Source organism: Periophthalmus magnuspinnatus, chromosome 24 (assembly GCF_009829125.3).
Source record: "Periophthalmus magnuspinnatus isolate fPerMag1 chromosome 24, fPerMag1.2.pri, whole genome shotgun sequence".
NCBI classification, from domain to species: Eukaryota; Metazoa; Chordata; class Actinopteri; order Gobiiformes; family Gobiidae; genus Periophthalmus; species Periophthalmus magnuspinnatus.
Window position 1 is genome coordinate 21,740,333 of NC_047149.1, and position 72,089 is coordinate 21,812,421.

The window sequence follows — 72,089 nt, forward strand, 5'->3', positions numbered from 1 at the left end:
GATTCCTTAACGTGAACGGTTGGAATTGGATCTCAGTTTTGAAAAGAGACAAATCTTTTTCTTTCAAATTTTTTTGCATTTTTATCGTGATTAACACTGAAACAACACAAGAATCAGGACAGAAGCAGAGCAGGTGACATGAATGAAGCCTTTGTGCACAAAAAACATATTTGGGATCTTAATAACTGTTATTATTATTATTATTATTATTATTATTATTATTATTATTATTATTATTATTATTATTATTATTATTATTATTAATTTAATTTTATTTTATTTTATTTTATTTTAATTTAATTATTTTATTATTATTTGTTTTAGATTCTGCATATTTTCAAAGGCTGGACACTCTCCCACTCTCAGTTTGAACCATTTTAAACAGTTCTCACATTGGCTTCTGTCATATAAATAAACATTAAAAGAGCCAGTCTTTTGAACAGCTCTTTGACATTAACCGATCCAAAAGATTCGGATCCCATAAAAGAGCCGAAAGCCCCGTCACTAAGCCATGAAATTGATTAGTAATATTATAATATCCAGCACCACATGGTCAGTGCATCCGCTCACCCTCCTCTGCATCAAAACGCTTCAACATGCCCCTCATAAACGCCCGGGTAACTTAAATTCTTGGATCAATCTGACTTTGTGTTTACTCGTGTCCATTGGGAGTGTTCATTTTCCCTCTCTGTTGATAATATAATCAAAAGAAGAATCAGCACAATACAGTTGGACATGAGAGGGGCCTGCAGATTCACAGGCACGCAGCCAGTCAAAACAACATCAAACAGCCCTCAGCCTCCAGCGTTTAGACAGAGCCAAGGCCCACAATATCATCTGCGGCTCTGGCTAATACAAGAATGCATGACAAGACTGCAAGCAATATGTTAAGATATGAAGTGGTATCACACGTAGCATTTTATAACAGTTCACGGTGGTCTTACGGATTGGAAAATGTGGGAGTCGATGCCGTAATTTTCCTGAAATATGCTACTTTTTTGGTGTAAAGTCGCCACCTGCTAATGCTAACACCTGCTTATTCGTTTTAAGGGATGGGACACTAAACGATAATAACGTTTATCGTGATAAAAAAGGGTCTCAAACTTGCGGCCCGGGGGCAAATTGCGGCCCGCGAGACGATCTTTTGTGGCCCGCAGGACAATATGAAAGTTTAATGTTAGTGTGGCGTTACCGTGTTGTGTGTAGAAGCTTCCTCCAAATCTGTAAACCCCAAACGCACGTGTCACTCGCGCTGTGGTCAGCTGTTTGTGCTCTAGTCACAAAAGATTCAACAAATAACAATGTATATCCATAAAATCAACAGGAATTTGCATATTTCCTCATGTATGTTGAAAACAGCAATGACATTTCAGATTTTAACAAAGCTTTTTTTATGTAATCATGAGAATCGGCAACAAAGATAATCGTGTTTATATCTCCAGAATGTGCAAAACAAACCTACTTCTCCCTGACGTTCTCTTCTGAATCACTGTTGTTTTCACTTATAACAAAGTACGATACTATAATAGTTGTTTTTTTCATAATATTAAAATTATAATTATTCGTTTCCATAACATTTTTAACCTATTAGCAACTTTAATCATTACCGTGACATAATCCTTAATCGCATTTGTTTTCGCCATGATAATCTCGACACCAAATTTCAATATCGTCCCGTGCTGAATTGATCTGCCAGGAATGTTGCGCAGTATGGCATTATTAAATCCATCAAGAAGGTGACCAACCAAATCAAGTTACAGGTCATGATCCAGCTCACTGCGAGAATTCTGTTTTCCAAGAGATTTCTGAGCAATAAAAACACCTGCAGTTGAATTAATGTAAGATAGATACTTTAATGGCATACTGTGGAACATTCCAGGCTAACATCTACTAACATCTCCATGGAGACAAGCAGGTTGTGGACCCCTCACTGAAAAAGTTACACCTTCCAGATGTATTTTTGTTGGGAAAGCGCTCCCGTATGAGTATGAAAGCTGTTTGTGTTTTCTGGCAGGCAACTTGTGGATTTCAAGATGTTGTGATAATATAAGCAAATCGAGAACACGGAATAAAACATAACTTAGCGTACATTTGACAGCCCCTTTAAACGCAAATTTTACACACTGAAGGTTCACCTGGAGGGTCTGCCACCTGCGCGTCTCAATGGATGTTGCCTGGAAAACCTAAATTCTTCTAAGTTCTACAGTGAGTGGGGTCAGCGCTTAGATCTGACCTGAAACTAGTTGCCCTGGTGGTGCCTGACTGTGGCCATGGGGTTTTTTAGTGCCATGCAGTTGAACATTCCAGACAAAGCAGTTAAACCTCAACGGAGACAAGCAGATGACTGTCCAGAAGAAAAGTTACATAGCGCAGCCTTGAGATAAAGATGAAATCCAATGAGTTTTTGTGGTCGGATAATCTCTTTTTGTCAGAATATAACTTGTCAGGTTCAGCTTTTATGGATTTTTTCCTATGACCGTAATATAACAGTGAAATTACGTGCTACTGTCCATCTGAAGCACATCATCAAATTGTAGTATCACCCTATTTTTAATGTATACATCAATATATCGACCTTTATCCCATAACAAATTTGACATTCATATTCCACAGTAAGATAGAGCTAGCCTACTTATGTGGTGCCCCTGTAATGTAATTGTGTGAACTAACTGCTTATGGAACACATCGCCCACTTTTACGCGACCCAGATTAAGTCCCTAGTCCAATTTTGAAGAAGATTGGAACAGGAAGTTGAGTATGGAATAAACCAAGGATAAAAAAACAATCCAATTATGGCGCTTCCTGGAGAATTTCACATAAAAGACACCACGTAGATGTTTCTAAATTGGATTTTGTGCTTTGTTTCATGCATGGAAATTTGTCACAGCCTTCTTGCATTTGTGGTTTACAAAGATGGGCGAAGTGAAGTATGTTCACAATGTTTATCTGCACCATTTAGTAGTGTAGCTATGCCATTGTTCACCATGGATGATTACGCAATGTGTGATCTGTAAAATGCATTTCTCTACGTATTTCAATGGTGATAGGATCTATTTTCTGCCATGTGGGAACTCCGTTAGATGCGAAAAAGAGAGCTGCCTTTAAATGAGTCATATTTATTACTTCTGTTTTTTTATAAAGGTTTTTATTCTGCACATTTCTCCTTTAATGTTAATTTATTGATGATTAGTTGTGATTATTTATGTTTTGAATTGTTACATTGTGATTTTAATCCCTTTCTTGTTCTGTAAAGCACTTTGGATCACATTGTGTAGGAATTGTGCTTTTCAGATAAACTTGCCTTGCCTTCTGAATGTAGTGTTTCCTCTATTGTCCACAAGATGTCACTCAAGTCCGCAATAGTTTTTACCATTTGAAGAGACCGAACTGTAACCGCTTAAAAGTAAAATTTAGCGTAAATACACATAAATAAATATAACACACATAAATAAATATAACACAACCAAAAAAGTTACATACAATTAATTTGGAAAAAAAATATTCACACATTCACAGGCCCCAGCGAGGATCGAACTCGCGACCCCTGGTTTACAAGACCAGTGCTCTAACCACTGAGCTATGGAGCCAGTGACGCTCTGTCTGTTTTACGTACAGAACTTAAACGTTGAAACGCATCGATTAAAAACAAATTAAAAAGTAAAGTTACTAAAATAGCCAACCGTAATTAAACAAACATGCGTACTCGGTTATTTGTGAAACTATTGACTGTATTTCTTTTCAAATTTCACAAAAAAAACAAACAAACATAAAAATTTATTCAGTCTATGCTATTAATGCGTCAATTACCTGTCCTGAAAAAGTATGTCCAAAAAATGACATATTTTACTGTTTGCGTTTACTATGTCCAAAATAGTTGACCGACATAAAATGGAGCAAGCTTATCGATAGCTTACCTTAAATCTTAATGGACAACACCAAGTATTTATTTATAATTTATTTATTATTATTATTTATTATTATTATTTATTATTATTATTATTATTATTATTATTATTATTATTATTATTATTATTATTATTATTATTATTATTGTATTCTTATGTAATACTTTGTCTGTTCTGACTATTAATTGTGGAAATTTTCTGCTATGCCACAAATGTTTGTAAACCTTTATTATTATTAATTTTAAAAAATTAATAAAAAAATGGAGCAACCTAAAAGTGAAGGGTTGAGGTGACCGTTAGTGACACTGGGTCAAATATTGTAGTTTAGCGCCCTCTTGCGGCAGGAGTCTTATCAGATCATTTAAGGGCAGACTAAACCATTGACCTCACAGCTGCCTCACCTTCTCCGTCTTAAACATTTCCGGCATTTCTCGTTTTCAGACCTTACTCTTACCTTTAAAAAAAGCTACCCTCCACAATGGCAGTGGTGACGGTTTTGTTGGGCTGGTTAGTTCCACTGCTTTACGCGGTACTCGGTTTGCTTCTCGTCGCGTTTTTGTGTTATTGCACATATATTAAATACATACACATGAAGTATGATCATATACCTGGACCCCCACGAGACAGGTAAGTGCATAAGTGTTAAAATAAGTGGTAAAAAATGGGTAACAACATTGTCTTTTCTGTAGTTTCTTCTTTGGGCATATGAACTCTTTCTTGACTATGACGAAGACGGATCAGCTCGTCTTTGATCAATGTTTAGAATGGTAAGTAAGCATGCACAGTTATTTTAAGATGTGTTTTATAATGATTATTGCTCGTACAAATACTGTTTCAGGTCAGAGAAGTACGGGCCCGTGTACAGGTTGAATATTCTGCATTCTGTTGTTTTGGGTATCACGTGTCCAGAGGCTACAAAGGTAATAATGATTTAAAACGCCACAATCAGGAAGCTCAAGTCCAAAAAAGGCAAAGCAAGTTCATTTGTATAGCACAATTCGTACAAAAAAGTAATTCAAAGTGCTTTACAGAATGAGAAAGACATTAAAATCACAATACAAACAAATCGAAACATAAATAATCACAAATAATCATCATAAAATTAACATTAAAAGAGAAGAGAAGTGCAGAATAAAACGCTTTCAGTCGTATGCACAGCTAAATAGAACTGTTTTGAGCCTGGATTTAAACATTGTCAAAGTTAATGGCCCGTCTCACATCTTCACGAAGACAGTTCCAGGTTTTCATTGCTTAAAACTGAAACGCTGATTCCTCATGTTTAGTCCTGACTCTGGTGGTTCATATGGCAAATTACTGAATTAAAGTTTATTCTCTGAGCCACAGGAAGCCAGTGCAGAGACCTGAGCACAGGGTTTATGTGATTGTACTTCCTGGTTTTAGTCAGTACCTGCTCGTTTGGAGAGTCCAGTGATCAGGCTGTCACAGTCGTCTAACCTACTGGAGACAAATGCATGGATAAGTCTCTCCAAGTCTGGTTTTGACAGTAAACCTTTGATTTTTGCAATGTTTGTAGATGGTCAGAAGTTGCAGATGTTACTGATTTGATGTCACTGTTAAAGTTCTGAAGTCCATTATTACCCCTAGATTTCTAGTCTGATTTGAAGGTTTTAGGGAAACTCTCTTTAAAATACAAGATTATCTGAAATGTTTTAATCTACTTTGCAGTTGATAAAATTTCAGTAACAGATTTGATATAAAATGATGACTACGTAGCTTATTATCCCTGAGCAATTAATTAATTTATTTATTTTTTTCATGTGCTAGTTAACCTTGTGTTGTGGTTTCAGGAAATCCTCATGTCTTCAAAGTTCCCCAAAGACAAAAACTTCCACAAGAGAATTTTTTATATGTTTGGGGAAAGGTAAATCATCCAGGGATTGATCATTTAAAGCTGCACAAAGTTATTATTATTATTTTTTTTCTGGTGGAGGGTTCACCATGTGGTTAGAAATATTAGACTAGCTCTTTGCCTGGAAAGTTCCACAGAATGGCATTAAAGTAATCTACTCTGTATTTACCCAGTTGTATGTTTTTAATGCTAAAATATACACTGAAAAATACAGTTTTACATAGCATGGGTTTCCACCTCCACAGATCTGAGAAGTTTCTTGACCCAGCAGTGTCACTTGTCAAACAAGTTTAATGCCATACTGTGGGACATAACACCAGAAAAGTTACATGGGGCACCGTTAATTTAGTTTACGAGATTACTAAAGCCTGTAAGAAAGCTCCTAGGGTATGGCACAATTTAGCTTAAGTGGGTTGTAATTTATCAAAAGTGTATTCAAATATATTTCAAATAATATTCAAATAATATTTTTTACTACCAAAAGCAAACTGGCAAGGTCATGACACAACATACGCTTCTGTTACTTCACGTATAATACAACAGAAGAAGTACATTGTAATTCTGATTAAATACAAATCTTGAATGCTACTTATTTTTCTTCATGTTTAGGTTCTTAGGAAATGGCCTGGTAACAGCAGTTGATCATGAGCTGTGGTATAAACACCGGCGCATCATGGACCCAGCCTTCAGCAGCCTGTAAACTGCATTCACCATGTTTGTGCATTAAATAAATATACTCACTAAATATATTTTTACAGATACCTGAGAGGTCTGATGGGCACATTCAATGAGACGGCAGAGAAACTGATGGACCGACTGACAGAGGAGGTGGACAACCAGACTGAAGTGTCCATGCTTAAAATGGTGAACTGTGTCACCATGGATGTGATAGGAAAGGTATGAGTAGACTCTATATATAAACGGACATAGCTAACCTGTTAGCCGCCGCTTTCCAAATAGGAAGTGTACATGGGCGCACTTCTAGCTCCATTGACTCCAATTCACTTTCTAATGAAAAACTGTCACCCTCTCTCTGTAACTGTTGCTGTCAGATCATTTTGCTCTTAAAATGTTAATCTGCTCTACATGATTCTGGTGTTTTTATTTTGCTATTTTATCCTTAAACCAAGATATGAACATTCTTTCCCGGAGGTTGCTCCCACTAGCGTTAGCAACAGGTTTGATTGACAGCGTTGCTAAGTGCCTGTCCCCTGCTAAACCAATGGTGTGGGTGGGAAGAGGCGTTACCTTCAACAGCCTCACTTCTGATTGTCTCTTTAGTGGCTTTAATACTCACGGTCGGAATTCCAAATAATAAACTCGGCTTGAAATTCTTCCCTATGACTGCTAACCTCACACTCCCTTAGTCCACTTCTTTATACAGTCTATGGTAAAATCACAGAGCAATGTCTTTTTATTGCCTTTAGGTGTCACCTGCTTGTCTCCATGGAGATCGATTCCTTTCATCCTATAGCATCTCCATGGAGTCGAGCAGGTGGCAGACGCTCAACCAGAAAAGTGACGTAGTGCATCCTCTTCTTATTCAAAGTACATGTTCTTGTTTGTTTCAGGCTGCATTTGGAGTTGAACTGGACCTCCTTTACAAAAGTTCTCCTTTCCCAAAAGCCATTGAGACTTGCCTGCTTGGACTTGTAATGTCAGCAAGAGACCTATTGTATGAGGTATTCAAATCTTTATTAATTTAACAACTTTGGGCTAGAGGAAGATTAAGAGTAAACTAGCACTGAGGTAAGAATTACACTTTACGGTGGTTGTTTTTGTCAGTACAAACCAAGGAACAGAGGTTTCATTAAAGAGGTGAGAGAGGCCTGTCGTCTGCTGCGCTCAACTGGAGCTCAGTGGATCAGTGAGAGGAAGACTGCCATGCAAAATGGAGAAAATGTGCCCAAAGACATCCTCACACAAATCATCAAATCAGCTGGACAAGGTGAGGTTTCCCCATATAAACTCCAAAAATATCACATAACATATGCTGCAGGACGTCAGTGTTACAGATGTTTTATTATAGAGGAAACCATGACCAAAGAGGATGAAGAGATCATGTTAGACAACTTTGTCACGTTCTTCATCGCAGGTGAGAAAAAGTGTGTAGAGAACGTCAAATGAGTTAATACCATATAATATCAGAAATATATAATTCTGTTACTTATTTTACGTTTTGTAGGTCAGGAGACGACGGCCAATCAACTTGCATTTTGCATTATGGAGCTAGGAAGACATCCAGATATACTTGAAAAGTAAGGGAGAAGTTTGAAATTAGAACATATTTAACAAGACTGATTGATTTACTCACCCATACATTCATCCATACATTCATCCGTTGACTGCAGGTTGAAACAAGAGGTTGACGATGTTATTGGAATGAAGCGGGACATAAGCTATGACGACCTGGGGAACCTGGTCTATCTGTCCCAAGTGAGTGATGCTGAAAACTGTAGCAGAATGTGCTGTCCTCTCTCCAGGCTTTAGACATATTAAATTAAATAAACCCATGAACATAAACTTGACTGTGCTAACAAACAGCGGTTTGCAAATGAGAAAAAAGTGATATTTGTGAGTGATATAACTTTTTTTAAAAATATTAATATAACAATTAATATATCAATATTTTTATAAAGGTGCTGAAAGAGACGCTCCGGCTTTATGCAACAGCTCCAGGGACAAACCGCGAAGTTCCTGTGGACATGGAGATTAACGGCCTACATATACCTGGGGGATTCATTGCTATGGTAAAAACTATTTAATTTTTACACAGTGCTGCAAACAGTAGATGTTTTTGTATGAACATTATATTCAGCTTTAATGTATAATGTTTTTGTAAAGCAACATTATAACTGAAAATGTATTAAATCAATATGTAATTTAATCATGGCTGTTTTATATTCAAAGAGACATACATGTGATGTTTAGTGAAAAAAACAAAACTACACACTTCCTTTAATGCGTTACTCTTTAGTTTAGCTCCTATGTAAGCAGCAGAATGGAGAGATTCTTCAAAGACCCTCTGAAGTTTGACCCAGACAGATTTCATCCAGATGCTCCAAAGTAAGTAATTTTACAAACGACAAACAACTACCAGTACACAACTTTACTTCTTTACTTTTATAAGTCTTGCCTTGACAGTGATCTGGATCAACATCATAAAATATTCCAAATACTACTTTCCACGATATTACAAAGTCTAACTCTCCCTTACCTGTATACTTGCAGTAGATCCACTGATAAATATATGCACCGTCATTGTTTACTTTTTATTTCCAGGCCTTACTACTGCTATTACCCCTTTGCACTTGGTCCTCGGGCATGTCTTGGTCAAAACTTTGCCCAGGTAAATAAATGACTTCCTTATGACTATTATGCATCATTATTGAGTGTAATCATTATAACAGGGTGTGTGTGTGTTGATTACAGATGGAGGCGAAGGTGGTGATGGCTAAATTCCTCCAGAGGTTTGATTTCACACTTGTCCCAGGACAGAGTTTTGACATAAAGGACACAGGGACACTCAGGCCAAAGAGTGGAGTCCTCTGCACCCTCAAACATAGACACACCAAATAAACAAGGGCACGTTCACACACACTGTATAAAAAATGGGACTAAACATGGGCTAGACAACAAGTCAACAAAAGGACTTAAACTAAGCTCCAGCCAGGACTAATCAAGGACAAGTGTGAAGGCAGAAAAATGCACTAAAATGGCACTGGACACTAATACATTTTTCACTAAACCAGTTCATTGCCAATCACACAGCAAATATTAGGTAATAGGTAATATAGTGTTCTGTACGGGGTCTGTCTCTATAGGGTCTGCCTCTATGGGGTCTGTCTCTATAGGGTCTGTCTCTATAGGGTCTGTCTCTATGGGGTCTGTCTCTATAGGGTATGTCTCTATAGGGTCTGTCTCTATGGGGTCTGTCTCTGTGGAGTCTGTCTCTATAGGGTCTGTCTCTATTGGGTTTGTCTCTATAGGGTCTGTCTCTATGGGGTCTGTCTCTGTGGAGTCTGTCTCTATAGGGTCTGTCTCTATTGGGTTTGTCTCTATAGGGTTTGTCTCTATAAGGTCTGTCTCTATTGGGTTTGTTTCTATAGGGTCTGTCTCTATGGGGTCTGTCTCTATAGGGTCTGTCTCTATAGGGTCTGTCTCTATGGGGTCTGTCTCTGTGGAGTCTGTCTCTATAGGGTCTGTCTCTATTGGGTTTGTTTCTATAGGGTCTGTCTCTATGGGGTCTGTCTCTATAGGGTCTGTCTCTATTGGGTTTGTTTCTATAGGGTCTGTCTCTATGGGGTCTGTCTCTATAGGGTCTGTCTCTATTGGGTTTGTTTCTATAGGGTCTGCCTCTATGGGGTCTGTCTCTATAGGGTATGTCTCTATAGGGTCTTTTTCTATAGGGTCTGTCTCTATGGGGTCTGTCTCTATAGGATCTGTCTCTATAGTATTTGTCTCTATGGGGTCTGTCTCTGTGGAGTCTGTCTCTATAGGGTCTGTGTCTATAGGTTTTGTCTCTATTGGGTTTGTCTATATGGGGTCTGTCTCTATAGGGTCTGTCTCTATAGGTTTTGTCTATATGGGGTAATATCATGTGTTATATAGATTTGATGTGTGGAACTTTGGCCATTGTAAATTTTGTAACTACTTTGTAAATAAAAATGATTAAAAATTATGTGATGTACTACTAAATTGTTTTTTTTTTTAATTTACAAATTTAGCCCAGCTGCTAACTGTGCAATTTATAATACTAATAATGATTTTGCATTTGAATGTAAAAGGATAGGATATAATGTGTTTTTTGGGGTGTTTTTTTTCCTTTTTTTTCTAACGGGCTCTGACTGGGACACGGATAATCTCGTGACGCACTTTATATTCACATCCAGATCATCTTATTTTATGAGGCTATAAACAGTTCATTGCACCTTGGATTTAAGGGTCAATGATAAACGTGTCTGTATCAATTTTATTCAAAAACAAGACTTTCTTTTGGTCTCAAACAACAAGTTCTTCGAAATCGCTAAGCATCTGTGACACATCTCCGTGCGTAAAATGTTAAAAACTCCAAACTCTCCAAAAGCAAGAGTGCGCTCACGTTTACACAATATGAGAATTAAAGACTGGAATTTAAACTCGTACTGAACCTGAACTAGACCAGGACTAAACCAGGTCTAGAACAGGGCCAAATCAAAGCTGCACAGGGACTTAAACTTGATCCAAACCCTGGGCGCACGACGTAACGCGGAAACAGTTTGAGTCCTGGACAGTGCAGGTTAAAGACTCACTCTGCAACATGGCAATCCTAAGCGTGCTGTCAGCCTGGATTCCTCTGGTTCTCCCCTTGTTTCTGTGCGTTTTTTTCGTTGCGTTTCTCGGATATTGTCTTTACATCAAATACGTGCATCTCAAATATGACCACATCCCGGGACCACCGCGAAAGAGGTATGAACTATGGGAAAAAAAGTAGTTTAAAGTCGTTAAATCTGTGTAATCCCACTTAATCTTTTATGTTTTGTTTGTTCAAATGCAGTTTTATCTTGGGACATGCTCAAATTATGGCGGACGTGCTGAAAAATGATGGAGTGATTCATGAGAAGTTTCTTGAATGGTGAGAAAAACACATCAGTCTGTCAGCTCTCTGCAGTGGACTCTAATGTTGGTTTACCTTTTGTCCCAGTAAAATGTAATCTAAATGTAATGTATATCTGTATTTTTCTTCAGGGCAGAGACATATGGTCCAGTGTACAGGATCAATATTCTGCATTATGTGATGATTGGTGTTTACTGTCCAGAGGCTACAAAGGTAAGACTCATTCAGCTTCTTAATAAACAGCTCTATCTATTTTTTCTCAATTTACTCCTGGCATAGATGGGTACACAGTAGTGGTGCAACATAACAAAGTAAAAAATAGTAAAGCACTGTACTTTTAGTAAATTTTAAAGTAGATCGTTTCTACTTTTACCTCACTACATCTGAGTCCAGGTATTTGTACTTTCTAGTCCTCTACATTCTTTAATTGGACTAGTATTTCTATGATTATTATTATTATGAGACTTGTCTGAGAGATTTGTTTTTAACACGTTTGTAGTTTGAGCAAAGAAAAATATTCAAAGAAAACGAGCTAGAAGAAAAAATTAAGTTCAAATCTTTATCAAAATCACGACTTTTGAAGCTTTATTAGATCTCAAATTCTGTGCAAAAAGCTTTTTACTCTTTAATTACATTTTAAAGGAGTACTTTAATACTTTTATGTAACTTTTTTTTTCATGTGATACTTTTACTTGAGTATTTTTTCCTCCTGTATTTGTACTTTTACTTAAGGAACAAACTTGAGTACTTCTTCCACCACTGGTTTAGTTTAGTTTAGCTGTAGTTCAGACTTATAAGTGCAGTTTAGTCCTGGTTTTGTGTTTAAGTCTTGGTCAAAGCTTAACCTGGTTTAGATCTACTATAGTGTACATTTCAGTGCTAGGGAAAAAGTTTGATACACAATCATCATACAAAACTGACACATTCATTTATTCATTAAAAATACTCAAACACTGACTAAAACACAGTTTGGTTTAAACCCTTTTATTTTCTTCTGGCATCATTTCAGGAAATTCTCATGTCCCCAAACTACCCCAAAGATAAATTTTTCTACAAGCGTCTGTTCAACATTTTCGGTCAAAGGTGTGTCAACACACACGCACTCACACACACACCCCCACACACACACCCCAACACACACACACACCCCACACACACACACACACAGACACACATTTTTAAAGGTCCTATATTACACAAAACAGACTCTTGTGAGCTTTAAGCCATGTTATAATGCTGTTTCCTCTTCAGAAAAGTATACCTGGAGTTGTGCTTTGTTTCATTCACACATGTTTGAGTAACTATTTTATTAGTCTGTACATCTCCAAATCTCAAAATGCCCTGTTCCACCTTGTGATGTCATGAAGCTGCAGTTTTCTAGTTAACAGTTACATTTTACCTTTAGTTCAGTAGAGATTATCATTTCCAGAGCTGAATTCATCCAAATGATTCTCGTGAAGGTGTACGGAGTTTAAAAACACAATAAAGTGCTTCCTGTATTACCACATGACATCACAAGGTGGAACAGAGTGTTTTCAGTTTTAGAGAAGAACACAGCCTAAATATGAAGGGCTTCTGAGTTAAACGTGTGAATGAAACAAAACACAACTCATAGCTCTGAAAATACCGTAATATGGGTCATTTAAAATCTGTACTTTGCTGGTTTTGTTCAATATTTATATCCTGAATGGGTTTGTAAAGGTTTTTAGGTAATGGCCTGGTGACAGCACTGGACCATGAGCAGTGGTACAAACAGAGACGCATCATGGACCCGGCCTTCAGCAGCCTGTGAGTTACAACTCAATTTAACTTTATCTATTCATTCAATTCAATTCATTTATTTTTGTAACGCCCAAAATCACAACAACAGTTGTCTCGACGGGCGTTCATGTTTTGGTTGATGGGGGAAACCGGAGTACCCGGAGGAAACCCATCCAGACACGGGGAGAAACATGCAAAACTCCACACAGAAAGGCCTGGGCGACCCGGGGATCCAACCAAACCCTCTTGCTGTGAGGCATGAGTGTTGCCACTCAGCCACCGTGCTGCCTACACACAACAACAAAACAACAGGAAAAATCAGACAAAACAAGAAAAATCGGCCAGGCGAGGAGGAGGAGAGCCAGGCGAGGAGGATGAGAGCCAGGCGGGGAGGATGAGAGCCAGGCGAGGAGGATGAGAGCCAGGCGAGGAGGATGAGAGCCAGGCGAGGAGGATGAGAGCCAGGCGAGGAGGAGGGCCAGGTGGGGAGGAGGAGAGGGTCCAGCTGTCATCGGGGCATCTGAAAGAGTTACACTCCACAGGGGGAGTGGGACAGGGGACAACATGTGAATAGCATTGCTGATGAGAAAATAGGACAAAGTAGAGGATAGTGCTCAGGTTGCCATACTTCCCCCAGCTAGTTATCTCCTACTGCAGCCTATCTTATCCCGGGTTTTAATGTCCCTAACTCCCTCACTATGTAACCTGGTCATACGCTATACCGAAGAGGAAGGTTTTAAGCCTGGTCTTAAATACAGAGACTGTGGGGGCCTGTTTAACATCAGCAGGGAGTTGATTCCATAGCACAGGAGCTTGGTAACTGAATGCTCTCCCTCCCACTGTACTTTTGGACACTCTAGGAACCACTAATAGTCCTGCATTCTGAGAGCGGAGTGCTCTGTTTGGCTGGTACGGGACAATAGCATCTTGCAGATAGGATGGGGCCATACCGTTTAGGGTTTTGTATGTCAGGAGGAGGACTTTGAATTTGATTCTAAGCTCGACAGGAAGCCAGTGCAGATATTTTAGTACAGGACTGATGTGGTCTCTTTTTTTAGTTCCTGTTAGGACTCTGGCCGCTGCATTTTGGACCAACTGGAGGCTCCTTATAGTACTTTTGGGGCAGGTGGCGAGCAGAGAATTACAGTAATCAAGTCTGGAAGTAACAAATGCATGGATGAGTTTTTCAGCATCGTTTTTAGTTAAAATATTTCTAATTTTAGTTATATTTCGCAGGTGAAAGTATGCGGTTTTACAAGCTAGGTTTACATGGGCTGTGAATGAGAGATTTTGATCAAATAGGACTCCAAGATTTTTTACAGTAGGGCTAGAAGCTATACTCACATTGTCGAGTGAGATTATCTGGTCCGACAGAGAATCTCTTTGACCTTTGGGACCAACGACAATGACCTCTGTTTTTTCATGATTTAAGAGCAGGTAATTCAAGGTCATCCAGGTTTTGATGTCCTTCACACAGGCACTGAGTTTATCTATTTGATCAGTCTGATTTGGTTTCATTGATAAGTACAGCTGAGTGTCATCATGTATTACAATGTATTGTGATGAAAACGGGGTAGTTTACATATTTGTAATTATAAACGGGTCACTGTTTTGTCCTGTTTAAATGCAGATACCTGAGAGGCCTGACGAGCACCTTCAATGAGAGAGCAGACAAACTGATGGACAAACTGTCTGAGCACGCTGAGAACAAAACTGTGGCCAACATGCTCCATCTGTTCAACTGCGTCGCTCTGGACGTTATTACAAAGGTACAGGCTGTGTTTGTTTGAGATAAGATGGAGGTGAAGTAAATATAAAGATGCATTATGTAACTTTTCTGATGGGCCTGCTTGTCCACTAAACCAATGTAATATGCAAGTGACTCCATTTGGTCAAGTCACAAGTCAGATCTGTGGAGAGGGAAATCCACTCAGAGTAAGAATTTTTCAAGGTATTTTTTAGCAATAGAAACATCTGTAATGGAATAAATGATAGACCAGTTTAATGTCCTAAGTTACACAGTGCACCTAAGGGCAATTTAAGGTAAGGCATGTGCTACTTTAAAAATGGAATAATTTGAATTGTATTATTTTGTAATTGAATTATATGTTTTGACATAAAGAAAAAAAAAAAACATAAAAGAAGCTTTAGGTGAATTTAAGGGAGGCCATGACATTTTATTTGCATAGCACAATTCATACACAAAGTAATACAAAGTGCTTTACAGAATAAGAAAGATATTAAAATCACAATACAACAAGTCAAAACATAAATAATCACAAATAATCATCAGAAAATCAACATTAAAAGAGAAGAGTGCAGGATAAAAACCTTTCAGTCGTATGCACAGCTAAACAAAACAGTTTTGAGCCTGGATTTAAATATTGTCAAAGTAGAGGCCTGTGTCACATCTTCAGATAAACTGAATCTTCATAAAACTTAAACGCTGATTTCCCATGTTTAGTCCTGACTCAGAGTGTCAGATGGTTCATGTGGCTCTAACGTGGTTGATGAACTTTCGTGCTGGTCCATGGAGAGACTTGTTCACAAGCAGAGCTGATTTAAAGTCTAATCTCTGAGCCACAGGACACATGTGTGAAGTACTTCCTGGTTCTAGTCAGGACCCGAGCAGCAGTGTTCTGGATGTACTGTTCTGTCTTAAGGCTCGTTTGGAGAGACCAGTGAGCAGGACGTTACAGTCGTCTAACCTACTGGAGACAAGTCTCTCCAAGTTTGATTTTGATAGTATATATATTTTTTACATGTTTTTTAGATGTTAAAAAGTTGCAGTTGCTTTCTCAATGTTTCTGTGGCCAAAGACTATGACTTCAGTCTTGTCTGAATTTAGCTGGAGAAAGTTGTTTTGCATCCACACACTGATCTGTTGAATGCAGTGGCAGAGTGAAACCACTGGTCCATATTCACCTGCTGCCAGTGAGACATAGATCTGAGTGTCATCTAGCATGTAGAGATTGAACAACAGGGGTTCCAGGATTGACCCTTGGGGCACCTCACAGGTCAGGGTCATTTTATCTGAGACACATTTTCCAATTTCAACAACATACTCCCTGTCTTCTACACAGGACTTGAACCAGTTTAGTGCCGTACCAGAGATGCCCACCAGTCCTCTAGTCTCTGTAAGAGGATCCCATGATCCACAGTGTCAAAAGCAGCACTCAGATCTAACAGGATCAAGACTTAGACTTTGCCTGCATCAGTGTTCAGGCAGATGTCATTTGTCACCGTGATAAGAACAGTCTCAGTGCTGTGGTGGGGTCTAAAACCTGACTGGAAAACATCAAAGGAATTGCTCATTTGGAGAAAGTTAAGGTGTTGTTAAACAAGTTTTGCACAGGCTTTGCCTAAAAATGGCAGATTTGAGATAGGTTGATAATTGTTCAGTATTGTGGCATCAAGACTGCTCTTCTTTAGAAGAGGCTTGATAACTGCAGTTTTCAAAGATCTTGGGAATGTTCCAGATTGAAGTGATATGTTAACTATGCAAGCAAGTGTTGTTAGCAAACCGTTGAGCTCAGAATTTAGAAATCGAGTGGGTACCACATGCAGTATGTGGATGAACTCACACTGATGATGATCTCTTGGACAGTTTTGTCAGTTACAGGTGCAAAGTGAGTCAGCTCTGTGTGTCTAGGTGGCTGTAGGGGTGTTATGTGTGTTGTGGAATTGATGGCATTTTTAATGCCCTGAACCTTGTCATTAAAGAAAACTCCAAACTCATTGCACAAATTTGTTCTAACGGCAGTGGAGCTGGAGGGTTTGTTGATCTGTTTACTGTTACAAACAGGACATGAGAGTTGTTACTGCAACTTCCAATAATGTCAGAAAAATACCTCTCCTTTGTTCTACATAAACTGTGGTTGTACATGTGCATCTTTTCTCTGTAAATCATCAATATTAGAACATGAGGCATTTTCATAGTGTATGATTTCCATGAACAGTGCACCTGTGTTATCATCTTCTTTGAACAAGTGCAGGTCATTTAGGCACTTAAAAATATAAAATTAATAGTGTAATGACCTGATATTTTGTGCTTAACTCAGAGTTGATGCCTTTTCTTCTTGTAACTGTTTGTGTTATGTGTTGTTGTTGTGACGTTTGGTTGCTATGCCGACAAGTTGATGTGAAGGTTCTATTCCTCTGTTTTTGGAAACTGGCCTAGAGAGTTGAGATGGCTGTTGTTTTAATCTTGTTTGGGTGTGGGTAATGACCTACAGTAGCCCTTGTGTTCAGAAAAAAAAAAAAACAACAACCAGAAGGATTTCAGTATGTTTTCCTTCCAATACATTTTGTCACAGGTGGCGTTTGGTGTTGACTTGGATCTGCTCAAATACACTTCACCGTTCCCCAAAGCCATCGAGATGTGTCTAAAAGGAATGTGTTACTATATCCGAGATATAACCTTCGAGGTGGGCTATAACTGTGTATTTACAATTCATTTTGCACATTTTATTAACCATCTCATACTCTTCCAGTTCATACCTCAGAACTGGTCTTTTATTAATGAAGTGAGGCAAGCCGGTCATCTGCTGCGTTCGACCGGAGCTCAGTGGATCAATCAGAGGAAGACTGCCATGCAAAATGGAGAGGACGTGCCCAAAGACATTCTCACACAAATCATCAAATCAGCTGGACAAGGTAAATGCAGCTTATGTCCAGGCCACTACTGTTACTACTAATATCTGAGATCTACTATATTAATCCATATATCCATAATTTCAGAGGAAAGCATGACCAAAGAGGATGAAGAGTTTATGTTGGACAACTTTGTGACCTTCTTTATCGCAGGTGAGAACTTGTACTTCGTTCACTTGTCTCATTTTGGTCTTTATTACCATGTTATGACCAAGTTTTCAATAATGATTACAGGCCAGGAGACCACCGCCAATCAACTCGCCTTTTGTGTCATGGAACTGGGAAGACACCCCGATATTGTAGAGAAGTGAGGACAAATACACATCATTATTATTATCCCAAAAATGGCAATTAAGTCTGTGCGCACATATATACCACATCAAATTGATCTTTCATTAAACCTGGACTAGATCAAAACTAGAACAAAACCAAACCAAGTCTACATCAGGATCATGCAAGATAAAAGTGTTAAAGGTCCTGTATTACGAAAAATTGAGTCTTGTGCGCTTTAGGCCATGTTATAATCTTGTTACCTCATCGAAAACATACCTGGAGTTGTGTTTTTTTTAATTCACGTATGTTTGAGTAACCCTGCATTATCAGTCTGTTTACATCTCCAAAGCTCAAAATGCCCTGTTCCACTTTGTGATGTCATGAAGCTGTAGTTTTCAAGTTAACCGCCAGCTTTTACCTGGACATTTTCAAAAAAATAATAGCAAGGAATATTGAGTAATTGTTCAACTAAGATTTAGGAAAAAATTATTCAAAATTGTAGTGTTTTTTACTTCTTCTCTCATTACTCCCCAGAGCAAGAAAAGAAGTTGATGAAGTCATTGGAATGAAAAGAGAAATAAGTTATGATGATCTGGGAAACCTGACGTATCTATCACAGGTACAACACATTAGAATCAGAATCAGAATCCTTTTATTGCCATCGTTTGTGAACTTATTTTGGTGATAAAGTGCAACATAAAACATAAAACACACTGAATAAATACAAATACAAATAAGGGCATGCACGAAGTAAAAAAAAAAGATATGCTTAAAAATCAAATCAAATACTTAAAGGTAGAAAATATATACAACAGCAGCATCAGAACAACAGTGCAAAGATGACTTATTAAAGTGACCGGTGTTATAAGTATCCAGTTTTGTGCAAATATTATAAAGTGTTCATGAGACAAACTGCAGAGGGGAAGAAACTGTTCTTATGGCGAGAGGTTCTGGTCCCAATGGACCGTAGCCTCCTGCCAGAGGGAAGTGGCTCAAATAGTCCATGTCCAGGGTGAGAAGTGTCAGCTGCTATACGGCCTGCTCGCCCCCGAGTCCTGGAGACGTACAGGTCCTGTATAGATGGAAGGCTGCAGCCAATCACCTTCTCAGCAGAGCGCACAATGCGCTGCAGTCTCTGTCTGTCCCTGGCAGTGGCCCCAGCAAACCACACAGTGATGGAGGAGGTGAGGATGGACTCAATGATGGACGTGTAAAACTGCACCATCATCTGGACTGGCAGCTTGCGTTTCCTCAGCTGCTGCAGGTGGAACATCCTGTGATGGGCTTTCTTGATGAGGGAGCTGATGGTTGGCTCCCACTTGAGATCCTGGGTGATGCAGGTGCCCAGGAAGCGGAAAGAGTCCACGGTGGTGATGGGGGAGTCCGTCAGGGTGAGGGGAGGCAGGGGGGCTGTGACTTTCCTGAAGTCCACGATCATCTCCACTGTCTTCTGGGCGTTAAGCTCCAGGTTGTTGATGCTACACCAGGACACCAGCCGGTCCACCTCCCTCCTGTAGGCAGACTCATCGCCATCTGAGATGAGTCCAATGAGGGTGGTGTCATCCGCAAACTTAACCAGTTTGATGGAGTCGTGGCTGGAGGTGCAGCAGTTGGTGTACAGGGAGAAGAGCAGGGGAGAAAGTACACAGCCCTGTGGAGATCCTGTGCTGATAGTCCGAGTGTCCGAGACATTCTTCCCCAGCCGTACGCGCTGCCTCCTGTCCGTCAGGAAGTCAATGATCCACCTGCAGGTGGAGTCAGGCACGTTGAGCTGAGCGAGCTTGTCCTGGAGCAGAGCAGGGAGGATGGTGTTGAACGCAGAGCTGAAGTCCACAAACAGGATCCTGGCGTAGGTTCCCGGGGAGTCCAGATTATCCTTTATACAGGTCAAGTTTTAAGAAACATCAAAATGAATATGAATTATGTTTATATAGGTGCTGAAAGAGGCCCTCAGACTTTACCCCCCCGCTCCTGGGACGTCCCGTGAGCTGATCAGAGACATGGTGATTGAGGGTATCCATATACCAAAAGGAGTGACCTGTATGGTGAGGAAATCATATGTTTTTAATCATTCTTCATCAGTGAGCATCTACTCCTGTGAGGGACATCAGCACAACAGACTTTTGCAAATTAAGATAAAGAACACACACAAACACATTCAGTATTTTTTTTACTTATTACTATAGTTTAATTGGGAAAACAAGTTATAAAACACCATTTAATGCATGAACAATATTTGACCCGACCTCTGTTTTAATATATTTTGGATAAAAAACATATGTTGCCTCTCACTTATAATTATTGTCTATATTTTAGCTCAACACCTTCACTTCTTGTCGGATGGAGAAATTTTTCAAGAATCCACTGAAGTTTGACCCAGACAGATTTCACCCCGATGCTCCTAAGTAAGAAATGCACTTTTGTAATTTGCTTTTTTTTATTATGCTTAACTATTCTTTTGCTGTTATGCTAAAAATGTCATAATTAAGATGTAAAGCGATTTCTGGAGGTTTCACTCATCCTTGTGTTTGTTTTTACTTTTGTTTATTCCCAATGTTGCCAGCAGATGGTGACACTTATCCAGAAGTTTACATACAGTGTAAAAAAAGACACATGTGCTTTTTTCACTTCCTGGCGTGAAATCTGTCGAAACTTTTCCGCTTTTAGGTCAATTAGTTTTGCCAAAATTATTTCTATTTGCTAAATGCCAGAATAATGAGATTATTTTTTTATTTATTTTTTTATTTTTCATTACTTTCTTCAAAGTCAGACGTTTACATACAGTAAGATTACTGTGCATTTAAAACATTTGGGAAAACCCAAATGATGATGTCATGTCTTGGAAGCTTCTGATTGGTTTACTGACAACATTTGAGTTAATTAGAAACCCACCTGTGGATGTATTTGAAGACACACCTAAAACACACTTTGTGTAACATCATGGGAAAGTCAAAGGAAATCAGCCACTAAATCACAAAGACAATTGTGGACTTGTACAAGTCTGGTTCATCCTTGGTGCAATGTCCAGATGCCTGAAGGTGCCACATTCATCTGTTCAAACAATTATACACAAGTATAAACACCATGGGAATGTCCAGCCATCACACCACTCAGGAAGGAGACGGGTTCTGTGCCCCAGAGATGAACGTGCTTTGGTCTGAAATGTACATATCAATCTTAGAACAAAAGCAAAAGATCTTATGAAGCTGCTGGCTGAAGCTGGTAAGAGTCTCCTTATCCACAGTGAAACAAGGACTGTACCGACATGGACAGAAAGGACACTCTGCAGGAAGAAGCCATTACTCCAAAACATAAAAAGCCACATTACAGGTTGCAAATGCAAACAGGGACAAAGACCTTCATTTTTGGAGACATGTCCTGTGGTCTTGACTAAACTAAATATGAACTGTTCTGCCATAATCAGCATTGTTATGTTTGGAGGAAAAAGGAGGAAGCTTGCAAACCTGTGAACCTCATCCCAACTGTGAAATACGGGGATGGCAGCATCATGTTGTGGGATTGTTTTGCTGCAGGAGGGACTGGTACACTTAACAAAATAGATGGCATCATGAGGAAAGAACATTATGTGGAAATACTGAAGCAACATCTCAAGACATCAGCCAGGAAGTTAAAGCTTGGGCACAAATGGGTCTTCCAAATGGACAGTGACCTGAAGCATACTGCCAAACTGGTTACAAAGTGGCTTAAGGATAACAAAGTCAATGTTTTGAAGTGGCCATCACAAAGCCCTGACCTCAGTCCTTTTGAAATTTTATTGGCAGACCTGAAAAGGCATGTGCGAGCAAGGCCGCCCACAAACTTGGCTCAGTTACACCAGTTCTGTCTGGAGAAATGGACCAAAATTCCAGCCAACTATTGTGAGAAGCTTGTGGAAGGATATTCAAAACGTTTAACTAAAGTCATACAGTTTAAAGGTAATGGAACCAAATACTAATGAAATGTGTGTAAATTTCTGCCGTTGAAGAAAAAGCATATGTGTATTTTCATATAGTGTATGTAAATTTCTGCTTTCATCTGTGTGGCATGTATTTACCGGTAATTCAAAGCTCTGTCTGTGCACAATTTGACCTTAAGAACTGTACATTTACAGATGCAATGCAAATCTATTCAATTTTATTTTAAAGATGCACTTTCTGATAGAATGTTGCACAATAGGGCTTTGAATTTATCTATTTTGTATTAAAGATTTTTAAAAGAGTTTTTATTATTATTATTATTATTATTATTATTATTATTATTATTATTATTATTATTATTATTATTATTATTATTCTGAGGGCTATTCCATTGTATTAATTGCAAACATATAACATATTTACATTACCATATTATAATTTATAATTTTGTAAGGTGGGTTTTAAAGATCGCAATATTACTCAAACATACATGGATGGCATATAAAACCTCATCTGGTATGTTTTTGAGGAGGGAACATCAACAACACAACATCACATAGTAGAATGCTCCAAAAAGTCAATTTTGCACAACACCCCCTCTTTAAAAAAAATCTCAAAACACAGACATTCACCGTGGAGACAAGCAGGTGGATTTCAAAGCTGTACTGTGCCACATGATAGACAAAATAACAAGCAGAGGCCAGCAGATGGTGGACTCTTCATTAGAAAAGTTTCATTGTGAACCTTCACAGGACATTTAATCCATGTATGACAATCTATTCCAGGCCTTACTACTGCTACTACCCCTTTGCACTCGGTCCTCGTGCCTGTCTTGGCCAAAACTTTGCCCAGGTAAGTGGGTAATACCTTATAGCCACTATGCATAATGTTAATGTAAATATTATTAAGAGTTCTGCGTGTGTTGATTACAGATGGAGGCGAAGGTGGTGATGGCTAAACTCCTCCAGAGGTTTGATTTCACTCTTGTCCCAGGACAGCGTTTTGACATAAAGGACACAGGGTCCCTCAGGCCAAAGAGTGGAGTCCCCTGCATCATCAAACACAGATCCACCAAATGAATAGGATAGAACAAAACACTATAGTACATTTTTGCATCTTATCATCTTCACCATTCAACAAAATAAAACACAAGTCCATAATTTCAATGTGTATGTTGTTCTATACATGCATTTGATCTTTAGGTCAATTTTATGCTATGGCAAGGAGTGATGGGGTTTAAGTTTTAATAATACACAATCCAAACAAAATACTGTCATAAAAATGGAAAAAATAGATGCATGTCTCTTTAAGATCTGTCTCTATGGGGCCATATCATGTGTCGTGCTCTATAGATAAAGGTGATTATATATTATGTAATGTACTACTAATTGATTTCCAGACTGCTAATTGTGCAACTCAAACCACTAAGAATCATTTTGTATTTGGATGTGAAAGGATAGGATATAATAAATTGTGCGTAATCGCGTGTGATCCAGTGTGTATTCATCTCCTTATCATCTTATTTTATGACAGTTCTTTGCACTGTTCATTTAAGGGTCAGTGAAAAACATTTCTATATCAGTTTTTGATTCAGAACCAAGACTTTCTTTTGGTCTCAAACAACAACTTCTTCGAAATGGCTAAACGGCAGGCATCTGTAAGACATCTCTGTGCGTAAATTGTTTTGAACTCCCGAGTTGTGCAACAGTTTGGGTGTGTTTCTCCTTACAAAACGCTGCAACTAAACACTGGAATTTAAATTAGGACTAACACGAATCTAAACCAGGACTAAATCAGGTCTAGAACTGCGCCAAATCAAAGCTGCACAGGGACTCAAGCTGATCCAAACCAGGACCAAACCCTGAGCGCACGACGTAACGCGGAAACAGTTTGAGTCCTGGACAGTGCAGGTTAAAGTCTCACTCTGCAACATGGCAATCCTAAGCGTGCTGTCAGCCTGGATTCCTCTGGTTCTCCCTCTGTTTCTGTGTGTTTTTTTCGTTGCGTTTCTCGGATATTGTCTTTACATCAAATACGTGCATCTCAAATATGACCACATCCCGGGACCACCGCGAAAGAGGTATGAACTATGGGAAAAAAGTAGTTTAAAGTCGTTAAATCTGTGTGATCCCACTTAATCTTTTATGTTTTGTTTGTTCAAATGCAGTTTTATCTTGGGACATTCTCCAATTTTGGTGGAGGTGATGAGAAAAGATGGAGTTGTTCATGACACGTTTCTTGAATGGTGAGAAAAGCACAACAGTAAAAGTAAACCTGCATGTTACAAAAGGGTTTGTCTCTGTGCCATAAATCACTTTAGCTGGTTTATGTAACACACTGGAATACATGCTGTTTAGCCTATATTTACCTGCAACTGTTGCCATGTGTTTCTAATATTGTGTAACCATCTCCCTGTCAGCTCTCTGCAGTATACTCCTAATACTGGTTTACCCTTTGTCCTAGTAAAATGTAATCTAAATGTAATTACTGTGTTTTTCTTTCAGGGCAGAGACATATGGTCCAGTGTACAGGATCAATATTCTGCATTATGTGATGATTGGTGTTTACTGTCCAGAGGCTACAAAGGTAAGACTCATTCAAGTACATTTTACAGTGGATACTTTTTTATTTACTTTTACTTTACTACATCATACAAAATTGGCACATTAATTTGGTCATTAAAAATACAGAAGCACAAATAAAATAAAATAAACAGTGTGGTCTTCATTTACTGACTGAGACAACGTTAGGTTAAACCCTTTTATTTTCGTCTGGCATCCTTTCAGGAAATTCTCATGTCCCCAAAATACCCCAAAGATAAATTCCTCTACAAGCGTCTGTTCAACCTGTTCGGTCAAAGGTATGTCAACACACACACAGGAATTTTTAAAGGCTGTATATTACACAAAACAGATTCTTAAGAGCTTTAATCCATGTTATAATGTTGTTACCTCATCAAAAACATACCTGAGTTGTGTTTTGTTTCATTCACACATCTTTGAGTAATCCTTTTTTTTTAGTCTGTGCACATCTCCAAAACTGAAAATGCTCTGCTCCACCTTGTGATGTCATGAAGTAGTAGTTTTCATGAGACGAAACACAACTCATAGATCAGAAAATACCGTACTATGTGCTGTTTACAGTAAGTACTTACTGGTTTTGTTTAATGTTTATATCCCAAATTTGTTTGTAAAGGTTTTTAGGTAATGGCCTGGTGACAGCACTGGACCATGAGCAGTGGTACAAACAGAGACGCATCATGGACCCAGCCTTCAGCAGCCTGTGAGTTACAACTGAATATAACTTTATTTATTACAAAGTGTTTTTATATTGTGATGAAAATGAGGTAGTTTTCTGTAATTATAAACGGGTCACTGTTTTGTCCTGTTTAAATGCAGATACCTGAGAGGCCTGACGAGCACCTTCAATGAGAGAGCAGACAAACTGATGGACAAACTGTCTGAGGAGGCTGAGAACAAAACTGTGGCCAGTATGCTCCATCTGTTCAACTGTGTTGCTCTGGACATTATTGCAAAGGTACAGGCTGTGTTTGTATGAGATAAGATTGAGGTGAAGTCAATATAAAGATGCATTATGTAACTTTTCTGATGAGTCCAGTCCTGCTTGTCCACTAAATCAATGTAATATGCAAGTGACTCCATTTGGACCGAGTGACATAGTCCCTCCGAGCTCCTCCCGTGTGACCGAGCTCCTCACCCTATCCCTAAGGGTGCGCCCGGCCACCCTACGGAGAAAACCCATTTCAGCTGCTTGTATCCGCGACCTTGTCCTTTCAGTCATTACCCAGAGCTCATGACCATAGGTGAGGATAGGAACGTAGATTGACCGGTAAATCGAGAGCTTTGCCTTTGGGCTCAGCTCCTTCTTTACCACAACGGACCGATACAGGGACCGCATCACTGCAGACACTGCACCGATCCGCCTGTCAATCTCACGCTCCATCCTTCTCTCACTCGTGAACAAGACCCCGAGATACTTGAACTCCTTCACTTGAGGCAGAGACTCACCACCCACCTGGAGAGGGCAAGACACCTTTTTCCGGTCGAGAACCATGGCCTCGGATTTGGAGGAACTGATTCTCATCCCAGCCGCTTCACACTCGGCTGCACACTCGATTCTCCTCTCGATTACCCTGGAGTAGACCTTACCGGGAAGGCTGAGGAGTGTGATTCCTCTGTAATTGGAACACACCCTCCGGTCCCCCTTCTTAAACAGAGGGACCACCACCCTGGTCTGCCAATCCAGTGGTACTGTACCCGGCTGCCATGTGATGTTGCAGAGACGTGTCAACCAAGACAGTCCCACAACATCCAGAGACTTGAGGTACTCGGGACGGATCTCGTCCAGCCCCGGAGCCTTGCCACTGAGGAGCTTTCCAACCACTTCGGAGACTTCAGCGAGGGTAATGGTCGAGTCCGCCTCCGGGTCCCCAGCCTCTGCTTCCTCCTCGGAAGATTGAGGAGATCCTCAAAGTATTCCTTCCACCGCCCGACAACATCCCCAGTCGAGGTCAGCAGCTCTCCACCCGCACTGTAAACAGTGTTGGTGAAGCACTGCTTCCCCCTCCTGAGGTGTCGAACGGTTTGCCAATATTTCTATCGGACAGCCTCAAAGAAATAGAAACACCTGTAATGGAATAAATGAAAGAATACTTTAATGCCATCTCTTAAACATTTCCATGGATACATGCATTTGACAGACCTGCATGTGTTCATGTGTTTTTATAAAAAAATAAAAAATAAAAAAAAGGCAGCTGATTTGTCGCTTATTAATGTTCATATCTTGAGTTATGGACCAACACCAAAACACTACAATATTTTGTTCCAGTTTTGGGGGCACTGGGGGAATCTAACCCTTTATTAATAATTTTGTCACAGGTGGCGTTCGGTGTTGACTTGGATCTGCTCAAATACACTTCACCGTTCCCCAAAGCCATCGAGATGTGTCTAAAAGGAATGTGTCACTATATCCGAGATACTACCTTCGAGGTGGGCTATAACTGTGTATTTAAAATAGATTTCACAGTTGCACATTTTATTAACCATCCCATACTCTTCCAGTTCAAACCTCAGAACTGGTCTTTTATTAATGAAGTGAGGGAAGCCAGTCATCTGCTGCGTTCGACCGGAGCTCAGTGGATCAATCAGAGGAAGACTGCCATGCAAAATGGAGAGGACGTGCCCAAAGACATTCTCACACAAATCATCAAATCAGCTGGACAAGGTAAATGCAGCTTATGTCCAGGCCACTACTGTTACTACTAATATCTGAGATCTACTATATTAATCCATATATCCATAATTTCAGAGGAAAGCATGACCAAAGAGGATGAAGAGTTTATGTTGGACAACTTTGTGACCTTCTTTATCGCAGGTGAGAACTTCGTTCACTTGTCTCATTTTGGTCTTTATTACCATGTTATTACCAAGTTTTCAATAATGATTACAGGCCAGGAGACCACCGCCAATCAACTCTCTTTTTGTGTCATGGAACTGGGAAGACACCCCGATATTTTAGAGAAGTGAGGACAAATACACATCATTATTATTAACCCAAAAATGACAATTCAGTCACACACCACATCAAAATTGGATCTAAACCTATAACTAAACCTGGACTAGATCAAAACTAGAACAAAACCAAACCAAGTCTACAGTGTTAAAGGTCTTATAATATGCAAAAATTGAGTCTTGTGAGCTTTAGCCCATGTTAGAATGTTGTGATCTCATCAAAAACATACCTGAAGTTTTGTTTCATTCACACATGTTTGAGTAACCCTGCATTATTAGTCCGTCTAAATCGCCAAAGCTCAAAATGCTCTGTTCCACCTTGTGATGTCATGAAGCTGTACTTTTCAAGTTTACAGCCACCATTCAACTTAAATCTCAGGTCTTAGATCATCCAAATGATTCTACTCAAGGTGTATGGACTGTAAAAACACAGTGGAGCACTTCCTGTATTACCACATGACATCACACGGTGGAATAGAGTGTTTTCTGTTTTGAGAGAAGAACTTAGCCTAAATACACAGGGTTTGTGTGTTAAACATGTGTAAATGAAACAAAACACAACTCCAGGTCTTGTTTTTTATTGTCAATTTCAAATAATAATGATAAGGAATATTTAGTAAGTTGTTGTTGTTTTTTTTTACTTCTTCTTTCATTACTCCCCAGAGCAAGAAAAGAAGTTGATGAAGTCATTGGAATGAAAAGAGAAATAAGCTACGATGACCTGGGAAACCTGACGTATCTATCACAGGTACAACTATAGACTGTAGAAAGAAGTGAACTGAGTATGACGTCACCCATAGCTCCAGTTAAATGAAGCACACTGAGCCTAGCAGTTAGAAATGGGAATTTGGAGCCGAGTTCCATATTAGGAATTCTGACCCCAAGTTTCATAGCAACCAAAGAGCCAATCTGGAGCGAGGCTGATCAAGGTAACGCCCCTTCCCACCGGCACCACTGGTTTATCAGTGGGCGGGAAAGAAGGTGCCTGTCTGTTTTGAATGTTCATATCTTGGTTTATGGACACAATAGCAAAATAAAAATTCCAGGATCATGTTGAATGGGTTAATTTGAACATTTTAAGACCAAAATGACGAGGCTCACTGCAGCAGTAACAGAGAGGGGTGTCGATTTTTCACTGTAAGCCAGAGTCAATGGACCCGGAAGCGCGTCCATAATCACTTACTATTTGGAAAGCGGCGGCTAGCAGGTTAGCTATGTCCATTTATATGTACAGTCTATGGGTACAGCACATTAGATTATTAGGGTCAGGGCCAAGAGCATTATACAGGTCAAGCTTTAAGAAAGAACAAAATTAATATATTTATGTTTGTGTAGGTGCTGAAAGAGACCCTCAGACTTTACCCCACCGCTCCTGGGACGTCCCGTGATCTGATTAGAGACATGGTGATTGAGGGTGTCCATATACCAAAAGGAGTGACCTGTATGGTGAGGAAATCATATATTGTTTTCCATTGTATATCAGTGAGCATCTACACACAAACACATTCAGTATCTTTCTACTTATTACTATAGTTTAATTGGGAGAAAAGTTATCAAACACCATTTCATGCAGTGATAATATTTGACCTCAGTGTTCAATGCATTTTGTACCTATAATTATTGTCTACATTTTAGTTCAACAGCTACACTTCTTGTCGGATGGAGAAATTCTTCAAGGATCCACTGAAGTTTGACCCAGACAGATTTCACCCCGATGCTCCTAAGTAAGAAATGCACTTTTGTAATTTGCGTGAACATTTTTTTGTAACGCTAAACTAATCTTTTGCTATTATGCTAAAAAGAAACATGTCATAATGAAGATGTACAGAGATTTGTGGAGGTTTCATTCACACTTGTGCTCTTTTATTTCACTTTTGTTTGTTTCCGTTATTGCCAGTAGATGGTGACACTCATCCATAAATATAATATTAAATTTGATCAAAGCTCTGTCTGTGCATATTGTGTTAGACTTTAAGAACTGTAGATTACTAAATGCAACCTGGAATATTGCGGAATAGGGCTAAATGTATCTACTGTATTTATACTTTTAAAGATTTTTTTTATTTCGAGGAGTATTATACTTCTATGGGGTATTAATTGCAAACACATAACATATTTAGATCACCATGTTATCTTTTATTATTTGTTTAAGGTGGGTTTGAATAGGAATTTGGATGAGATTGGATGAGATACTGTATAAAACCTTTTCAAACATGTTTTTGAAGCAGAAACATAGAACGATTTTGAATAATACTCCTCTTTTAACAAAATCTTTCTGTAACCTGTAACTTTACCTGCTGGCATCACCATGGAGACAAACGGGTGTAATTCAAAGCTTTAGTGTGCCACGTGATAGGCAAAGTAATAACATCTTACGGACGAAAGCAGATGGTGGACCCCTTACATTGGAAAAGTTACACTGTGCACCTTTTATAAGACATTTAACGCCTGTATTCCAATCCGTTCCAGGCCTTACTACTGCTACTACCCCTTTGCACTCGGCCCTCGCTCATGTCTTGGCCAAAACTTTGCTCAGGTAAGTAAGTAATACCATACGGCCATCATGTATAACACATGTGTCAAACTCAAGGCCTGTGGGCCAAATGCGGCCCGCCACGTCATTTTATGTGGCCCGCAACAAAGGAAATGAAAAGGTATGACTATCTTAAAATGTCAGTTTATCCTTAGATACACAGTTAAACAGCCATTTTTTCAAGTCTATGCAAATCCATATGCAATATTTGTAACTTGAATAAGCAATAAATATAGAAACGGTTAATTAACAAGATTAAAAAGTAGTTGCATTTATTTTACATTAAATTTGGTTGCATTTAGTGACATTTATCTTACAGTTAGTTACATCTTTGAGCCTTTGAGAACAACCATTTTGTTGATGTGGCCCTTTGTGAAAATGAGTTTGACACACCTGATGCATAATGTTAATGCAAATATTACAAAGTGTTGTGTGTGTTGATTACAGTTGGAGGCGAAGGTGGTGATGGCTAAACTCCTCCAGAGGTTTGATTTCACTCTTGTCCCAGGACAGAGTTTCGACATAAAGGACACAGGGACACTCAGGCCAAAGAGTGGAGTCCCCTGCACCATTAAACATCGACACACCAAGTGAATAGAATAGAACTACAATTTTTTACAAGCCCAAACAAGCCCAGAACCACAATGTGATGTAAGTTGTTCTGCTCTGAATGTAATGACTTTTAGTGTTGCTGTGTTTTAGTGCCTTTCGTTTTCCTTCTGTTTGTGTTGTATGTTGTTTCTTTTTATCAATACACAATGTAAACTAACTATTGTCATTTTAAAAAACTGTTGTATTGTTTTAAAGGTGCACTGTGTAACTTTTCTAGTGGAGAATCTGCCATCAGCTTGTCCTCGTGAAGATGTTATTGCTTTGCCTTAAATAACAAAAGACAAAGTTTAATGTTCAGTATCACAGTGTTACATATTTCTGTATTCTGTCCATAGATCTCGAACTTGGCCTGGTTGTGTCACCAGCTTGTTTTCATGGACATACAGAAAGTTTAATGTCATACTGTGGAATATTCCAGGCAAATAGACAACATCTCCAAGGAGAAAAGCAGATGACTGACCCACCACTGAAACAAAGCTATGTAATGTAATGTAATGTGCTGACCAACTCAGACACACTTTGGACAACGTGGGGTTACATGTTTGGACTGGTCTGGTCTGAATCACGTCCATAAACCTAAAATAAGTGAAATAACTGAAGAAAATGATCATCTATTCCAGAGGTCTGCAACTTTTTACAGCAAAACAGACACATTGACCCACTTCAAAACAAATGAAAGTCCAAAAGAGCCTTAACTTTTTATATATAACAAGACGAAGTCATTCATAGATTAATTTAAAAGAACTAAATCAACTGTTTAGCAGCTATTAATACAATAAATAATATATAACAGTTTGTATTTATGTGAACTCTGTTGACTTATTTGAAGTGTTTTTATGGGACTGGGAGTTTTTAGCAAATTATATGAAATTTCCTGGATTCTGCTGCATTTTATGTGTAATATTTACTCTACAAAAATGATGATTGTTCTTTACGATTTTATGTATGGGATTTGCTCAGACGAATAGTAAAAAAATACAGCTTAAATCAGGGGTGTCCAAACGTTTTAGACCAAGGGCTGCGGAAACATGTTTGAAGCGTAAACCCACAGACCAGTATCGATACAGGGAGTCAAACGGTGCATTTAACACAGGTTGGACAAAGCAACTGTACCTTTAATAAGACTTGGAAGATTATTTTTAGGTCTGTGTCACAATACAGTGCGATGTTATTCAGGTTATAGAGGTAGAATCGCTTCAGTTTGTAGTAAAAAAAATACTTTCTGATCAATTGGGCCAGTTTTGGAGGAGGCATGAGGGCCAACCAAAATTGATCTGAGAGCCGCATTTGGTCCTTGGGCCGTAGTTTGGACAGCCCTGGTCTAAATAAATACAAATCATCTCAATAGAACGAATAACTCTTTGGTATACCCCAAATTATGTCAAATACAAACTTAATAAATACAGGTAAAAAGTATACCCATTTCCTAAACTTTTTTTTCTCTCAATCAAAATGCAAAGAGCCGCACTGGGGGCTTTAAAGAGTCGCATGTGGCTCTTTAGAGATTAGTTGCAGACTCCTGATCTGTACTATAACCTACGCATCCAAAAAGCGCATCGTCCATTAAAGAGTTAACACTAAATCTATCCATTTATCAGGCTCTTTGTGCATATGACCCTCCCTGCGTGGACTGATTTGAACTCAGAATTATGCAACAACAACACGGAAGTCTTGTCCGACACAGTTTGGGACACAAGAAGGGTCATTTTCCATCATGGCAGTCCTTTACGCACTGTTCCACTGGCTTCCCCACGCGCTGCTCTTGTCTCTGTGCGTCATTTTCGTTGCGTTTCTTGGATATTGTTTTTATATCAAACACACGCATCTGAAATATGACCACATCCCCGGACCTCCGCGCACAAGGTAACTGTTTTATTGTGCGTAATCTTGATCATACCTACTATAACGCATCTTTTACGTTTTTGTTACATGCAGTTTCCTCTTTGGACACTCGTCGATACTTCTGGGGATACAGAAAAACGATGGAGTTGTTCACGACAAGTTTCATGAATGGTGAGAACACGCACAAAATTTAGTGGTGCATCGGTTAAAGGGACTATACTGCACTATTTCTGATCTATGTGCTAATGTTTCCTCATCAAAAACTCACCTAAAGTCGTGTTTTGTTTCATTCGCACATGTTTAACACACAGAACTTGCTCATTTAGGCTGTGTTCTTCTTTCAAACACTCTGTTCCACCTTGTGATGTCATGTGGTGATACAGGAAGTGCTCCACTGTGTTTATAAACTCCACACATCTTCACTAGAACCATTTGGATAATTTCAGCCCTGGAATTGCCAAGATCTACTAAACAAAATGTAAAATGTAGCTGTTAACTTGAAATCTACCACTTCATGACATCACAAGGTGGAACGGAGCATTTTGAGCTTTGAAGATGTAGACATATAATACTGCAGTTTTTGAGCAAATTATATGCATTTTCCTGCATTCTGGTGCATTTTATGTGTAATATTTACTCTACAAAATGATCATTATTCAGATTTAATGCATGGGATTTGCTCAGACGAATAGAAAAAAACAAAAAAAACCTGCTTAAATCAGGGGTGTCTAAAGTTTTTTTGACCGAGCGCGTCATACTGAAACATGTTTGAAGCGGAGGGCCACAGCTCGGTGTACGTAAAGTAAAATGGCAAGTAAAATGGTGCATTTAACACAGGTTGAACAGAGCCATTGTACCTTTAATAAGACTAATTAGGAAGATGCAGTTTAGACAATGCAGCGTGATGTTATTCAGGTTATAGAGGTAGAATCTCTCCACTCCATACATCTTCACTAGAATCATTTGGATAATTTCAGCCCTGGAATTGCCAATATCTACTAAACAAAATGTAAAATGTAGTGGTTAACTTGAAATCTACCGCTTCATGACATCACAAGGTGGAATGGAGCATTTTGAGCTTTGGAGATGTAGACAGAGTTACTCAAACATGAAACAATGAAACAAAACACAACTCCAGGTATGTTTTTGATGAGGTAGCAACATCATAACACGGCTTAACGCTCACGAGACTCTATTTTGCACAAGGTTTAGAACACTCGGTGGAAGCCTTCCTTGCATACAAACACACTATTATAAAAGCCTATTCAATACGCCTTGGAAATAGTTTGCTTGAAAAAGTTGAACTCTACTCATTTATTTCTTGTCTGTGTCTTTCCCCTTTTGCATTTCTTCTTTCTCTTCCTTTTTTTTGTGGTACTGACTATAGTTGCATATTTGAACATTAACAAAGGCAACATATCGGCTGAGGATTTCACAAAAGCTTCATAACGACGTTGGCCTTTCTGCTCATTTGTCTCTTGAAGTAACACATTTTGCATTATTACCCTGCCCTTTTTCACCTCTCTAGCCCCTCCTTGTGGTGGTACTGATGATAGCTGAGGAGGAGGTTGTAAAGTATGGTGTAGTATTTGTCTGTAGTAGTATCAGTACTAAAGTAAGCCTATATAAGTATGTAACTAATAGAGCTGCACATTTTGGATACATTTGCGATATGGCTGTTAAGCAGTATTATTGCAATATTTTAACATCATATTTGACTCAATTTCAGTTAAAATGAAACAAAAACTTACAATTTCAAGGCTAATTATAAACTTAATAAGGAAAATCATTAATAAAATCAGTTTATTAACAAACAGTGCATTTTTGTCAGATGGAGAACTTTGGTGTTATAGGAAATATTGTCTGTTGCAATATCGATTTTTGTGTCCATCAACATATATTTTTTCTTCACTGATTTACTCAAAATAACTGCAGCCTTCTACTTGTGCATGTTTTGTTTTGTCTTTTCAAAATTAAAAGTAATGCTTTGCAAACTTCTTATTTATTTCAGGGCAGAGACGTACGGCTCAGTGTTTAGGATCAATATTCTTCATTTTGTGATTATTTTTACACACTCCCCAGAGATGACAAAGGTAAGACTAATTCAACATTTTAGATCCTTTCGTCCTGTTTTCTTTTGGTTTAGAGCTGATTTAGCCCGTGGTGGATGAAGGACTCAATTAAATAAGAAAATTCAGATACAGAGGTAAAAAGTTACACAAAAATCGACTAAAGTAAAAGTATTTAAGTACGTTTAAAAATGTACTTTAAGAGTAAAAAGTAAAAGTGTTTCACATAAGTGTTGTTAATTTGTTAAAGTGTTAAATGTACTGATATTGATTCAAAAATGTTATATATTCTGGTAAACAGTAACAATACGAATCAATTTCTAATAAATTTTGTGTATTCATTCTTGTTTGCTCAAAGTCGAAGCTTGAACGTGAAAACTTTAGTCAGGATGTTACCACAAACATAGTAAAAATAACCCCTCAAATCATATGAAAAGTACTTTTTACTTTTCAGTCCAGTTCAAAAATGTAGTGGAGTAGAAAGTACAGATACTGCTCTCAAATGTACTGAAGTAAAAGTAAAAAGTATCCACTGTAAAATGTACGTAAGCAAAGTACAGATACCTAAAATTCTACTTAAGTGCAGTACTTATACGTCATTATCTTCCACCGCTGGTTACTGCCTCGTCTTATTTGTGGGACCAGCTCTAGTCGTGTTTAGACCCGTGTTCTTGTTTCTTGTATCTTTTCAGGAAATCATCATGTCCTCAAAATACCCCAAAGATAAATTCCTCTACAAACGTCTGTTCAACCTTTTTGGTCAAAGGTAAATCAAAACACAGATCATTTTTAAACGCAGGGGGCTACATTGTTATATTGTTTGGTTAAGATACTGGAGCCAAGTTGTTGCATAATAGTACCAGCTACTGCCAACTCTAAAGGTTAAGTACATACTGAAAGGCTATTCAAATGTTTGGTCTAATTCCTATGACTTTTATAGTGAAAGAAAAAATCAATCTGTCAACTGGAACTGCAAGACGTTTCGCTGTTAATCCAATTCAGGCCCCTAATAATTCCTCTGCTGTTATTATTGAATATATCACGAAGAAAAATGACATGTATAAATGGCTACTGTTGTCACCATACTAAAATTTCAAACTTGATTTTCAATACTAAGTCATTTACTCAATACTAATACTTGATACTACCGGTTATGATACCACAATTTAGTAATAGAATGTAGTTTTCAAATATAAAATAATAGTACCTTTTTATCATAGCATGAGGTCTTATATTTGTTCACAAAATCACACTAAAACTGTTCAGGAAAACTCAAATTTTGCCCTGTGAATGTGATTTTTGCAGTATCGATACTTGCTCAAATGAGTATCTAGTGTCCATGTTAGTTTTAGTATCAGATTTTTGATACTTTTGGACACTCTAGAAATGGCCCTAGACATATAATACATTTTTTACCTGTTGACTTTCATGTTTTTGACTGTAAAATATGTAATTCAAATAGTGACAAACACTGGTGGTAGTGATGGGATCGGCCATAATGATAAACACATTAGCGGAGATAGCTATCATACAGAAGTCTAGTTTAAGCAGGGACTTCCTGACTGTCCACACCCCAGACACTTCCTCCACCCTAAGGCGTTCCCAGGTCAGCCGAGAGACATAGTTTCTCCAGTGTGTCCATGGTCTTCTCTCTGACTATTTCTATTAGTGACTAGACCCAAGAACTTACTGTATCATAACACAAATCTGATTACAACATGATTACCCCATCTTTTTTCTTACCCCATTTGTATTAAATAATATAGAACGGTGTATGTATTGTATGTACTGTATATAATGTAATGTATTGTTTATTATGTATTTCCTAAATAACACAATACATTTATCATTTTTTTCCCAATAATGTAAAGAATTATCCACCGTCTTCGCATTTGTACAGCTAACAGTGTTGTTTTCTTGAAGGTTTTTGGGGAACGGCCTGGTGACGGCACGAAATCATGAACAGTGGTACAAACAGAGACGCATCATGGACCCGGCCTTCAGCAGCCTGTGAGTTACAACTGAATTTAACTTTATTATAACAACGCATTTTTAAAGAGAGATATGAGATATAAAAAAAAACAAAAAACATCAATGCCGATTAGAGAGGCGACTTTTTCTTTGTCATAGCTGTGAATTTAAGTGTGTGGTTCATAATGTCAGGGCATTGTAAAATGTGCACAATTGGTTATCATGGGAAAAAAAACAAAAAAACATGAAAAACAGAGTAGGATTTTAAAGATATAATTCTAACTAACAAATAACAGAATACAGAGCTAAAATGAACTATTTAAATGGTCATATATTTTCCACCTTCATGGCGCTCAAAGTGCTTTACATTAGGGAACGTCACACTCATATTTGTGCACCAGTGTATACAGACTTTGGGGGTGAGGTGCATTAAGTGTCTTGCCCAAGAACACAACTTCAGCATTCATCTGTGGGAGCTGGAATCGGACCACCGACCTTTGGATCAGTGGATTTGACAGCTCAACCAATGGAGTGGGAGGAGACTTGTTTGTTGTTTTATCCCACACTTGTCTATTCAGGTTTTCACAGTTGATAATGTGACTATGTTTGTCTTTGTTTAAATGCAGATACCTGAGAGGTCTAATGAGCACCTTCAATGAGAGAGCAGACAAACTGATGGACAAATTGTCTGAGCACGCTGACAACAAAACCGTGGCCAACATGCTCCATCTGTTTAACTGTGTCGCCATGGATATTATTGCTAAAGTAATGTGTGGTTATAATGCATAAGATGATGATTTGATTCATCTTAAAGTTTCGTTTTTCGACAGGTTGCGTTTGGAGTTGAGTTGGACCTGCTCAGGACCAGTTCACCGTTCCCCAAAGCCGTCGAGACTTGTCTGAAAGGAATGTGCTACTATGTCCGAGACGCAACGTTTGAGGTGCGTTTTATTCAAGCGCAAGCCGCTTCGGCCAGTTAGATTTTATATGTGGTTTAACTGAAGAGATTCACCTGATGCTCAGTGTATGAGCTTGAGGTTAAGACGAGACACTGCAGGTGAAGAGCAAAAAATCTAACATTTAGAGATATCAATTTGAAACTTTTCCATTAGTTTATTTACATTAACGTAAGAAAAAAAAAAAGTGTAAATACGGCTAATATTTAACATTTTTGGGACATATGAATCTCAAAAATAGATGGAGCCCAGTTAAAAATGTTTGCTTCATTTTGTTGTCATATTAGACACAAAACATATACTGACATTTTATTTAGCGTTTGAGTAAACTAAAGTCCACTGAAAACTGCCTAAAAAAATTCTAATTTCACAAAAATATATGGAGTTTGAACTTATACTTACTTATAAGTAGATAAAAAAAAAATTAAAAATCCTTCAGTACATAAAAATTTCATTTCATTTCATTTAAATCTTGTACAATACTTGAAAGTTTGGTGTATGTTGTTGGGAGAAAAATGTATTTTGAGAAAACAGTCTTTGAAATTACAATGTCCCATATAACTCTGTTGCTGCAGGTTGATTAAATTTTATATTAAAACATCTTTCTGTGTGGAGATTGGAAAAGTAAGTTGTTTCCACATGAAAGCCTGTATGTTAAGAGACTAAACTGACCATATAAAGACCTACTTGTGTATACATTCTCTTTCGCATTTATTAACCATCCCATACTCTTCCAGTACAAACCTCAGAATTGGTCATATATTAATGAAGTGAGGGAAGCCTGTCGTCTGCTGCGTTCGACTGGAGCTCAGTGGATCAATCAGAGGAAGACTGCCATGCAAAATGGAGAGGACGTGCCCAAAGACATTCTCACGCAAATCATCAAATCAGCCAGACAAGGTAAATGCAGCTTATGTCTGGACCACTACTGTAACTATAAGAGAGACACTTGGAGAGACTTATCCATGTATTTGTCTCCAGTACGTTAGACTACTATATCAGCGTGCTCACTTGTCTCTCCAAATGAGCGTTAAGACAGCTGCAGAACTCTGCTGCTCAGGTCCTGACTAGAACCAGAAAGTACATGTGTCCTGTGGCTCAGGTCTGTGGCTCCTGTGGCTCAGAGAATAGACTTTAAAGCAGCTCTGACTCTGAACAAGTCTCTCCATGGACCAGCACCAAAGAACATCTCCCACATGAGCCACATGAACCATCTCACATGAGGAGGACTAAACCAGGACTAAACCAGGACTAAACCAGGACTAAACCAGGACTAAAGCAGGACTAAACCAGGACTAAACCAGGACTAAACCAGGACTAAACCAGGACTAAACCAGGACTAAACCAGGACAAAACCAGAACTAAACCAGGACTAAACATGGGGAATCAGAGTTTCAGTTTTATGCAGCTAAAACCTGGAACAATCTTCCTGAAGATGTGAGACAGGCCTCTACTTTGACGATGTTTAAATCCAGACTCAAAACAGTTCTGTTTATCTGTGCATACGACTGAAAGGTTTTTATTCTACACTCTTCTCTTTTTATGTTAATTTTACGATGATTATTTGTTATTCTTTATGTTTTGATTTGTTTGTATTGTGATTTTAATGTCTTTCTTATTCAGTAAAGCACTTTTGAGTTATACAAATAAACTTGCCTTGTGTTCTGTTAATCCATGTATTCATAATTTCAGAGGAAAGCATGGGCAAGGAGGATGAAGAGTTTATGTTGGACAACTTTGTGACCTTCTTTATCGCAGGTGAGAACTTGTACTTCGTTCAGTTGTCTCATTTTGGTCTTTATTACCATGTTACTATCAAGTTTTCAATAATGATTACAGGCCAGGAGACCACCGCCAATCAACTCGCCTTTTGTGTCATGGAACTGGGAAGACACCCCGATATTGTAGAGAAGTGAGGACATAAAATTCTCTAAATAAGACTGTATCCACACTGTATCCACACATGTACAAAGTGTTTTAAATTACTCCCTTATTACTCCTCAGAGCGAGAAAAGAGGTGGATGAAGTTATAGGAATGAAAAGAGAAATAAACTACGATGACCTGGGAAACCTGACGTATCTATCACAGGTACATTTACATTTTCACATGTGGTATTACTGTCCTAAATGAATAAAACCACTTTCTGTATTTAATTTGTACTTCTGATCATGTAAAGTAAGGTAAACATGGACGTTGTGATCTCTGACACCCGTGGATGTTATAATTTTCACATTTTAAATCGCAATATTCCTCTAAAATTACTTAATAAAACAAACAAATCCGCTGACTTCCCTGTTAGAAAATGGTGATAGCTGGAGACGCTATCAAGTTCCTGATTTTTTTTTTTTCATTTGTATCAAAATGACTACACAACGCTGCTGAATCCTGCACGTATCACCTGCAATGAGAAAATAATTGAGAAACTGATTTAGAAAATAAAAGTAAGTACAGAGCAGTGTGCGTACGCCGGTGGAGATGAAAACAGGAACATGGCGTCTTGAAAATAAGCGATTAAAGATTGCTCAAACATGCACGAATCACTCTAAATAGAACTTCGTATGTGTACACGGTGAGAGGAAATGACTATAACATGGTGAAAAGCTTTGAAAAGTCTATTTTGCAGCGTAGGTCAGCTTTAATGTGTTATTTATTTATCATTAAGAAGTAATACTGTAGTTGGTATTTTGAGCCAATAACAAAACCTAAATGTTTCTCTGCTGTTGGCTCAATATAAAGGTCCACTACGTTTATAACTGTACCACTATATAGACATTTTAAAGTGTTTTTTAAGTTTAAACAGAATATAAAATAACCAGTCAGTGCAATATATGCTCATAATGCTGTTTGCTTTAGTTTTTAAATTACTTAAAACTATTATACTATCATTGCTAATCACTTTTTATAGGTCCAATGTACCGGTATGTTCTGTCTGAAATAAGGTAGTTAAAAGTATCGAAAATCAGTATGAGACGACATAGACTAATATACACCCCTGGACCACTATGGAGTCTACCTGGTAATATAAAAGAAAGTACTGTTATTTAGTGTTTAAAATTACATTCTGCTGTCTAAAAGTGTTTTTATTATCATTGTGGTATCAGAATTGGTATTGTGTCTGGAGTCTATCCCTTAGTATCGAAATAACGTTTGAAATTTTAGTATCATAGTCTGAAATCCCACACGCTGCATCAAAACAAGGACTGAACTGGGACTAAACAAGAACTAGACCAGGACTAAACTGAGCCAAATCAGGACCAAATTAAGACCAGTGTAAACGCATCCATCTCTATTGTGTTCACTTAGGTTCTTAAAGAATCCCTCAGACTTTACCCCCCTCTTGTGGGAACGTCCCGTGATCTGAACAACGACATGGTGATTGACGGCATCCGCATACCAGGAGGAGTGACCTGTGTGGTGAGGACAAAAACATCTGATAGATTAATTTCACGGCATCACTCCCTGATTTGACCAAAGCATTGTAAATTTGAAAAGAAGTTCGAGGACAGCTAAAGAGTAACATAAATACTGTGAATTTTCGACTATTGAGCGCACCTGAATATAAACTACCAGCTAAATTTGAAAAGAAAACACATTTTGTACATATATAGGCTGCACCTGAATATAAGCCGCATGTTGGAAATGTGTTGTAACCTGAGATTTTTACACAGACAGGATGAACATACCTGCACGTTTAGAAAATAAAACAGCACTAACACAGGCTTTTATTTCCTCTGAACGTTTTTGTCATCTTTTTACATTGGCTAAGTTCTTCCCACTGCCGCCTCCAACGTCGCACCATCGATTCACTGATGCCAAACTTACAAGCAGTGGCTCTATTTCCTTCTTTGTTGCCAGATCCATTGCCTTTAACTTAAAAGCTGCATCATTTGTCTTTCTTTGTGTGTTTTCCACGATGAGGGTGTGTGCATGACGCGCAAAATGAAAGTTCAAACTCAAAACTAGTGTATTCTTCAGCACATAATCTTTCCCAATGTCTGTCTCACTTTTGCGTTTACTGCTAGAGAGCGCCCTCCGGTGGCTGTTAACCAGTAAAAATGTATAAACTAGCCACATCGTTGTATAAGCCACAAGGTTCAAAGCTGGGAAAAAAGTAGCAGCTTATAGTACGAAATTTGTGTTCTTGAGGATGCTTAAATGCTTTGATAATGTTCAAATCCACTCAAAACGGTTCTGTTTAGCTGCACGTATGACCTGCCTTGCCTGATTTATGCACCAATTTCTATTTTTTGAATCTGACCAAATAATAAACCAATCAATAAATTCAACCTATTTTAATCTCTGTTTCAGTTAAGCACTTACACCGCCTGCCGTTTGGAAAAATTCTTCAAGGACCCTATGAAGTTTGACCCTGACAGATTCCACCCTGATGCTCCCAAGTAAATACATTAAAGAACAGACACAGACACATAACGATTTATAAAGTAAAATACCAACCATGTCTACTGTACTCGTGGTTCCTTTGGAGATAGAAAACAAGACATTAATGTTATGGGTATTTGTTAAAGGTCCATATTACACTATTTCCTGAACCGTTATAATGTTGTTTCCTCATCACAAACACAACTCTTGGTACGTTTTTGATGAAATAACAACATTGTAACACGGCTAAAAGCTCACAAGAGTCCATTTTGCGTAATAGGACCTTTAAAAGAATAATATTTGAATCTGTCTAGTACCCAGAAACTGATTTTTGCAATAATATAATAATCAAAAATCATATTGTGAGATGTTTAACCAGTGTATGCTAATCCATTCCAGGCCTTACTACTGCTACTACCCCTTTGCACTCGGTCCTCGTTCATGTCTCGGCCAAAACTTTGCCCAGGTAAATAAATAAATAACTACCATATGATTATTATGCAAATTATATCATCCGTGTGTTGATTACAGATGGAGGCGAAGGTGGTGATGGCTAAACTGCTCCAGAGGTTTGATTTCACTCTTGTGCCAGGACAGAGTTTTGATGTAAGGGACACAGGGACACTCAGGCCAAAGAGTGGAGTCCCCTGCACCATCAAACATAGAGATTTCAAATAAATCTGTGTATTCTTACTGAGCGTATGCACTGTACTCTCACAATGCTGATGACTATATAACACTGGATAAACTGAAAAATAAAGACACAAACCCTGCATATTTAAGCTGTGTTTTTCTCTCAAACTGAAAACACTGTTCCACCTTGTGATGTCACGTAGTAATACAGGAAGTGCTCCACTGTGTAAACTACACCTTTACTAGAAACATTTGGATAATTTCAGCCCTCGAACTGCAAATCCCTACTGAACTAAAGGTAAATGGTAGTTGTTAAATTGAAAACTACTACTAGATATGTGTGAATGAAACAAAACACAACCCGGGGTATGTTTTTGATGAGGTAATAACATTATAACATTTGCATTAAAGCTCACAAGAGTCAATTGTGCGTTATGTAGAACCTTTCAATTAATTTGCTCTGCTGATTTCGTGCTGCATTTTTTATTTATTTTTTTAATTCTACTGTGTGATGCAAATTATTCAATTATAGATTACTGTGAAGCTTTTATGTCACCTGAACGAACAGTAGATTTCTTCTTTTTTTTTTTTCAAATATTTTTTAATTGTAAAACATATGTTGATTTTTTTTACAGAGAATGCAGAAGATTTTGGCCTTTGCTTGGTGTCTTGCTTTTGAAAATGAATAAAGTAAAAAAAAAAAAAAGCAACAATAAGCCCTATTTTCATGCACGCATTCGTTGTTATTATTATCCTGTGTAGTGCTATGAACAATTCTCAAACCAACCACAAGAGGGTAGTAGTGTCCTACTTTTGACATCTCTATTTGTAGACTACACTTTTTGTGGTTTAAACGGACAACAAATGACCATAACTTTGTATTAACTTACTCGTTCAAATATCTGTAAAACAAAACGCATTTCTGATTCCACTTTTGGTCTATTTTAACCCCAAATTGCACTGTAGTGTTAGCATGTTGCACCAAACTGCCAGCAAACACAACCCGAATTATGTCTACAAACACACGACTCATAAAGTTATAATTAAGCGTTCATACACATTTATTATTTACTCCCTACAATTTCAACAAACGCGTTTTTACTAATTGCACACCCGCTAAATACTTTCCCATTTATTTGGCTAATTTAAAAAGTCTTTCCCTGGAGCTGTACACTGAACCTATATGCTAATGCTAACAACTTAATTAGCTAACACGAACGTTAGCATACAATGAAAATCAAATAGGTCACCGTGTTTGGAATATGGGACTTTAAATTGGCAAAGAATACGTCCTAGAATCAACGTTTGTTTCTTTGTTGGCCTACATGAAACAATAGTAGGAGGGATTTGTGGCATTGTCTTATATTCTGGCCTAGTTAAAGGTCTTTTCTTGTTTGCTAACCCAATCCGGATCATTTTCCCAAGATGCAACTTGTAAGAGCATGTATGTTGTTGCTAAGGAACCCGCGCGGCCCCAATAGGCGGTCTTTTTATGAATATCATTACATATGCCAATTCAGGGAAGCCTATTCCTTACAGACCATTACAATCCTCCAAACTCAAATTTGAGTGGGATTTTTTATGCTAATGCTGTTTCCTGACTCAGATCTTTAGACATTTACAGATAAATCCAGTTGTTAAATATAAAAATAATTGCTGACATAATGTGTAATGTGATACGAATTATGTGCAATTTTAAGTTGGTAACAAGAAAGACAAAGTTTGAATAAAAAAATCTGAGGAATTTTTAATTTTTCACCTGTTTACAGAACCACGGAATCAATTTGTAATGATTATATTTTGCGAATATTTATTATAGAGCTGAGCGATTTTGAAGGAATATCAAATAAAGATTTTTTCTGACTGTAATTGTCTTATAATTTAGGTTTTAGTACAAGGATCTTACTAAAAGTTCACATTTTAAACATGTCCAGAATCATTATGACATTATGAGACTCAGACGGACAGGAGTTTTTCTGTTATTCTAAACAGAGAGAATATTTAGGGGTTTTTTTTTTGTTGTTTTTTTTTTTTACATTGGAGCTTGTTTGTAAAATAATGACAAAAATAACTGTGATTATTCATAGTGTGATTTCATTTTGATGTAATCTTGCATCCCTATAACTCACCTGTATGAAGCAGCAGTGATCCATTTAAGATTAAATGAGGCACCACATTTTATATAGGTCATTTGGAGCCCATGTGGTGACTTGTCGTAAACTAGAAATTGTTTATGTTTTAATATGTTTTTGTCATGTGATTGTAGTGAACTGGTGAGGGGGAAAAAAAATCACTTTTGAGTTTGGAAGTGAACACAAAACTTTTCCCATTCAACTTATATTTCAAGGTCCGGTTGCTCTTAACGCTCACTCATGTTGTATTTTTGACGTGGCTGATCAAACAATCACATTTCATTCAATTTCTAATCATCAGTGATCAGAGACTTGGGACTTTTGAATCAAGTGGTCTACAGCCAATCCTGTAGCCTTCCTCAGAAACGTCACATGATGGTGCAGTGTTGTGTCTTGTAACGCTGCTTTACTTGGTTTTGCCAGACAGTACAGGAAAGTGGCGCCCCCTGCTGTATGACACCTTCTCCAGGACTGCATCCCGTGTGTGATAAGGTGTATGCTCCCTCGTCATGATTTATGCTCCTTGGACCTTGTTTGTGGATCCCGATGGTCTCTCATTTGACATTTGACTATGGTGCTGATGAAGTTATTATTATTTTATTTTATTTATTTATTTTTTATGTATTTTTTTTTGTATTATTATTCATATATTATTATTATTTTTTATTTTATTTTTTTTGCATTATTTTATTATAATTCTTTGCCCAGCACGGATTTTTGAAAATAAAACCAATGCGCTTTATTATAGAACCTTAAGCAGTTTCAGATTGTGAAAGTTGCATTTTCCTCTATAGCTTCTCTGTCAGTTTTTCATCAAGATCCCTCCATCTTCCGTCTACATTTGCGGCTCAAATGCGATAACGTTGCGTCTAACTCATCCCCATACTTACATTTGTTCCTCATTAATCACGGGCAGCATTAGGACTTGATCCAGAGGTTTAACCACAGGAGGTCCAGTGCTGGTTTGGGGCTCCCCTGTAGGACTGGCCCCACTTAGTCCCGCCGCGTGGCCTCTGTGTGGGGCAGCGGCTCAGGGCGTGCCCCCCTCCTCTGGTCCTGCTGGGGCTCCATCTGCCGGGAGGTGCTTAGGTCTCTGGATTGATGCGGGGCCAATGGTTTCCTGACATGTGACGCGGTGAGTGACACAGGGGCCAGTCCCAGTCGGAGCCCCTCGCCGATGTTTGAATCCGGCACCGCGCCAAGGCTAATGGAGGAGAGAAGCCCCTGTAGCGGGATGGGACTTGTAGTTTTCAGCTGTTTGATAATTCGGGTCAAGATCAAAACCTCACTGCTTTTGTTTCTGCTTTGTTCAGTGTCTATCTAAGAATTTATACTAAGATCAGCCATGTGGTGGTGAATGGCTGTTTAGTCCTAATCTGTCTGGGTTTAAAGCTCTACTGTGCAACTTTTTCACCAAAATAAAGCGTGTTTTTTCACTTGGAGTTCATTGCACTGAAAAAACATGCTTTTTCTTACTGTGAGTGGGATTGCATCTCCACAAACCTGACTCTTCAGTTCTCTAGAGGACAGTTTGTTCTTCTGCTTGTTGTTTTTTATGGTCAGAGTTGGGAAGTAACTGTACCAAAAATACCTTTTCCGAATACTAATTTTGAGTAACTGAAGTTTGGTACTGTTACTTTTTCATTTGGAGGTATTCAGAATGTAGTTACTTTCCTAAACTGGAGGAATACATGGTGGTACTTCATGTAATTTTGGCTTTGCACTGCACAGTATTAGTAAGAAAAATAGAAAACACAGCCTTTGTAGTGTGTGTGCATTTTTTTATCTTTATTTTTATGCATAAATGAATACATAGCAATAAAAATAGTAGTTTATAATTATATCTCATGCTTAACTCGAAGTAAAACTACTGGATCATGCAATGGGAAATGTTACAAAATACCTTTTAATGCAGGTACTATGCAAGTATTCTGTAACTAAATACATTTGTAAAGTATTTTTCCGATCACTGCTTATGATTATAATTGCGTGAAACTGATCTCCATGACTTTAACTTTCTATTTACATTGAATCATGACATGCCACTTCCAGCGCCACTTGAAGTCAGTTTCAGGTTTAGTTCAGTTATTTTGTTATAAATGAAGAGTTAATTTGCAAAAACATTCATGTCTCTTTCATAAAATTGTCAAAAATATGTTTATACTGAAAGAGATTTTAAATACGCTGTGATACAAACTGTAAATTGCAAGTGTACGATGATTTTTTTTAAAGGCACTTATCTGTTTTTGCAAATGAGCACGTCGTTTATGAGGTAGTACTGAGATCCACTGCGCAAATACCTCGACGGATTTTTCAAAACGCCGTGAAACGTAAGTGAGTAATGTCATATAATTCTTGCTTGAATCACTGACCGTGCGCTTCTTTGTGGGATCCATTTCTTTGTCCCTGTGGTGAAATCTGGGGAGCCCCTTTCACCTTGAAGCTAATGGCGACAGCTGCTCGTCAAAGTGTGATGGGCTCAAAATGCATTAGGGGCGGGACTAAACGCTCTGGTGGGAGGGGCTAGTGTCCATTCATTAAAATAATGTGAAAAAAAAGTGCCATCGCATGTGCCCAGGTCAATTGCCTAACTTATCATAATATAGACAGCAAAAAAGAGTATTTAGTTGTTTTTTTTGTTTTTTTTTAAAGGTGCATTATGTAACTTTTCTGGTTCATCTGTCACCTGTTGTTGATGTTATTGCGTTGCCTTGGATCTTTGGGGACAAGCAGATCACATCACTACGCCATGTTACAGGTCACATCTATGCGAAGGCGATCTGGATGAAATTAAGAATGCATGCGTGTTTTTTAATGCATTTTTAAACAGTCAAACAGCTGTAAGAAAATACAAGATAGGGTTTAATGCCATATTGTGGAAGATTCCAGGCAAAAGAATCATCTCCCTGGAAACAAGAAAGTGGCAGACCTTTCTCTGGTAAAGTTTCAGAGACCACCTTTTAAAAATAGTAAATTTCTGAGGTTACAAGGGGATTTAAAATGTGGATTTTTGTAAAGATTCGTAAAAATGTTTATGGTTAAAGGTTCTATATTACACAACATTGACTCTTGTGAGTTTTAATTCATGTTTTAATGTTGTTACATCATCAAAAACATACCTGGAGTTGTGTTTTGGTTCATTCACACATGTTTAAGTAGTTCTTTATTATTACTGTTTACATCTCCAAAACTCAAATCGCTCTGTTCCACCTTGTGATGTCATGAAGTGGGGTTTTTTTCAAGTTAACATCTACCTTTTACCTTTCGCTTCGTAGTGATCGGAAATTCCAGGGGTGAAACCATCCAGATGATTCTAGTGAAGGCGTGTGGAGTTTAAAAACGCAGCGAAGCACTTCCTGTATTACCACATGATGACATCACAAGGTGGAACAGTGTGTTTTCTGTTTGAGAGAAGAACTCAAGCCTAAATATGCAGGATTTGTGAGTTAAACATGTGCGAATGGAACAAAACGCAACTCCAGATATGCTTTTGATGAGAAAATATTACAACAAAGATCAGAAAATAGCGTAGTATGAGCCCTTTAATGTAGATACATCAACAATTTGAAATAAAAATGACAGTTCAGTCTAGTTTAAGGATAAAAATAAATAAAAAATGAGCAGACCGCACATTATAGCGTAGCATTAAACGCGTCGTGACTCATAATACTTAGCTGTAGACATAGTCACTTCTATCGCGGTGCCTTGGGGTTCACCTTTCAACCTGATTAACCTCGCAATTGCTCATCACCGTGATTGCCCTATACTTTTACTGTGGGCGGAGCTAATAGAACACTCATTACTTCACCGCAAAAGATGTCATTACGAGTTCAAAGGTCAACTACTGCCAAATTAGGTGGAAATATGGATGGCGTTTAATATAGTATCCTCTGAAATACAATACAATTATGCAAATGGAGATCGGGTTAATATCAAATAATTGCAGTTGCAGTAAAGCGACGTTGGATGGTTTTTCCTGCATATGGAGCATTATCGCTGACATGATGTTTTATCCACGAGTACCGAGACACTATACACTCCTGGAAATGTATTTATATTTATTTTTATCAACCAGCTAAAACACCATCTTCTACATTTTTAATATATATGACTGAATATATGGGATTTGGCATTAAAAACATGTACCCAATTTATTTATTTGTCTGGAAATTATAATATTTTACCCTAGTGCGGATATATTGATGTCAAAATAAAAAGAAAAAAAATCAGCTGTGTACTGTCTGCAGCTAATTATAGAGCACTGTGTAAGGGGGAATCGGGAAGTGTGCTGTTAGCGTGCTAGTTGTTGTTAGCGTTTAGCTGTACGTGATGGGAAAACTCCGTTCTGGTCTGTGAAAGCTGTGAAAAGTGCTTAGAAACTCATCGCAGTCAATAAGGTAAGTGTGGAATAAGTAGTTGTGTGGATCAAGTAGTAGTAGTAGTAGAAGTAGTAGAAGTAGTAGTAGAAGTAGTAGTAGTAAATGGTCACGTTTTTATATAGTGCTTTTTCACATTTAAGGCAGTCAAAGCGCTTTACATCAAGGAATCACTCGCAAATTCACACAAAGATACGCAGATACTCGCCGAGACGTGGACTGAAGTGTCTTGCCCAAGTACACAACGACAGTATTCATCTATTGGAGCGGGATTTGAACCGCCAACCTTCGGACCAGCGCTCGAATTGAGCTACTCTCGCCACGCTAAGACCAAAAAGAACAATTAACCATGCCATGAAATCACTCACATATAAGAAAAGACAAGAAATATGATATAAAATACACATAAAATGCACATCAGTATTATATGGAAAATATATATTCAGTTCACACTTGATTTCAGCTTTTGCCACGTGAATTTTAACGCGTACGACCTCATCTATTTAGTCCTGACTTGCACAAAGGCCTTTACCACCAGTCATCTGCTCCATCTTTTTAAAGCCTTATAAACTACCTCATGATTCTTCTCCGTTTGACCCAGCGGTCTATCTCCCACCTGCCAACCACTCTTCCTCTTTCTACTCGGGTGGGTCCAAGTTAAAAAGAAATCTTCATCTTCCACTCCTCTTCGCACTCGCCCCAAAACAGGATGATAAAAGCGGCGCGTTGCACATCTGAGCCGCCGCAACAATGCTACTGTACCTTCAAAGCGGGGGAGACGCCATGTTGCCAGATGACAGGCCATTGATATGAAAGAGTTGACTCCACGCTGGCAGAGATCACACGAAGAAAGCTGGATGTGCTCTGTTGTGTGGCGTGGAGTGATCGGACCGATGCGGAGAGGAAGGGGAGAAGTCGCTGCGAAAAATCTCCTCAAACTTATCAAATACTTTTAAGAGTGTGTAATGAATGTAACGTAATCGGATGTGCATTATAATGAACCTATACTACGCTAAACTGATTTATTTTAGCGTTTAATGGCATGTTACGCTTAGTTTATAGATTTTTTTCATTCGTGCATGTGTCAGTAATAGTACCGACTTGTAGTTTCTCTTCAGTTCCGGTCAGATTTCCTCCGGACATATCTATCTGCGTTATATCTGTCCAAAAGGAGGCGCTAACTACACTCAAACTACACACCTATTTGTTTACAGTTTCTGTTTGTTAGCTCAGAATTGAGGGATTACGCCGACCCGTGTTAGTGATTCTGGATATATCTCGACGACGCCACTGGTTTTAGCTTCTACCCAAATGACTTCCCTTTTGTTTAGCGCCCCCTGCTGGCTTATTGTGAAGGCTGATAGCGCTAATACAGCTGGTGTGTTTGTCCATTGATTAACATGGACTAACAGAACAAAGTTAATAGAACCGTCAAACCTACAGATCCGCAGGTTGAAGGTTTGATCCCAGTGTTATGTTTACAGCCCGTGAATGGTGTTGTGTCCTTTGGCAAGACACGCACTCGCCTCGCACCCAGTTTCTATGTGCACAGATGTATGAATGTGTGTAAAGAGCTTTGACTGTTTTAAATAAATTGACTGTTGGTTATAAATTTCATGTCAAGTAAGGCCTTATTTAAATCTTACATAATATATAATAAGATTTCCTTGGCACACACGGGACGTCCTCTTGTATTTAAAGCAATAGAATAAAGTGTTAGAACTGTTTACCTTTCTCAGGAATGTACAAACCAACCACCTCCTTAAATTGAATTCAATAAAACTATGCTTAAAACCCTGCAACAGGAGTCTCAAACTCGTGGTCTGGGGGCCAATTGCGGCTCGCGAAACAATATTTTGGGACAATATGAAAGTTTAATGTTAGTGTGGCATTACCGTGTTGCGTGTAGAAGGTTCCGCCAAATCGGTAAACCCCAAACACACGTGTCACTTGTGCTGTGTGCTCCCGTCATAAAAAAAATCAACAGATAACAATATATATCCATAAAATCTACAAGAATTGGTGTATTTCCTCATGTATGTTGAAAACAGCGATGACTTTTCAGAAGATTTTAACAAAGCTTTTTTTGTGGAATACCTGATGCGGCCCAGTTTCACCAAGACTCTGCCTCCTGCCGCCCCCAGATAATTTGAATTTGAGACCCGTGCTTTACAGTGTGCTAAAACGCTCACCTAGAAATACAGAAATAAACTATAACCCGAATCTCCCTTTATCTAACAAGGGGACAGTAGATCAGTTGGTAGAGTGTTTGTCCACTAATATGAAGGCTGATGGTTTGAATCCTGATCATGGCATAAAACATAATTGGTTGAGCGTTCAGATCCACTCACCTAAAAGTTAGCGGTGCGATTCCAGCTTCCACAGATGAATGCTGTGATCATGTCCTTGGGCAAGACACTTAGCCCACCTCTCCCTCAGTGTCTGTGTGCACTGGTGTATGAATGTGTGTGTGAATAGTGAGTGATTCCTTCATGTAAAGTTTTTTTTGAAGGTGGAAAAGGAGCTATACAGTATAAAAATGTAACAATTTGCAGCTTTACTCCAAATCTCCAATGCAATTTTATTTCTATTATCAAGCGTAAATGTTCCTTGCACATTATCTCCCAACTCTTTTTCTCACTACGATGGTGGGCTCACATCTAACAGAAGCCCCCAGCTCAGATTAGCATAAAAGGTGGGAGTCCAAGCCCACCTCTGAAGCCGGCAAAGTGCCCTGGCTTAAATGGACCTAAAGGATGTAATTGGGGTCTACGGACAGCATACGGCCAACATGACGAGCACCTGTTCAAGATGGCAGCCTGCCACTGCTCCTGCTGCTGGCTGCTGCCCACGCCAGAGATCCACTGATGGGGAATTACAGGTCATTAAGGAACACAAACAGTGGAGTGACCCGGGCCAAAAAGATCTTCATAGCACAGTCTAGAGAAGTCAGGGCGAGTGGACAGGCCAGACGGACCGTTTTAAAAAGTTTGGCTTAAATTCAAGTATTGCTTATGTGAAAGTCTGGAACAATATCAAATCTGTACTGTGTCAATGGATCAAATTTTCTAAACAAAAGCCAGATTACCATCATATTTTTATTATTTATATTTTAGCTGCACTGAAACAAAGCAAATAACTGTGTTGTATGTGGTTCCATATTTGTTTTAGAGTCATAAAAAATGTGTACCGCTGCTATAGCAATAAACAATTCATTTCTTTTTTGGTTTAATGGTGAAAAGTACTGAATATGGCACCAATAAACTAGAAACTAAACCCCATCAACATCTTTCTACAACAGTGTGCAAACAAAAATGTGTTTCTCAAGCCTTCTCTAAACCTAAATGTGATCCAATTATATTTACATTCTTAATACACATTTTAATAAGAGAATCGCAATGTTTTTTGGTTTCGTTTCCTATTTCAGAAGTAAAAATTCCCCTCATCCTGGCGCTTCTCTTGCGCAGGTTGGGCGTGTGGATCTTACCTGATGCCATCTGTCCCACTGGCCACAGCTCCTGCAGCCTCATTAAACCTTCAGATGAAGAAGTCACTAATGAACTTTATGAAGTTTCCTCCGCATCTGGTGCAGAGGTTCACCCAAGAGACAAATACGCTGCGAGTGCTAGGCCAAAAAGTACATAGTGTTCGTGTTTAAAAGCTGTCATTTCGCTATTGTGTTTCACTCATTCAACCAAGAACAATATGCTAACGTTCCGTGTATAGTCCTGGAAAAACCTAGCTCAAGATTTAGACATGGTTCCTCGAAAACTGGACCACCCACTGCTCCTGAGAGGTTAACCCGGTAACGTTCATGAATGGGTCAAATGCAGTGGACAAATGTCTTTAACCTCGCATGCATAGCCAAAACGAATGCTCAAAACTGACTGGTCTTTCGAGTATAACAATGAATCGTTGTATAGTCAAGGGACGGTTCTAACAGTTGAGTAAATCTGTCAAAATAAGCCAAGAATTCCCAATATACTGCAAGAAAATGGGATATTGTAATTAGTCAGAGTAAACCTAGCTTAACATATTCAGGACATAGACAGTCGCCATAAAGCCATAAAACAGGAATGATTTAAAGGGCCTTAGCAGAGCTGGTCCAGTGTCTCTAAATTAGGAAACGGCTGTGTGATTTTACATCTAAATGAGTTTTATTTGACTCTAGGCCCTGACCAAAGGATCATAAAGTGTCTGCAGGTCTGTGCTGGACTCCTGCTTCTTCAATTATTCAGTTATACACGGTGGCTCACTGTTAAACTACCCTCTTGTCTTGTATCTCTGGTGTTAGGCTCAAGGGCACAACTCGCGAAATTACTTTGAAAAATGGGAATGAAAGGCTGGATTTTCTCACTTTGGATGTTATATTCACCTGACTGGCTTTATTATACAGTACAAATGGAAAGCAAAAATGCAGTATTTTTGTTAGGTCCCCTTTTATTTGAAATGTAAAAATAAAGTATAGCTCAAATCTTCCTTTACCTGATCCGACAGTTGACGGTTCAAATCCCAATCTTCGTATAAAACATCATTGGTTGAGCGACCACATTCACTGACCCAAAGGTTGGAGGTCTGATCCCAGCTTCCACAAATGAATACTATCATCATGTCCTTGGGCAAGACACTTATCCCACCTCGCTCCAGTGTCTGCGTACATTGGTGTATGAATGTTTATGTGAATAAGTGAGTGATTCCTTGATGTAAAGAGCTTTGAGAGACTTGAAGGTGGAAAATCGCTGTATAAAAATGCAACCATTTACCACGACCTGTTAGATTTACTCCATATCTTCGATCCAATTTTAAAGACAGAATAATTAGAGTATATATTTAAAAGTAATGGCCAAGCACAACCAGTAGAAGCCAAGTGACCCTGTGCCACAAATCCACTACGTTGCAAATGTTTTTGGTGGTGTTTCCGACGCATTTCCAAACTTCAAATGCCCTTTATTTCCTTGCATTTCCTTACCCAGGTGTGTCAGAACATGTGACCAGTGACACCTACAGGCTGGAGGTACATTTTGTCCGCTACACAACCACTAAAGCGTGATAATACAAGCTTGAGTAGCATTCTTTCCCAGCTGGTTTGAAATGGCTGTGAGAGGTGGATGTTTAGAGTAAGAATTTCAACTTCCCTCACAAAACTAACACATTATCACTGTATGTTTTTCTATACCTGGGTTGGATTCTTCTTGATAATCTCAGAAGTTCAACAGGCAAATCACTCCTGACCAAGACCTGGCTCTAAACTAGGATTGTCAAAAGTATCCATATTCAGATACTGTCAATACTTAAACTAGTATCAAAATTAGGAGAATCAATACCTGAAAAAAATCAAATCGGACTGTTCCTGAATAGCTTAAAGGTGCTATATTACACAAAATGGATTCAGACCTGGAGTTGTGTTTTGTTTCATTCACACATATTTGAGTAATCCTTTATTATTAGTCTCCAAAGCTCAAAATGCTCTATTCCACCTTGTGATGTCATGAAGTGGTAGTTTTCAAATTAACACCTACCTTTTACGTTAAATTCAGTCGAGATCGGCATTTTCAGGGCTGAAGTTATCCAAATGATTCTAGTGAAGATATACAGAGTTAAAAAAAACACAATAGAGCACTTCCTGTATGACATCACAAGGTGGAACAGAGTGTTTTATGTTCTGTTCAGCCTAAATATGCAATTTTTTTGTGTTAAACATGTGTGAATGAAACAAAACACCACTCCAGGTCTGTTTGTGATGAGGAAACAACATTATAACACAGATCAGGACACAGCGTAATATGTGCACTTTAAGATTGGTATTGGTCAATATCAGAACCATTATAAGATCAGACCAGAATATCAAAAAAGTCATGGTATTTTGTGTTGAAAATTGCCTTATATTGTCTAGAAAGGTGTATCAAAACTGGTATTACACATCAAACCTTTTCCTTGCACAAAATTGAGTTTGACATTTTAGCATCACGACAACCGTACTAGATTTTGCTCATGTTCTTGTGATAAACTGTACCATCATGCGCACGCAGTCTGACCACAGCCCACATATCTTTTACACATAACTTCTTGATCCCCTGTACTTTTGGCCTGGCAACCTCTTCAGTCACTGACACCAACCCCACTTTCACTGCACACTCAATTACCCGTCTACTTTCCGTGGAGAGTATGGGAGAGTTCATCCATGCATTCACCCCTGTATCAGACAACCATGAGGTGAAACCATACACAGGGGGATTTTTTTTTTTTTTTTTTGTTCTATGTGGAAGAATAAAGGTTAATAACAGTGCTTCCTCGTGTCATATTTGACATGACCAGTCATCGCCGTAATTACAATCATTACACTCCAAAGGATGTCTAGTTATCCCTCTTAAACACGGCCCGCACAAAGCAAATCAATTATTCAATCAGAGCTCTCCTATTCATCCCTGCCTGAGTTCACTTAATTTTGGGCCTGGGTGAATCTGCCGCAAATAAACCCCGACGACCGCGCGGAAGAAAAGACATTACAGGGCCCCCTAATTTGTACCCCTTTCAAACGGTCAATCACTTTCAAAGGAATGCAAGCTTATTCTGACAATCAGCTCGACGTGAATGGATTTCATCTGCTTTGCTCCACATAAGTTATCTTGCCTGATAAAGGGGGCACGGGTTGGGTGACGGCGGACGGGTGAGTCTGAGAGGAGGGGGGTGGTGGAGGGGGGTGGGTGTCATCGCTGGGCCAAACTAGACATCTTCTCGCCCGTGCCCACCAGGATTGGCAGCATGTAATTTAAGAGTACGCTCACAAAGACCAAATGCCAAGCCCATAATGGTGAAGGGGGGAGCGCGATGTGTTGGTTGGGGATGTTAAATGGGTTTCAGAGCTCGCCGACCAGGGCCTGTAATTAAGATCAACGGGACAAAGGCGGAGAAGACAGTCGCACAAAGCAGTCGGGACCTGGAGGAAGACGACAAGGCGAGAGGAGAGGAAATATTCACGTCACCCAAAAATGGAAGTGATGGAGGGTATAATGGACACTCCAAAAACTTAGTTCCAGAGCAGTGGGAAGTGGAGAGGAACGGAAATAGCATTTGGACTTTATCAGGTGTTTACATCAAATTTACCAAGTTGATGTATGAATATAGACGCCGCAGATGAGTTGTGGAAAGAAAACACGACATAGAATTGTTTACATAATCAATACGTTTGTTATTTCGTAGAGGAAAACTGAGGCTAAATGTCAAAAAGAAGCATTGTGGAAAAACAGTATTGATTTCAAACTAAAATTTTGGTTTGGTGACGTATCAAAACCTTAACTAAAGGCTATAGTCAAACTGAATGACACCAGGTCAACTAAAAGAACCCATACTGCAATATTGTGCATGTGTAGACAGTAACAGTACAAGTAACTGCGTTTAAGAAAGACTCATCAATATATTAAAGGTCCTAATTGACTCGTGATTGTTTAGTCATGTTATAATGTTGTTACCTCCTCAAAAACATGCCCAGTGTTGTGTTTTGTTTCATTCACACATCTTTGCGTAACACCTTATTATTAGTCTGTCTACACTTCCAAAGCTCAAAATGCTCTGTTCCACCTTGTGATGTCATGAAGTGGTAGTTTTCAAGTTCACAACTGCCTTTTACCTTTTTGTCTGTGTGAATGAAACAAAATACAACTCCAGGTATGTTTTTGATGAGGAAAAACATTATAACATAGATGAGAAATGGCGTAATAATGTGATGCTTCCACACGGGCTACTGATAAATGAATATGATTATCACACTAATTCATTTTAATAACCAAAACCCGTGGAATTAGCAAACTCCTTGGCTACTTAACATGATAAAACTCATCTTCCTGATTACTTCTGGACACACCTAACTTGAGCTGATGATGCTTTGCCGGCTCAGCGTTCCTGTAGCCGTGTGATCAGCTTGAATGATGTAGAGATGGAGAGAAGTCCTTCAGATTCTGTCACAGGCGCGCGCTTCGTCCTCCATCAGCCCCGCCATCGCTCTCCCCGAGGTGTTTTTGTTCCCGAGGACACTCTGGCTCCTACTGCTCTGGGTGGCTGTGTGTTCAGACCTTTTTCCGTTTAATTAGATTTGTTAAAACAATTTTTGGAGTGCTTTATTCGGTAAAAGCTCTCAGGGGTTAATATCCGCAGAACACTTCTGTTCAGCTTCTTTTCACCAATGGAGCATAAATTATTTAAATTATTCAGAATTGTGCGACCTTTTATCTCACCCCCTTTGAAGGCAGCAAATTAAAAATGCAAATGGGCTAACTAATTAATATGCAAATGCATTCATTCCCAGTTAACAATTAGCAATTAAACCTGCAGTGTCTAGAAAGAGCACTGACAAAATTAGCAACTTATTTTTTCATCTGAAAAATAGTCCGTCCGAAAAAAATTGATTGACGAAATGACTTTTACTGACAACCACCTGCCTGGATGTAAACAAAATTAATGGGATGTCATGTAGGAGACAACGCAGCCGTGTCACAAACAACATAAATGTATGTCGTTCTGTCACGCCTTGGCTCTACTCCTGTATTTTTCATAACTCAATCAGACTAATTGAAATGTGAGGTCTGTGAGGGATTCTTTGTCTTTGCTGGTAAAAGACTCTGTAAATTAGTAAAGGAGGAAGTTGCATAACATCTACTGCACTTAACTCTATCGTTGCCAAACTAATGTGATCGTTTTATTCATTTCATCTATTTATCAAGGAGCATTTGGCTAACACATTCAATCTGAAGTATTTATTGCATTTTTATCTCGTTATGTGAGTTTGCGAGTGAATGGTGAAGGTTGAAGAGGCCGCAGGCGTAGATTAACTGCCACGCTCCCATCGTCTACCTCAGGGCAGCTGTGGCCCTGAAATCCCTTATCATCATAATGCTAATGATAAAAATGTCATGTAAAGAAACTAATATATCTATATGGACCACCTTGTTTCAGTTCGCTGGCATAACAGGAAGTACTTGGATCGGTTTCAGACATTAAAGATTAAATGAAGTTATATTTGAATTATATCTGTAGAACATTTTTCATTTTTCTGTAAGACAACTTTGGACAATTTTGGACATCAGATAACTATATTTGTAAAAACTGACAATATTCTATAACCGTAAGAGTGAAACAAAGCTTAGAGGAGGAAGAAAACTAAACAAAAAAAGGTCAGGAACCGCTGGCCTACACATACAAGCATGTTTTGCGTATCCGCCGCAGTCCGTCCCTAGTTTTGACTACGTAGGGCTGAAGTGAATGTAATTTGAGCTTTTGTCAAGGAAATGAAAAGGTCCGACTGGCCTGGCTAGTAACCACATTATACATTACACCCCTTGTAGCACAGATGTATCGTCAGATTACCAAGTCAGAATCAAAACACTACATATAAAATCCATGAGCTGTCAGACACATCCCCATTTCCATCTCCGCCCTCAAATGCAATCTTACACTTCACGCTATCTCCCATATTACACCTTATGATACCTAATGTTAGCAGCTCCACATCAATCATGCACGGCAGTCCCGGACATTCGTGGCGTTCTGGGGCTCTGAGCGTGGCCCAGATCGCGAGTGGAGATAGGGGGTCCCGGAGGCGTGAACTGCACCTCCCTGTAAAGGTTATCTGCTGAACACACGCCCGGGGGCAGGGGGGGCTCATGCCGAGATCGTGCACGTTGAGAAAAAACATAGAGGAAGAAGATGTATGCGCTCCGATCACTGTCAGACGCTGCGCCGTGACAATAGAGGTCAGTACATCCGAGGGAGGAGGGCATGTATCTATTACAATAACATCTTGGATATATTAGCATTTGACTTGATCCGTTGCTTCTGCAGCTAACGAGTGGCATTTGCTCTCTCATAACTAGTTTTAGTGGAATAAAAATTCAAACTTGTCACAACAAGAAGGTTCTGTGTTCACTTCTGAGGTGCACCATGTACTGTGGGTCTGCCACCTGAGATTAAATGTATATAAGTCACTGGAGACAAACAGATGACAGCACGTCGCCTATTAACCAGATCTATGGAGAGCAGTATGGTAAATGGTCACATTTTTATACAGTGCTTTTACATATTCAAGGCACTCAAAGAGCTTTACATCAAGGAACCACTCACCTATTCACACATATACATACACCAGTGTACGCAGACGCTATGGCCGAGGTAGGTTATGTGTCTTGCCCAAGGACACTAGAGCTGGAATCGCACCGCTAAGTATGGGTCAGTGGATCTGACCAATCTACCAAAGGTGTTTATGTCGAGAGCAGGAGCAAGAAACCATCAACCTTTGGATCAGTGGACAAACTCTCCACCAACTGAGCTTCTGTCACCCTGTCAGTAATAGACAGACAGTTAAATGCCATACTTTGGAACATTTCAAGAGCATGGCGGACCCTCCCAAAAGTTCCATAGTGCATCTTTAATAGCTTTTTTTTTTTTTTTTTTTTCGGGAACTCTAGTTTCACAAATCACCCCATGATTTGCACAATAGACAGCTATACATTATGCCCTAATAGCCCTGAATAATGAGTCAAATTACAGCATAAATTCACCTTGATTAAGTTTAATACCATGCAGTGAAACATCACACACAAAACATTAACATCTCCATGGATACAAGCAGGTGGCAGGGCCCTGGAAAGTTCCATAGTGCACCATTACACTGCTTCATTCCTTTGCGCCACCAGATAAAGTCCTTCAGTCATATATGGTCCCTATTTGTGAGTCCACGTGGCCGTAGATAAAGTATCCGCTGACTCTCTGTACTGTGTGCTCTCCGCTCACTGTCAGCCCTGACAATAGAGGTCAGTCCATCACGAGGACTTGTATTACACATGATATTAACATTATATTAACATCTTCACTCACATACAGCTCTAATAGCACTTGACTTGATCCCCTTGTCAGCTTTTGCCACAGGGCCTCGGCGACAAGCGTTCATCACCTCTCCACTGATCTTTGGAAAATTCTTGTGTTTCATTAACTTGCATTAAGTGCCCATGTCCCCTGACGCCTCAGCTGCTATAAGCTTCATATTTTATTTATTACAGTTTAATATTGTTTTGGAATATTTGCGCTGCCTTTAGGCCCGGCTCACAGTCACGTTGTGCTCTTTAATTTCTCCTCGGAATTGATTTCCAATCGGTACCAGTGACGCTTGATTAAAACCAACTTCTTGCATAAAAATGTAAACAAACGTGAAGTAATTGTGCATACTGCAGTACTAGCAATAATATCCATACATTAAAGGTCCTATATTACGCTGTTTTCTGATCAATGTTATAATGTTGTTTCTTCATCACAAACATACCTGGAGTTGTGTTTTGTTTTATTTGCACGTTTAACACAAAAATCCTGCATATTTAGGCTGAGTTATTCTCTCAAACTGAAAACACCCTGTTCCACCTTGTGATGTCATGTGGTAATACAGGAAGTGCTCCATTGTGTTTTTAAACTCCACACACCTTTCATTAGAATCATTTGGAGAATTTCAGCCCTGGAATTGTCGATCTCTACTGAACTGAAGATAAAAGGTAACCGTTCGCTTGAAAACTACCACTTCATGACATCACAAGGTGGAACAGAGCCCAATAATGCAGGATTACTCAAACATGTGTGAATGAAACAAAACACAAAACACAAAAGCTCATACGAGACACTCTACTTAGCAACTGGTGTATTTTAATTCATTATGTAGCAGTGGCAAAGGGAAATACTGGCCTCACAGCAAAAAGGTCCCTGGTTCGATTCTCAGATCACGTGAGGCCATTGTTTGTTCGCGTGTTCTCCCTGTGTCTGTGCGTTTCCTTTGTCTACTCTGGAGTTCAACAACATTTATCCCGTATGCTTGTCAGTGATTCTCAAACATAAAGGCACACTATGTAACTTTTCTAGCTGAGGATACACCATCTTTGGTCACAGCCAGATTCAAACCGAGCAAACGGAGCAGTGCAAAAACAATTTACTAACTGAGCTACTATTGCCTAGTGTCTGAAATATCCCACAATATGACATTAAACTTGCCTGTAATTGAAAAAAAAAACAAAATATATGTGAAAAAACATATATTCCTACTGCAACCTCTCCACAGATCCTGGTATTCACATTCGTCTCCATGGTGATACGGAGACATTTGTTTTGAATTTTTTATTTTTTGTTTTATTTTTAGAAGTGCACCCAGATCTGAAAGAGGAGTTTTGTTGTAGGATTCTTGTGTAGAAATGTGATGTAGATGGGCAGACGGACGGAGCCACTTCTATCCAAGAACATAATGGAAGTTCGAAAGCTAATTGCTGTCTGAAATGTTCCACAATATGACATTAAACTTGCCTGTAATTGAAAAAAAACAAACAAGATACATGCGGAAAAGCAACCTCTGCGCAGATCTGACCTGCAATTTGGCCTGATTTTCACATTTATCTCCGTGTTGATAGATATATTAAAGCTGTGGACCGTTCTAGGACGAGCAGCGGCATCTCCATGGAGACAAGCAGATGGTAAAACTTACAGAATGCACCTTTAAGCGCCCCTTCTTTGCAATTCTGTACACGCGCTGCTCAGGCCCATGTGTTGAAATCCTTTATTAAACCAGTGACTTCTCAAGGCCCTTTCCCACACTCGCCATGTGGTCATTAAACAGCTTTTCTCCGATACAGAAAAACACCTTCACTTAATTGAATTGTTTTATACAATTGGACCACAAACTGCTCACCTCTCTGACCATTTACTCCACTGACGCCCCGCTGTTACAATCCATTTGCTGCCTTTCATATACCCATAATGTACTAGCCTCTACATAATTACTGTACTCGACTCAAGACGCCCGGCATGCATCTCTTTATACCAGAATAAATAGAAACTAAAACAGGAGAAACCGCTGCAAAGAGCCTCTTTCAAGTAAATAGGCTGGGGGTGGGGTAGATAATTAATTCTGAGATTAATGTACTGTAGCAGTGGTGTGTTATTAAAACGCTATTTTTAAATTACAGCTCAGAAAGCACCCCCTTGGGATTAAGAGTGTTAGCCACAGATCTCTACTTAAGTTATGGATGGAAGGAGCAAGGAGGAGGGAGAGAGCCAAGGAGAAGGGAGGCCGTTTTACAAGCTCGGGTCCAATCTTATGGCTCATGCTGTGGGTTTTGACACCGAGAATGGCTTTCCCTGTATTCGCTCGCATCACTGAACTGCTGAAAAGCCCTTAGTCCCTTCTTTATCAGGCGAGTTGGGGGCTTGCGCTTTTCGCTAACTATTTAGAACGCGTGATAGGCCGCTGCTGGCTTACAAGTGGCGTTTGATTAATGGAGCTGGCTGCGCAGATTGTAAAACACTTGTTTGCGCAGCGCTGGAATGTTGGGAGGTGGTGACGCTCAGACACATGACAGATCTGCTGCCACTTAAAAGGTGTGTAATTTATAGGGAGACCTGCGAGACTTCGATATGATGGCTTTATTGAACACGCTACATGGAAGATTTAATAACAATGTACACCTATTAGCCGTTTTATTGGCTGTATATGTAATTGGGTTGTAAAAGGGCCTCTTTAATCTGTGTAATGTGACATATAGTGAGGCCGTGTCTCCATTAATCGATGGTTTCAAATCCATTATTGCGGCAACAAGGCGCTAAGCTACAAATGTTAGCTTAGCAACGTGTGTACCGAGAGGCCTTCAACACGGCCCCTGTCTGCCTCAACATGGCAATAAAAAAAAAACTTCAGGCAGAAATATTTTTGAGTATTTGACTTATTCTTACTCAGTTTGTTGTGGCGGAATTATGAAAAAGAAATGACAGGGCCTATGTCTCTCGGCCGGCCTGGGAACGCCTTGGGGTCCCACCGGAGAAACTGAAGGACGTGTCTGGGGTGAGGGAAGTCTGGGAGTCCCTGCTTAGACTGCTGCCCCCGTGACCCGGTTCAGGATAAGAGGAAGAAAATGGATGGATGACATGATCTTAGAAGCAGATACAAATACACCAGAAAACATTCTCTTGCAATTATGACATTTTTTTCTCATATAATTTGCCAGAACACACACTTTGTCAATACTTTAGGAAGATCTGAGTCTGGTCACTGGTGAATCTCGCTGTTTACAAATGACGATGGACCAAACAGGAACACGCATGGTCCACCCGTATCGGAAATAATAAAGGGAAAAAAATATCACATGGGGCTGAAAAACATAGCAGATTTATGCAGAAACTCTGTGAATCTGAGGTGAGATCATTTTGATTTTATTCATAAATCATAGGTGACCAATGAACTCCTCCGTTTCACATGTGTCACTGAAAAAAACAGATCTGACTGCACGTTTGACCCGACAGAGAGATATCATTCTGGATTCGGCAGGCAATCACATAATATGAATTCTCTGATAATAAGTCTGTGTACTTTTTTCACAACCTAAACCAAATATTCTCAAAATGACCCCAATTTAAAGATGTAGACGCAGAACCAACGCAAAAGTCCTGCAAGGTGAACTACGCAACTTTTCTGGTGAAGACATATACCTCCATGGATATATTATGACTTTGGTAATAGATAAATACATGTAATGCTATACTGTGGGACATTCCAGGCAACGTAGCGAACCCCCAGCTACAAATGTTACATACATAAAATTAACTAAAAACTTCGAATCCTTTACTCTCTCTGAGCACCAACTTTAAATATAAATAACCGTGTGGTGGATATTTGTGTGACTTGACCACTGTCTGTCTCGCCGTGTGTCCCAGCGTCTGATTGGTCGCTCATGCAGAGTAGTGTCCTTGGCGCGGAGAGGAGCTGCGTGCACCTGTGGCTGCTGGCAGACCATCCGGAGTGCCGTGGCTCCGGAGGGACCCGGGAGCCCGGCGCGGTGGGAGATACGAGTCTGTCCTGCTAGCCGTAATTAGCACAGGCCTGTTGATTCACTGATAATGAGCAAGAGTTCATTAGCGCTGCACTAATTGCCGCCTACTTCGCCACCAAAAAACGCCATGCCAGTCCTTCCTCCCCACTCCCGTACCCCCGCAACGCATAAAGTTTGCTGTCAAATCAGATATGCTAAGTATGAAATTTTTAGAAGTGCGCCCAGATGTGAAAGAGGAGTTTTGGTGGAGGATTCTTGTGTAGAAATGTGATGTAGATGGGCAGATGGATGGAGCCACTTCTATCCAAGGACATAATGGAAGTTCAAAAGCTAATTGCAGCAACAAGAAAAACACAGGCTGCTGCTGATTCAGCGAAGGAACAACCTGCACCTGACGATGTAACTATGTGCTCCCCGGTCCACGGATACAATCACTTAAAGGTTCTATATTACGCCGTTTTCTGATCTGTTATAATGTTGTTTCCTCATCACAAACAGACCTGGGGTTGTGTTTAGTTTCTTTGTCACATGTTTAACACACAAATCCTGCATATTTAGTTCCAGTTCTTCTCTCAAACTGAAAATACTCTGCTCCACCTTGTGATGTCATCATGTGGTAATACAGCTTGACTGTGTTTTTAAGCTCCAGACACTTTAACTAGAATAATTTCAGTCCTGGAATTGACAATCTCTGTTCAACTAAAGGTAAAAGGAGCTGATAACTCTACCACTTCATGACATCACAAGGAGGAATAGAGCATTTTGAGCTTTGGAGATGTAACAGACTAATAAAGCAGAATTACTCAGATTCCAGGTATGTTTTTGAGGCGGTAACAACATTATAACATGGTTTAAAGCTCACAAGAGTCAGTTTTGTGTCATTTAGGACCTTTACATTTAATTCTGACTTAATTTAGCGGGATAATTCCTTCGTTAATCTTTTAATTGATTGAACATGAATCAGTTTAACATCGGTCAAGTGTCAGTTTATGAATGAAAGTTGAGAAAAAAGTAGAACATTACATGATTATATCCAAAATGATCAGACAATTGACGTGCAGATAACTATATTTTAGTGGAATAAGTTTGGTTAGAGCACATGTGTCAAACTCAAGGCCCGCGGGTCGAATGTGGCCCTCCGCATCATTTTGTGTGGCCCTCGACAGGGTCAATATAAAGGTATGATTGTCTTAAAATGTCATTTTATCAGGAGCTACACAGTTACACAGCCATATTTTTACATCTAGGCAAATGCATATGCAATATTTGTAACTTGAATAACTAATAAATACAGAACCAGTTAATTAACAAGTTTAAAAAGTTGTTAGATTCATTTTACATCTGGCCCTTTGAAGGCAGCCATTTTGCTGACGTGGCCCTTGGTGAAAATGCATTTGACAGCCCTGAGTTAGAGAGTAGAATAGACATGGGTTCGATTCCCCAGCAGAATTGGACCTCTGTCTGGAGTTTGCATGTTCTCCTCATGTCTGCATAGATTTGTTCTGGCTGCTTCGGTTTCCCCTGACCATATGAGGGACAGGACTCCCCTATAAAAGATATTACTCATCTCAGTGGGAAATATTTTCAAATGCCCTATGTTTAAGCCACAACTTGAACAATGCTGCAGTCTCAAACTTACAGAAAATTCACATGCAAATTCAAACTGGATTTGTATTCATATTTTCATAGCTGCACAGTACAAGTAGAAAAACACATGCAAATGAGAACCTATCCTGCCAAACATATTGTTTTCTTTGTTCTTGTGATCAAATCAGAGTTCATTATTTCTCACAGCTGAAAACTGAACTAAACCACATCCAAAGTTCAAAGTTCAAATTGGATGAGCTAACAGGGATACATCTTGTTTTTTCTTGAATATTCTATACGGAAGATCTTTAGTCTAGTCTCTAGTCTAACAGCGTTCAACTCACTCACTGTTTTGATTTCTTTTTTCCTCATAAGCAGGAAGGTATGTTCGTTTTGAAATAAAGAACCATGCATGTCTCTGATTGGCTAATCCACCTGTCAATCATAGTCATCTGAACTCAGGGAGATAAGACATGTGCCCAGAAAACACAACCCAAATCATGTGCAAGGGCTAAAATCTAGTTATGTGGTGACAGAGGCTCAGTTGGTGTCCACTGATCTGAAAGTTGGTGGTTCAAATCCCGCTCTCGACGTAAACATAATTGGTTGAACGGTTAGATTCACTGCACCACAAGTTGGCGGTGTGACTGCAGCGTCCACAGATGAAAACTACACTTAAATCACCTCGCCCCCAGTGTTTGTGTACTCTGCTGTATGAATGTGTTTGCGAATGGGTGAGTGGTTCCTTGAGGGTGGAAAATACTAGATAAAAATATGACCATTTACCATGTTAATCCGGACCATGCAAAGCTCAAGATCTGGTGTTTGGTGTCCCTGGATGCACCGCTGCTCCTGACAGATTCCCCCCAGGCACTGAAGGGTCAAATACAGAGGACAAATTTACCTATGGGGGACAACAAAGTACCTGAACCTCAACCACCTCTATGTTAAAGTATTGGACAAGTGCGCTTTCTTAGCTGTTGAGGCATACAGAGAAAAAAAATATCCTAAACATCCATTTTAATTTATGCAAATCTTTGGTCCCTCCTTCACAGCTTCCCCTCCCTGGCGACCACTTCACGTTTAACCTGGTGTAACACTGAGCTGTGGATGCATACAGACAAGACCGGAGATGACTAACCGGTCCAAAAGTGGCACGGTAATATCCGACTGCTTTGTGTATTTCTCCATAACAAGTGTCCATCCAGCCATTCAATCTGGCCTGAAGAGAGCGATCTGGAGCCGGTTCCCCCTTTCGCTAAGAGGCTGTGGCTTTATCCGTGCGACCGTAAGTAATTCTCAACAGACACCCACTCTCTACAAGGCCCAGAACCAGCATGCATTTAAATGAAGCTTCCTCTTTCCTACATAATAAGGCCTTCTAAACTCGCTCTTGTCAAGCACTACATCAAACACCAACAACATCACTGTCCGCTCATTCCCAGTATTTCCCTCTGACATATTTTCGTCTTTGGTCCATCGGCTTTTATCTCGTTGCGTGGACTCATCTACATGTTTTAAAAGTGTTTGTTGCGGCTCACAATCAAAGTGTCATGAGATTCGTCCTTAGCGGGATCTTGATTCGGGAGCGGATGGTGAGGTGAGAGTAGCATCAAAGCTAGCAGTCCGCCCTCAGGCTCCGACAGCATTCCCAAGGTGAATTATGGCAGTACAATAGACACTCGGATCGTACCTGGACAGCGTAGAGGGATGTCGGTGAATGGTTGATCTGAAGCCGTAAGAGAAGCATCCAGTTTGAACGCTGTTGTAGGATTGAATGGTTGTAAATAATAAAATGAAGGTTACTTTAAACGCCTTAAATATGATCCTCAATGTGTTTTTTTCTGGAATGCTCCGCTTCAGCATCTGTAAATGGTGAATTGTCGCAAGGATACAAGGGAAGCATTCATTTGTGGGAGCTGGAATCGCACCGCCGACCTCTGGGTTAGTGCATCTGACCGCTCAACCAATAATATTTACGTCAAGAGCGGGATTTGAACCGCCAACCTTCAGATCAGTGGACAAACACCACCATCTGAGATACTTTCGCTCTGTAGTTGATCATTAATCAGTGCTAGCGTAGCCTCTGAGTAAATTCTGAAGGTTTTGGGCTTTCACATGTGGCATGATCTGTAAATATATTGAGAAAAACTTGTACGTGTTCTCTAAAAGTTTATGCACTGCCAAATTTTTTTTTGAAAACAGGAAGTGCACAGTCGACACACAGCTATTTTAAAGCAGACACGTTACGCATTTGGTCTGATATTTACTATAACGTACCTCAAGATCTTAATTTTACATTTAATTTATAATATTTCACATTTATGACTTTCACCTTTATTATAACGTCACCTTTAAACGGGGTTCTTCAACTTTTTTGGACCATTTCACGTTACTAAGAGCAAAATAGTCAAACTTCGGGTTCTCAAAGTGGGTGTCTCCACAGAGTAAGTCTCATAAAATTCTGTAATATAACCTTTAACCTTTGATAGTCTTTTATATGAAGAGGAAATACATGTTGGATTCAATCTTGTGTAAAATGTCTGCGTCTATGTTTATGCGAGAGACGAGACAGACAGAAAAAGCTGGTTTCATATAACGTAAGCTCCTCACATGTTCTGGCTGTAACCTTTTATTATTATTAACCCCCGTGCGCTGAATCACACGCTAAAACTGGATCAGAGTTTCATTAAATTTCAAAGTGATATGTTGTAAATGCATTGACACTATTAAGACATTAAGACACAAACAAAAATAAAATATAAGTGACTTTATAAAGAGTTGTAGAGCATCCACTAATCGGAAGTTTGACGGTTCGTATCCCACTTTCGACGTAAACTTCATTGGTCGAACGGTCACTAAATTCGCACAAATTAATACTGTTGTTGTGTCTTTGGGCATGACACTTCCCCCACCTCGTCCCCAGTGTCTGCGCACATTTGTGTATGAATATTTGTGTGAATGGGCGAGCGGTTCTTTATGTAAAACGGTTTAAGTGCCTTGAAGGTGGAAAAGCGCTATATAAATATGACCATTTACTATTTAAAGGACAGAAATCGCAGCACGAGGTCTGAATGGGGCCCTCGTCACACACAATACAGTAAAAGTATAATGAATGCAGATTCCCTGGTTCTTTTTACCAAATAAACCTGAGCCAATTTAGCAAAAACTATTATTATATCTACCTCTGTCTACCCATCCTGCAAACTAGCATAACTACCACCAGCTTGTGCAAAAGACAATAACGTCACACCACTTTGGCTACTCCTCATTTAAAACCACCACTAAACCTATTGTTTGGTGGAGAAAAAAAAAAAGTTCTTGAAAAACTGTGCCGTAATTATTCATAATCCTAAGCATTTGAGTGCAGCTACCTAATTTGGCTGTGTAATTTTCAGCTTTTGCTCAAATTTCCTTGCATACATTTGCACATTAATGCCGTCGGTGTTTTCCTGTGTGCCTCCTCGCGCTGTGGTGTGGCCCAGTCGGAGGCACGGCCAGCTGAGACTCACAGATTGGTTTTGTTGCTTTAGCCGAGGAGCACTTTAACACATTCAGCGTTATTGTGGAGCCCGTAAACAAACACCTCAATGGGAGTGTGCAGTCGCTCGTGTGAAACTGCCCCAAAGTTGCAAACAAGACTTTCATCAGTAATTATCTCCATTTTTGAATCGCGTCAAAATAAATTAGTGGATTGTAAAAAGTAAAGTTGTGCTATGGTAGGAAGTAAACTCAGAAATTATTGACGAACTTGTTCAGAGAGTATGGAGCTCAACGGTGACCGCTCTCCTGCTGGTGATGGAAGTAAATGTTTCATTCACTTTTACCAATAATAAAAAAAAAGAAAAAAATATATATATAATTAAAAAATAACAAACAAACAAATAATAATAATAATAATAATAATAATAATAATAATAATGAAAAAATAAAATGAAAAAAACAATAATAATAATAAAAATAAATAAATAAAGGCTATTCCATTATTTGGTAACTCATGACCACAAGACCAATAATTTTAGGTAAAGTCTGTATAAATCCTTATAAACTGCTATTATTTTTTTTTAAATGTTGGCCAATTTCTCATGTTAAACTTGCTTTCTGGACTTAAAACAACCGCGTTATGGATTTTCTGGAACTTCCATGGTGCCTTTGAACTCTCAATACTTGACTTTTTCCAGATGTCTAGGGAAAAAATGTACAGAAAATTGACTTCTGGAACCACAGCGGACTTTGAAATGAGTGGACCGTTGAACTCCATTGTTGTGTCCTTGGGCACGATACCCACATTGTCTTCTCTGGTAATCTAACCTGCCACATCACCTTACAACTGGCTCTCCTGCTGAAGTATTTCAGGTTTTATAGTCATTTGCGAGACATTCCCAGTAGCAGTGCAAATCCATCTCCCTTCCAGCTTCTTGGATAATCCCACTTTCATGAGCCTGTTTTGCAGTTCGAATGGAAAGATTTGTCCGAGGGCAGGGTTTGGTGCTTTTGGTTAGTTGTTTACTGTAGTTTCCCCAAAGCCAGTGACGTCACGATTTGGAGAAGTTTGTGCTACTTCTACTACCACTCGGAAAGTCATATTTAGACATATCAAGAAACTGGCTTAAGAGGCAATAGGTTTGTTTTTCTGGTGCACAAACTTGATCAAATTCACTACTAAACTTTTTGTCCCACCCTGGTGTAACACAATATGTCCACTACTTTCAATAGATTGTCTCAGATTGTTTCTCTAGACCAGCAAGACGGTGGGACGAAGCCGCTCCAAACCTGTTGTAAAACTTTAATGCATATAAACCGACATTCTTTCAGTTTTATCTAACATAATATGAAACTTAACTGTCCGTCCAGAAACGCACGCTTTGAGAAATCTTGGATCTGGAACGATATCCTGTCTCCCCAGTTTCAGAGGGCGTGATTGACCAATCAGAGAGACACATGGTCCGTTCTCATCGCAACAAACATGGCGGCTTACGAATAAATGAACAACAACGCAACGGATCAACAATCGAAGCACCAAACTCTTATTTATCTCTGGTAAATGAAGATGATCTGAGGGTTTTCGAGAGGCCGTGTCTTCTGCCTTTGAGCGACACGTGATACAAATTGGCCGCTGTGGTTTGGATCGTCCCAAGTTTGGATGGAGGTTTTTCACTTTCTATGGTCCGATTCCAGACCATCATTATCTCATTTCATTTCGAATCAAACCATTGCAGCGTGATCCGCAAAATCTTGTTTTTTGTTGGACATGCCTTCCCACTCTGCATGTTTTCTGTTAGATCCTTACACCCCATCTCCATCTTCTCACCTTGTCCACATTTTTCATGTTTTTTTGCTGGTCGCAGCGAGATAGGACCACAGTACCGGTGTCTGTGGCCGGCTCTGTGTTGTGCTATGCGGTGGCTGTCTCCCTCAGATTTGCATAAATAAGCTTGCGGTCCCAGCATGCCCACGCCGTTGCCCAGGTGCGAGGACATTTGCATATAGAGCTGTGATAGGGCTCCCCTGGGTCCCTTCGGCAACTGCGGAGCGGGTAGGGGGCCGCTGGCGCCACAAATGAGTTCTCAATATGAACCCCGAAGCTGGCCTCCATTTTATGCATGTGGAGGCACGGAGCAAGGCACGCAATGACCAGAGAGGATGAGATAGAGGAGATTGGGAGCATATGGAAAGCACAAATAACAGCAAGACTATTAGATTGGAGAAAGCCGTGTTTGGTGTGTAACTTTTGCTGCTTTTTTATTGTGGAGGGATCAGTCGTTTAGCTGGATCGTTACATTGGGGGGTGTTTGGTACAGGTCATGTCAGTGTAATGTGGCATGGTTTAAAACTGTTTTTGTGTGAAGATGCATTATTTAATAAAAGATAACTGAGCGAGGTGCAATTGATTTTGGTGCTTAAACATGGTAAGGTAAAAACGTTAATAATAAAAATCTACTCCAAGCAAAACACACAGAAAAGGTAGAATCTTTCAGTTAAGGTAGTCAGGACCAAGCCCAGCTCAATACCTGGAGATGGGTACCTGCGCCCGCTGCTCCTGATAGGTTAACCCAGCTGACGATATTGAAGGATGGGTTAAATGCAGATGTCGTATTTGTAGTGTGTTCGAGTGCACCTTAACCTTACTCATAAAACACCAAAAATAAATGCATGATTAATAAATAATTACATAAAAATAAAATGTAAAAAAAAAAACATGCCAAGTTTGGGTTTGAAAGTCAAATATGTCTGAGAATTTAAAAAAAAAAGGGTATTTTTGTTTAGCTAATAAAAAAGTAAAAGAAAAAAAACAATAAAAAGCAATAACAAATAAACAATAAAAAATAAAATATAATAAAAAAATAAAATAAAATAAAATAATTTAAATACAAAAAATAAAATAAAAAATCAAGGGCCTACAGAGCTTCTTTGTCTGGTCTCCCCCCACATTTCTTAGCCATTCACTATTGTATTTTCACTACTAAGTAATCAAATCCATTCTTTTGCACTGACTTTGCATAACTTTAAAGCCTACAAGCTCATCACTCATAACTCTTACTTCCCAACAATCAAAATGGCCAGATATCTGAATTCTGTGAGCAGTTTCTATCATAGACAAGGATTAGTCACTAGCTAGTTTACTCTATCCCTGGATGTCCATTAATA

The 72,089-nt window shown here is 39.1% G+C and overlaps 3 protein-coding genes and 1 non-coding gene across 6 annotated transcripts; 3 read left to right on the forward strand and 1 right to left on the reverse strand.

Annotated features, from left to right (window-relative positions):
* Positions 1-3,514: 3,514 nt before the first annotated feature.
* trnat-ugu (transfer RNA threonine (anticodon UGU)) lies at positions 3,515-3,587 on the reverse strand. The gene has a single exon. It is a non-coding gene; the product is annotated as a tRNA-Thr (tRNA).
* A 672-nt stretch (positions 3,588-4,259) lies between these two features.
* On the forward strand, positions 4,260-10,470 carry LOC117392382 (cholesterol 24-hydroxylase-like). Its single transcript, XM_033990435.2, has 15 exons — positions 4,260-4,532; positions 4,595-4,672; positions 4,744-4,825; positions 5,714-5,787; positions 6,385-6,471; positions 6,534-6,672; positions 7,347-7,457; positions 7,561-7,723; positions 7,805-7,870; positions 7,961-8,033; positions 8,127-8,211; positions 8,415-8,525; positions 8,753-8,841; positions 9,058-9,124; positions 9,208-10,470. Exons 1-15 carry the CDS (start codon positions 4,384-4,386, stop codon positions 9,352-9,354), a joined length of 1,521 nt encoding a protein of 506 aa, XP_033846326.1. The 5' UTR covers positions 4,260-4,383; the 3' UTR covers positions 9,355-10,470.
* A 533-nt stretch (positions 10,471-11,003) lies between these two features.
* LOC117392381 (cholesterol 24-hydroxylase-like) lies at positions 11,004-23,464 on the forward strand. The gene is made up of 15 exons (XM_033990434.2): positions 11,004-11,223; positions 11,312-11,389; positions 11,503-11,584; positions 12,381-12,454; positions 13,073-13,159; positions 14,763-14,901; positions 17,449-17,559; positions 17,626-17,788; positions 17,873-17,938; positions 18,020-18,092; positions 18,593-18,677; positions 19,993-20,103; positions 20,375-20,463; positions 22,761-22,827; positions 22,908-23,464. The coding sequence occupies exons 1-15, from the start codon at positions 11,075-11,077 to the stop codon at positions 23,052-23,054; spliced, it is 1,521 nt and encodes a 506-aa protein (XP_033846325.1). The 5' UTR covers positions 11,004-11,074; the 3' UTR covers positions 23,055-23,464.
* A 222-nt stretch (positions 23,465-23,686) lies between these two features.
* Positions 23,687-43,195, forward strand: LOC117392383 (cholesterol 24-hydroxylase-like). 3 transcript variants are annotated; one of them, XM_033990433.2, is made up of 15 exons: positions 23,687-24,055; positions 24,143-24,220; positions 24,480-24,561; positions 24,762-24,835; positions 25,171-25,257; positions 25,374-25,512; positions 26,874-26,984; positions 27,057-27,219; positions 27,304-27,369; positions 27,445-27,517; positions 28,170-28,254; positions 28,842-28,952; positions 29,142-29,230; positions 29,976-30,042; positions 30,487-32,066. In XM_033990433.2, exons 1-15 carry the CDS (start codon positions 23,907-23,909, stop codon positions 30,631-30,633), a joined length of 1,521 nt encoding a protein of 506 aa, XP_033846324.1. In that variant the 5' UTR covers positions 23,687-23,906; the 3' UTR covers positions 30,634-32,066. The 3 variants fall into 3 exon arrangements, with proteins under 3 accessions (XP_033846324.1, XP_055088325.1, XP_033846327.1); XM_055232350.1 differs by lacking the exon at positions 30,487-32,066 and adding an exon at positions 42,402-42,853 and having other exon boundaries at positions 23,708-24,055; XM_033990436.2 differs by lacking the exons at positions 23,687-24,055; positions 24,143-24,220; positions 24,480-24,561; ... (10 more) ...; positions 29,976-30,042; positions 30,487-32,066 and adding exons at positions 32,288-32,514; positions 32,587-32,664; positions 34,505-34,586; ... (10 more) ...; positions 42,270-42,336; positions 42,402-43,195.
* The last annotated feature ends 28,894 nt before the right edge of the window (positions 43,196-72,089 follow it).

Coding starts and splice junctions, on each gene's coding strand:
- LOC117392382 (XM_033990435.2), top strand. CDS start 4,384: ATGGCAGTGGTGACGGTTTTGTTGGGCTGGTTAGTTCCACTGCTTTAC. Junction 4,826..5,713: donor CGTGTCCAGAGGCTACAAAG/GTAATAATGATT, acceptor TTGTGGTTTCAG/GAAATCCTCATGTCTTCAAA. Junction 8,212..8,414: donor ACCTGGTCTATCTGTCCCAA/GTGAGTGATGCT, acceptor ATTTTTATAAAG/GTGCTGAAAGAGACGCTCCG.
- LOC117392381 (XM_033990434.2), top strand. CDS start 11,075: ATGGCAATCCTAAGCGTGCTGTCAGCCTGGATTCCTCTGGTTCTCCCC. Junction 17,939..18,019: donor TGTGACCTTCTTTATCGCAG/GTGAGAACTTGT, acceptor TAATGATTACAG/GCCAGGAGACCACCGCCAAT. Junction 20,464..22,760: donor TTTCACCCCGATGCTCCTAA/GTAAGAAATGCA, acceptor AATCTATTCCAG/GCCTTACTACTGCTACTACC.
- LOC117392383 (XM_033990433.2), top strand. CDS start 23,907: ATGGCAATCCTAAGCGTGCTGTCAGCCTGGATTCCTCTGGTTCTCCCT. Junction 26,985..27,056: donor TCCGAGATACTACCTTCGAG/GTGGGCTATAAC, acceptor ATACTCTTCCAG/TTCAAACCTCAGAACTGGTC. Junction 30,043..30,486: donor TTGGCCAAAACTTTGCTCAG/GTAAGTAAGTAA, acceptor TGTTGATTACAG/TTGGAGGCGAAGGTGGTGAT.